Raw genomic sequence first — 65,855 nt, 5'->3', positions numbered from 1 at the left:
CGAAATTGATTCAGAACTGAAATTGGATATTGCTGAAATCATTGACATGATTTTATTTGTTGAAACCATGAGAATGACTGTGAAAACGATATTTAGAAACAGTTTTGGTTAATTAACCCACATGAAAGTCAAGTAAATGATTTGCAAAGTGTCCAGTGGCTCAAAAGAGTCAGATTTGAAAAACGAGGCATTGGAAAGATAACCAAAAACTGAAATTTGATATTGAAAAAGAACATATGTTATTAATTCTTGGGTTCAAGCATCTGGTAAAAATTTGACGCTTTTCTAAAACCATTGATGCTCAAAAAACTGCCTGGAAATCTGGTGATCTTCAGATGGCAGCTGTTTTACCCACATTTCACCAATTGCCAGAATCTGTTAAAATTGAAACACCTTATGATTCCTCTGGCACAATCAAATCTGAATCCACTAAACCAACCAACCCTGTTGAGGTTACAACTGGAGCCAAGAAGGCTAAAGCTACAGTTAAAAAGGAATCTGGTGACAATCCCTTACCTCATAAGTCAAGTGAGTCCTCAACTCTAAAGACTAAAACCCCGCTGAGCCAAAGTCCAAAGGCCAGCAGCCTGAAGAAAAAACATTTTGGTAAGAATGGAAAATCAAATCCAAAATTGTCAAGGCAGGTACAAAGTTGTACTGCCAGAATTAAGATTTGGAAGGAGGTGCATCCTCTTCTGTTGAAAAACAAATTGTCAAAACTCCTCCTCAAAAACAAAAGATAAAACAATCTGCTCAGAAAGGAGCATACATCGAAAAGAAAAGGAGGTCAATGTTCCACTGAAACCAATTGTTTTATTCCAGAAACTGGAGAGAACCCTCCAGTTTCCTCATCCAGTTCAACACCTAGTCAAGCACATGGGACTTCTCGGAAGAAGTCCAGTGGACCCATCAAGAAAAGATGGGTTCACAAAATAACTGATCACTAACTTGGGTGTGCAGGGCGATCGAAACAAAAATATTTGGTATCTGGACAGCGCAGCTGGCCGGACTATGACCGGATGTAAGCCCCTGCTGGAAGAGTTCACTGCATGTGATGGACCTGCAGTGACATTTGGTAATGATGGAAGTGGGAAAACTGAAGGATATGGTGTTGTTGACAATGGGCAGATTCAATTCACTAAGGTTGCATTTGTAAATGGTTTGAAATATAACCTTGATAAGTGTCAGTCAACTTTGTGATGATGGATATAGGGTACTGTTCGACATTGCTCAAGGCACTGTTTTTAACAAGGATTGGAAGGTAGTAATGATTGCACCAAGAAAAGGGAATGTGTACATCATGAACATGGAGCCTACTCCAAAAGAGCATTGTTTCTATGTCAAGGTTGATGAGGACACCAACTGGCTGTGGCATAAACGGTTATCCCATCTTAACTTCAAAAACATTAACAAGTTGTCAAGAAAGCAACTAGTTGATGGGATACCTTTGTTTTCCTTTAAAAGGGAGAAGCCATGTCCAGGGTGTGAAATGGGCAAAAAGAAAAGAGCCAGTTTCAAGACCAAACAGAATTTCAGCATCACTGAACCTCTTCACATGCTTCATATGGACCTTTTTGGTCCAGTGAATGTTCAAACTAAAGCTGGTAAAAGGTACACTTTGGTTGTGGTCGATGAATACACCAGATTTTGTTGGGTGATATTTATCAGATCAAAGAGTGATGCATCTGGTGAAATTATCTCTCTCATCAAGCGAATTGAGCTCAAGTTTACCAAGAAAGTTTGTCAGTTGCGAAGTGATAACGGTACAGAATTCATGAATAAAGAATTGGAGACATTTTGCACTGACACTGGCGTTCTCAAAACTTCTCGTCAGCTCGTTCTCCAGAACAAAATGGTGTGGTTGAAAGGAAGAATCGCACATTGATTGAAGCTGCCAGAAGTATGTTATCTGAATCTGGTCTTCCCACCTGTTTTTGGGCTGAAGCTGTAGCAACTGCGTGTCACACCCAAAACCGGTCAGTTTATGTCAAGAGACATAGGAAGACTGCCTATGAAGTCCTCAGGAATCGTAAGCCAAATGTTGGATATTTCCATGTATTTGGCTGTCCAGTTTACATTTTAAACGATTCCAGTCAGTTGGGAAAATTCGATGCAAAAGCTGACGAAGGTGTCTTTGTGGGGTATTCAAATATTAGAAAAGCCTATAGAGTTTATAATTATAGACTCCAAAAGGTACATGAGACAATTCATGTCACGTTCGATGAATCAAATGAAGCAATCAACAAAAGACCAACCCTTGATTTATCTTCAGTTGTCCCAGTTGATTTTGGTGTATCTGATCAGGTTCATCAATCAGTTAGTACACCAGAAAATGTTTCCAAACACCAAGTCTTGGAACCAGTTAAGGTAAAGAAGAACTTCTGTGACACCTCATTCTATCCTTCTATCAGTTTTAACCTACCTGAAAAACTGGTAATTGGATCTGATGTGCGTGCCACAACAACATCAGAACCACTACAAGCTTCTCCAGTTCTTCAAGAGATACCTTTGTTTGAAGATAATCATGTTAACTCTTCAGTTGACAATAATGATGAAGTTGAAGTAGTTTGGACTGATTCTCCTCCTGTTGCTGCAACAGTTGGAGATCGTCAGGTGTCTTGCACTGATGTTGTATTACACCAACCTAGTCAATACACTAAATGGACTGCTGCTCATCCCATTGAGCAGATTATTGGCAATCCAGATAGTGGGGTTCAGACTAGAAGAGCCACAAGTGATCAATGCTTGAACGTCACCTTCTTATCACTAATTGAACCGAAGAAGATTGACGAGGCTATGGCAGATCCAAGCTGGGTTGAAGCTATGCAAGAAGAACTCAACCAGTTCGAAAGGAACAATGTTTGGGAGCTTGTTCCTTGTCCTCCAGGGTTAAAGAGAGAACCCATTGGAACGAGGTGGGTTACCGGAACAAGATGGATGAAGATGGCAACGTTGTCAGAAACAAAGCTAGATTAGTTGCCAAGGGTTATTGTCAGGCAGAAGGTGTTGATTTCGATGAAACTTTTGCTCCAGTTGCAAGACTTGAAGCCATCAGAATTTTCTTGGCTTATGCTGCTCACTTACAATTCAAGGTTTTCCAGATGGATGTAAAAAGTGCGTTTCTGAATGGCACATTGGAAGAAGAAGTGTATGTTACGCAGACTCCAGGCTTCATAAATGAAAAGCATCCACATTGGGTATATAGACTGAACAAAGCTTTATATGGTCTTCGACAAGCCCCAAGAGCCTGGTATGATACTCTAACTAAACATCTTCTCAAAAATGGTTTTCAAAGAGGTGCAATAGATAATACCTTGTTCATCTTGAAAGAAAAAGGTGATATCTTGCTGGTACAAATTTATGTTGATGATATTATATTTGGGTCAACTGATGATGGAATGTGTAAAAGGTTTTCAAAAATTATGTCTCAAGAATATGAGATGAGTTTAATGGGTGAATTAACATTTTCTTAGGTTTACAAATTAAACAAACCATGGATGGTATTTTTATTAACCAAGAAAAATATGTCAGAGATTTGTTGAGAAAATACAAATTTGATTCAATCCCATCAAAAACCACACCTATTTCAGCTCCATTAAATTTGGACTCTGACCCAAATGGAAAACCAGTGGACCAAAAAGAATATCGTGGAAAGGTTGGTTCACTGATGTATCTAACTGCCAGTCGACCAGATATAATGTTTGCAACATGTTTATGTGCCAGATTTCAGGCAAATCCAAAAGAATCACACTTGCATGCTGTTAAACGCATTTTCAGGTACCTGAAAGGGTGCCCTAGCCTTGGTCTTTGGTATCCCAAAGGCTCAGGGTTAGATCTAATGGGTTATTCAGATTCAGATCATGCAGGTTGTAAGATTGATAGAAAATCCACAACTGGTGGATGTCATTTCCTAGGGGGAAAACTGGTGAGTTGGACAAGTAAGAAGCAGACTTCAGTCTCAATGTCTACTGCTGAGGCAGAATACATTTCTGCGGCCAGTTGCTGTGCCCAGATTCTCTGGATCAAAAACCAGTTACTTGATTATGGCATGAAATTTACAAGAACCCCAATCTTTTGTGACAACACCAGTGCTATTGCTATATCTCACAACCCAGTGATGCACTCAAAGACAAAGCATATTGATATCAGGTATCACTTCATTCGTGATCATGTTATGAAAGGAGATATTGAAATACATTTCATCCCCACTGATAAACAGTTAGCTGATGTTTTTACAAAACCTCTTGATGAAAAGACTTTTAAACATCTCATCAGTGAACTGGGTATGTTAAATCCTCATTAAACTGAAGAGGCCCTTCAGTTGAGGATGGTCCAGGTGATCCTTGATTGGTTGGAGATTGAACGCCTTGATGTACTCAAAGACTAGTCATTGATCAAATGGATCACATTTTTAGGGGAAAAAGACTCAAATATTTTTCAAATAAATTATTGAAAAATGCAACTGAAGGTTATCAGTTGAAACTGGCATCTAAATTTTCTTTTGGTTGCTAGTTTGGTCTTGTCTCAAAATGGTGGTCAGCCAGATTTCATAACGTTGTGTTTTACTTGGTGGATACTTGTGACACGTGATGTTACTCGAGTACTAACCTCGCACTCACGAACGTCACCTGACATGTCTTACGTGTCAAGACTTTTGCCGAAATGTACTGCACTTTTTATGGGTATTGGTGAAGTTAGTGGGTAAATGTGAATACCAGCCGTCGTAGCATTAAATGCTTGATGGGAAGTATTAAATATTTTTGAATTCTCAAAATTTTGGAAAATAACTTTTTACAAATTATTTCAAACTTTTGGAGACTAAAATATCTTTTCGTATATATTTTGGCAATATTTTTACTGCCTATATATACCCCCACCAATATATCCGTCTCATTTACTTCTCTCAAAATTCCTTCATTTACTCTTTCAATCATTCACAATTCGAGATCCTTTTCTCTCTTTCTTCTTTAAGTCCAAAACCCTAAATCTAAATTCACAAATGGCTCCTAAATCTTCTTCTTCTTCATCTCGTTCTCGTGATGTGAATCTACTCACTGCTGAGTACATTCCATCACAAAATGTTAATCGTGCCACTGGTGCTCCCATAAGCTCTAAGCTTATTAAACTAAATCCAAATAATCCAATGGCATCTCTTCAAGGGCTCCAGGCCGCTGACTCTCTTATCGGGAGAATCCAATCCTTTCTTCGGATTTCTCCCCTCAGCGATGCCTTCTCTTTGAATCCACACAAGCTATTCCATGATTACTTGTGTGAGTTCTGGTACACTGCCTCTCTTTCTGAGGACTGCTCATCCATCTCCTTTTCTCTAAAGGATGGGTCAGTCCCGTGTACCATCACCACTGGAACGTTGAGGGAAGCCCTTAACCTCAACTACTGGAGACATAATGAAACTCCAGTGGTGATTTCCTCCAATATCAATTTCCGCCAGGTCTTCCTTGATATGGGAAATAAGGAGATGGTGGAGGGGGATGTGTTGAAGACCAAGGGGTCCATTACAATGAAGGGGCTTTCACCATCCTGGAAGTTCTTTATGGTCCACTTGGTGGAAAGTTTGGGAGGGAGTTCTGGTGGATTGGACCAGATAAACTCCTTCCAGGCAGAAATGGCGTACTGCCTTTGGAATGGGCTGAGGGTGGATTTTGCAGGCATTTTGTTCAGAAGCCTGGTATTCAAGTTAAAGGGTAACAGGGGTCCTTGTGTTCCCTTTTCAAGGTTTCTGTCCCTTTGTTTTATTCAGATTCTGGGCAGAGACGAGTACAACAACACGCAATCCTCGTTCTCTGTGCCAGAACTGTTGAGGAATCTGGACAACCTGGTGTCCACTTCTGATGAAGTCCAGATGTCCCCGAGAATGATTTTTGCATTCTCTAAAACTGATGCACCACAATCTGGTGAATCAGAAAGGCAACTGGGCGGGCCTCAAAATAATGAGGGACCCACCGGTTCGTCTACTGAAGTTGTAACTGTGGCAGAAGCAGGAGTCCAGGCAGTTCCTAAAGCAAGAAGATCCTCTAAAAGCAGGAGATCAAGATCTGGACTTGCTGCACCTGACCAGTCACAATCTGTGATAGTGGTCTCTGAAGCCGCTGCCGATGATATTGCAACTGAGGATAGAGCAGTTGTGGTTGAGGCACCAGTCACCTCTGTCCAGGGAGAAGATGCTTCGGCAACGGATCCTCAAACTGATGATACCATTGAGGCAACTCAAACTGGTCATCAGGAGTCTGAACAACTTGTTCAGCCACCCCCAACATTTATGGATCTTGGCATAAATGAGGGTGTGTTTCAGCTTGAGTCTTCGGACTCATCTGAGACAGAATCTGACCAGGAGATGGCTGATGCGACTATACTTGATCAGCTCCCTTCTCTCCTTGGTCAACCCCAAGAACCACATGTTTCAGTTTCCCCAACTCATGTACAAAGCTTAGAAATACCTCCAATATTCACCTCTCGCCAATCACCTTCTTCTATGGGTGTGCCTAGAAATAGACACATCCTAACCCCACCGTCGCCGTCGTTCACACCTGAGCATTCTCAGCATGAACGCCACATTGAATCTCTTCCTTTCATTTCTACAACCCCTCCTCTTCTCTCTACTGATGCTACTGCAACTGGAGAACCAGATATTGTCATACCTCGTCCAGTTGCACCTGTAGCTTTCTCAGCTGGTCCAGTGACACCTTCTCCTCCGTCATTGGACAGCCAGTTCGTGTCTTTTCAAACCGATCTCTCGAACCTTCTTGCGAGGGTGGAAGAGATTCAAAAGACACTGGAGAAGAACACCAAGTCCCTCTCCAGGTACCACAAGGATCATCTGCAAAATATTAAAGTGGTTGACCTGGGGATTAACAAGTTCTCTGCTAATGAGGACTTGGTGTTTGGCAAGCTGAACGAGTTAGTGGAATCCTCCAATCAATTGGCAATATCTTTAAGGGAGGCATTCGCACTGACTCAATCTGGAGTCACATCCTCAATATCCAACCTGCTGAACAATACTGTCAGATCTTCAGAGGTTGATATTAAGAATCTGGAAAGGCAGGTGCAAGAGCTGTGTAGCAAACCTGGCCTAGATGTGACAGAGCTTGGGAGTCGGTTGGCCTCTTCAGTGGGTCTCAAGATCGAAGAAACTTTGGCTGCCAGTGAGAGTAACTTGATAGAAAAGGTGATATCTGAGATCACCAAGATTGCAGTGCCCCAGGTCGATCTCACTCCAATAACATCTGAGATTGATCGGTTGAGGTGCAGTCTGGATACGCTGGCTAGCAAAGTGTCTGAACATTCAACTGCCATATCTGATCTGACCACTGAAGTTGGCAAAGGAAGGGCGGTTGAGCCTGACAGTGCTCAGGAAGTCCCTGCAACTGGGCTCTCTTCAGATGATCTCTCCATTCTCAAACAAATTTTAAAGAGTCAAGAGCAGACAAGTGGAAATGTAATGACTCAATCTCAAGAGATAAATCATCTTTGGAGGACAGTTCGCATGCTTTGTGGAGTCTTCAAAGAGTGTAAGACAATGCAATCATGGCAGCCTCTAGATCGCCTGCCCTCTAGTCATGCTGATTTTGAAGCCATCAGGCAGGGACTAGATGCTGCCAAGGGGGAAAGGTCGGTACATGCCCCTCACACTCTTGTGAAGACTTCAAGTAAAGGGAAGGAGATTGTGATGGCTACCAGTACTGAGGCTGGTGAGCAAGGGTTTGAGGTGTTTGATGATGTGGTGGTAGGGAGTGTTGACAAGGGAAAGGCCATTGCTGATGAATCTTTGGAACCAGCCACCGATGCACCAATGTTGGAAACTGGCAATGTCGATTTGTTGCCTCCAGTTACTGAAAGCGAGAGCCAGAAATTAGCAAGAGTGGGATACCTGGTCAAGGAAAGGAAGAAACAAATGAAGGCAAACCAGTTTGAATCAAGAAAAAATCTTCCAACCCCTCTTGTTGATATCACTGATGCTCAACTCCTTGGCTTGACACTTGTTGAATACAAGAAGATCAAAGAAGATACAAGAATAGTCAATGCACTGAAGGAGATGCTTGAAGTAGAACTGGACAAACACTACCAGGATGATGAGGCTGAACTGGATGCAAAGTGTTTGAATGTATCGGTGGAAAAGGCCAGAGAGATCAGATCTGAAGGGATTCTCAAGAGAACTGAGCAGGTCAAGAAGGCGGTCACCAAAGTGTTGAATCCACCCAAGTCCAAAGGAAGAAAACAAAAGGCCTTACCAAGAGATGCAAATCTGAGGACTTGGGTAGAACCATGTGAACCCACAACAGATGATATTCGAGCTGCTACACAAAAGCTGAGCACGAGCAAAATCAAACTGACAAATGAATCTGAAGCTCGCACATATTTGTCAGATGTACAGCGTCGAAGGCACAATAGAGGCAGGATTACTGATGTTAAGGTTTCAATTAAGCCTGGTGCCAAGCATTTTGTTGTTGAGGTACAATACTTTGGTGGACCTAAAAGGACTACTGAGAACCCGGATGTCAATCAGTATGGTCATTCCGAGCATGTTGAGATGTTGAGGCTGTTGGAGGGGAGGCAGAGGAAGAATAAAGTTGAAAGAGGCTGGGAGTATGTATTGCAAAATCTCATCAAGTTCAAGGAAAACATTGAAGAAAGATTAGGCCTTGATCCTGAGGATACTCAGCCGATTTCATCAGTCTCAAAGAGAAGGAAAACTGGCGAAGGGCCATCTGTTTAAGTTTTCCTTCTAACTATTATCTGCTTGTAATTTTGTGTACTCTCTTGTAATTTATTTGAAATTGTATGTATATACAAGTTGCCAGATTGTAACCTACAAGTAAGATATCTGATAAGATCTACAAACACTTAAAACAAAATCCAAGACATTTGATGATCTATAAAAATGTCTTGGAAACTTAATAGGTCTTATCAAATTCAAGTATTTCAAACTTAAACTTGTATAGAAACAAGTTTGAAAATACTTGACAATATTTCAGGACAATTAGGGGGAATTTGTTAGGTCCAGTTTTAACTAAACTGGAGCTCTCCAGTGACATCTGGAGAGCATGAGGAATTGTCCGAAATATTAGAAGTCCAGTTGCATTGTACAGGTTTAGCAACTGATGACTTCCTCCAGTTGAGATCAGACGACTAGAATCTGAAGACCTTCCAGTTGAAGTCAAAGACAACAAATGGAAAATAGAGATTGGCAATGGCAGCGAAGCCCAGTTGACAATCTACCAGATCAATCAACTGGAGAATCCTCCAGTGTAAATGCTCTTACAAAGCTTTACACTGATTACGAGGAGGACCTTTTTTACTCTACATCCTTTTAACCGGACAATGATATTGTCTTTGGATAAAGATACAAAGATGTAGAGTGGTTGAATAAAGTAACCTTTTGTCTTACTTTATTTAACACACACAAAGGATTATTTAAACAATACTTTTGTGTGCTGTCAACCATATTTGTACATCGAAGTTGAGATCCCCATGCTCAATCTTCGACTATAAATAGAGGTCCTTGCACAAGCTGTTTCAATAACTTTGCAAATACAAATATTCTGCAATATTGGTGAACTTGTGCAATATTCTCTCAATCGCAAAAAGAAACATTTCACAACTCTAAGTGTTTCGATTGTTTAGGAGAATTTCCAAGTTTAGATCAATTGTAATTCATGGGTTGTTAGGATATTTACATTCTTGTATTATCTTGGTTCCGCAACAACCTTGTATTTTATTTAAACAGTAATAAATAAAATACACTTGAAAATTACATATTGTCTCACCAGTTTATATGCTCGTCATTTATATTATTGCATGTATTAACATTCTGTCACTTTAATACTTAATTCCAGTTAACCTGGTACACGATCAAACTAAACTGGTCACATCCAGATTAATTGATCGTGTTGCAAAGTTCACTCACCATCGACATAGAGGTGTCTTCAGCACCCATCTAGTGATAGTTGGGACTAATATCATGTCTTCAAACTTGTTTTTGACAAAAATTTACTTAAAATAATCAACCATAAAATTTTTTTAAGAAAGTAAAGTGACCAATCTTTCCTTTACAAGGTGTGACTTGTAGGATTTTGAATTGATAATAAAGATGCTAAACGATTAATAAACTTGTAAAAAATAAGTCGAGTTGTTAAAGAATGATATTGTGCAACAGAACAACTAAAATATCCCTTTAGAGGTGATATTTTTATTAAAGGTTTAATTCACATCTATACTATATTAATAAACAAATTATTTTTTCCCTTTTCAACTTTCTACTTTTAAAATACCTAAAATATTCTTAATTTTCAACACATTCTTAACTCTCACACTAAATCTTTTCAATATATCCTAAAATAATTTACATCTATATTTATTCAAACAATCTATATTCTTTATTAATTAATTTAAATATTTCCACTTGATATCTCTATAATATTCTTAATAAAGTTATTTACAAAAGGTGCATCTTTTAACCATAAAATAATTACACTACCATTTACGTCAATTACTTTTAGATTAATAACCACATCGTTACCACCACCACCACTAGCACGACCCGTTACCACCACCGTCGCCATTGCGCGGGTACCCATCTTGTACTACAAATAAGATAGTCTGACCTTTTTGTCTTTGCTATTGATTTTTCAACTTCTGGTACGTACTGTTTTTTACATTTTTCTCTTTTACGTCCGTCTAGTTTAATGGGATTAATATTAGGATAAAGGCATGAGAATGTACCCAACTATGACAAAAAGACTATGTAATCTACCTTACTACTCGGCTTGCTATTCAGTGTAACCAACTATGTTTTTTGGGTTATTCAACGCAAGCAATCTGCTACAATAAGTTTCCATCCGGTTTCCATCATCATCATCACCATCTTCACTAGTCCAACACTCGCCGAAAAAATTAAAATTGCGATAACTTTGTTATTTCTTCGAATTAAGACTTGAAACTACCACCAATCGACTCAAAAATTGATCCCGCACAAACCCTGACCAAAATTTTTTGAATCAAACACTTGCCGAAAAAAATGGTGATTCGCCGGAAAAAATGGTGTTTTGTTCGATTCCAGGTTACTTTTGATACCATTTTTTGAGACAAAACTAGCAACATGTACAGTTTGATGTTTGAGGAAAAAATTGTAGGATTTAGGATGAAGCTTTAACTGTGTCTGGTGGCAGCTTTTTAATTTAAAAAATAAAATAAAATTGGAAGATGTAACCGGTAACTTGTTTGTTAGCCGGTAGCATGCACTTCATAACTCAAAAACCAAAGTTGATTACACTGGATAGCAAATCGAGTAGATGGGTACATTACATAGCATTTTGGTCTTAGTTGGATACACTCCCATGCCTTTATCCTGATTAATATTGGCAGCATATTAATAGTAGTATTGCCGTCAGATAAGAATTCACACATAACAACATTGAATCTCACATTGAAATTGAAGGCATAAAGCGTTATTTGTTGTTGATATTCTTAATCGTCGTACAAGTAAATTTTTATAGTTGAGACGATGTATGGAAAAATTTATTTTAAGAGAATGAATGTTTGATGAGCAATTTTGATTCTCGTTTACCTTCTATATATTTTGAAGATGTTGATATTTTTTAGCTTTGTAGGTTCTCATATACATCAAGTCTTTTATTAACACAATTTATAACGCTCATAAACAGTTTGATATGAGTCTCATTACAAACTATTCTTAATCAAATATGTAGGTTTCAAAAGAAACATTACTATGTGGAATTCGATAATATTCTACCAAAAAAAGGCATTACCAATAAAGAAACAATGGAAAATAAAAGACAACAACCGATAAGGAGTTTGCTAATGAACAACTTGTGGATGGACAACCCCAATATACACTTGTAAGTACTTTTTGAATTTAGAATGAACACCTTCAGCCCTTGAAAATGATCGATTACTATACTAAAGTGCAAGTATTTGTCAGTCCAAGCACTAAAATTAATTATGCAGAACAGTGTAACATGATCAACATAAATATTTCAATCGTAATGTAAAATACCTGGTATTACGTGCCATCAGACTTTAAATTCTGTCAATGAAAAGGGGCAGGCCAGTAGGATAAAACAATTTTATGCAATAAAATATTAAATATATTAAAAGGTTAAAAAAATATCATGAAGGGAATAATGGTCAAAACAAATTATTTGTAGTATGGAAGGTGAAATCGTTACTATAAAAATCACTAGCCTTCAAGTAAACAACATCGTGATATCTCTACTCCTTAATAAAGCAAACCCCCCATTAAATATTTCTGTTTTTGAAATACCTTATTTGTCCTTAGACTTTTTTGTTTTTTTTCTTTACGTAACTACCCAAAATCCCTTATAAAACAGACTGCCTTCCCCATTACTGCCGCTGCATTGCGCGGTGATATGTCTCAATTTATACATGTTTCCCTCATACAATTTTGACGTTTTAGACCCGTTTGATAGCCGTTTATACATGTTTTGCGGTGCTTTATGGTATTTGCTAGTGATTTCAGGTCTAAAGCAAGTTTATCGCTCACAAATGGTAGAAAACAACTTAGGAAAGGCCCATATGCACTAACTGAAGAATATTGGTGATGAACGAAGCTGAAATGGCTGATCCTGGGAGACCTAGCGGCGCTAGCTTTCTGGCTAGCGGCACGAGCCACTGAACCAAGTCCAGTAGCGGTGCTAGCTTGCTGGCTAGCGGCACGAGCCACTGAACCAAGTCCAGTAGCGGCGCTAGCTAGGGTTCTAGCGGCGCGAGTTTGGATGTTCGTTGATCAGAATTGCTCAAAAACGCTCCTAGCGGCGCGACGAAAGTCCCTAGCGGCGCGAGATCGATCTGACATCACCATTTTCTCTCTCTTGGGGTATAAATACCAATCACAACTCAACCCTAAAAAAAGTCTTGGACACTTTAGCTCACACACATATACTCCAACCGTTTTTTAAGGTTTTCTAAGGGTTTTCATCACTCCAACTTCATTGGAAGATTTGAAGATTAAATTTGGCTCTTGTTTAGTGATTGTAGCTCGATTGTAACCTCTATTTGGATTTGTTCTCTATATTTGGTAAATTATGTATTCCTTTTTATTTCAATCTTTAACTCTTAACATTATGAGTAGCTAAATCTTTATACATCTATGAAGATGAAGTGAAACAATTAATTATGGTTGCATAATATTTTGAATTCAAGTTGGTTTTACTTAACATTTTGTCAAGATCTTAATGAAGTGATTTCTTCTACTTAAATTTGTGTTCTTGGTGATATTTGTGTCCTTCGATAGTGGTACTAGTCGAATGCAAGTATTATTTTAGTTGTTTGTCTTTGAATAACTTTTACTAGGTCATGGTATGATAGTAAAGAACACAAGTCTAATAGAAATTATTTTGTTAAGTGGATTTAACGGTTGGTGGTACCACGTTTTTCTTTCACAAAGATAAAATTGTTATTTAAATAATCAAGCGAACTAGTTAGTTCAAGGAATTGTAATAGGGTTGGTGGTACCACTTGTTGCAAGAAATTGAGTTGATTAGGTGATTGAGTAGATTTTACAAACGTAGTGCACCCGTTGGTGTTTTTGACTTGTCACGATTATTATCACCAACATTATTATTGAATTTTGAGCTTAAACCATATGCAACCTAGACTTTTGTGTAGCGGATTCGACATAGATGGCTTTTTAATTATTGTTTACACTAAAACCATTTTCGATTAATTCTACGGAATTACTAATTTGCTTTAATTTCCGCAAACTAACTTTTCAAAACGCGAAGTGACAACTCGGTCACAAACCAAACTTTCTCTTGATTTACATTTCAACAACCTTTAGTACAATTTTCGGTCCTTGTGTTCGATCCTGGTCTTACCAATTAACTATATTACATACGAACGGGTACACTGCCCGTAAGTGTGTGGTAGTCAGTAAGCGGTAGATCTTGTTCTAAATTATTAAACTCGATTTCACACATCATGCGGGTACCATGCTCGTATGAGGAAAGCCTTTAATTCTTTTATATCGTTAGATTAAAATCTCAAAAGGAAACAATTTCCCCTGTCTTGTTTGTTTTTATTAATGACTAGCACGGTGCCTGTGTAATGCGACGGCGGTGGTGGTGGCTACGACTGATGGTGGTGACGATGAATAATGTAGTTATTATAAAATTTGAGGGACTAGTGGTGTAAATTATTTCATTAAGGGTATTTTAGATATGTCACATCCTAAACTTTTCTATCGTTGACTTTGACCGTTAGTTGACTTTGACGTCATTAGTTGCTTAAATACCCAAGTAATTAACTATTGTTGTCTACAAGATAAATGTAATGCTTGAATTAGTTATTAATGATCATAAAGTGTTATTATAGTTGTCGGTTAGTAATTAAGGTGCTCGCTTGGTCGGTTGAGTCCCCGGATCATTAGTTTGAGCCTTAACGGTCGTTAAATATAGTTAAAGGGCACTTTGGTAATTGAGCTAAAGGGGGGAACGGTTTTAGTAGGGTTTAAACAGCCCTAATACCTAATTATCTCCATAAGTGTGTGTGTTTTTCATGGTGTGAGCCTCCATAACCTCCCTAGCTATATTTTCATTGATTTCGGGTTGAATTGGAGAGATTAAACGCTTGTATTTGGATTCTCCAATCATCTTTAAGGTAACGATTGAAATTACTACTGGTTTTTAGTCATCTTGATCTATTCTTAGGGTTTACATTCTGATCTCAAGGGTTATGGTTAATCCGGTTCCGAATCGTTGTTGTTTTATTATGTTTTCGGGTGTTTAAACACTCCCATTTATTTTGAAATTGATCCAGGGACCATAAATTGAGTCATATAATATATGTATATGAGTTCTGTAGGTCGTGGTGTATTCCTAAGGTCGTTTAAGTGTCGAATTGGTTTTGAAAACAACGGGTTTGTAGGTCTGAAATTTCATCTGTTTTGCAAAAATCATAAATCCTTCATTATAAATCTATAGAGGTCGATCCTTAAATTTTTGAAAAGTCTATGTGTCTCCTAAATTCGCCCAGAAGAAAGTTTTCTCTGATTTTGCTTCGTAGCTCTCCGAAAACACTGATTTCTAAAAGTGGTCAGATTCTAGACGAGTTCAACAATTCAATTTTCAAAATTTGATAGAAAATTAATGAAAAATCGTATTAAGGTGATTCTAAAGGATATGGTTAAATAAAAGAGTTATTTATAATGTATTACAACAGTTTGTTAATAGGTTGGGTAATGGTTTGTGAAAAACATGGTTTTTGACATATGTGTAATGTTGAATTTGTCTAGACTTTGTTGTGGGGTAGTTTGTGTGAGTCCATGGTGTTTGGCTGTCATGAAAATCTTTTCCATTGTATATATGAAAGTTTTAATATTTATTAATTATATATTGATCATAGGTTGTCGGGGACACATACCAAGGACAGTAACACATTGTTTATTGTTTAAGAAGCTACGGGAGGTAAGATAACTATCTTTTCACACCAGGGACACAATGAAAACTTAGCTTTCATAATAAATGTTTGTTAAAGCCCTTTCGTACGTATGTTGGGTAATGGAACTCACGGGAGGTAACTTGGGTGTTGTTAATGCATGCTAATGATCTTTTATTTCTCTTTATACTTGATATGCATGCTTAGATGTTGGATATGATTGAGATTGATGTTTGGTTAGATACATATTGGCTTGGACATCTAGTACACTAGACTTGGTAGGATTGCCATGTCACGTGCACGTTAAGGGCCCTAATCATTGTTGTTGTTTTTATTGTTGATGATGATACTCGAGTATAATTATTGTCGAAAGTCTTAAGCTTAACCCATGCTAACCTTGGCTAGTATGCTATCGTCGTTGTCGTTTGGGGTAATCATGATAACCCTCATTCGACTCAGTCTGTTGTTGGGGTTTGTCAGATGGCGTGGGCTGGCCGTTTTTGTCGATGTCGGCTTAATCGTGGATTGGTTATGCCATCCGTAAAAACGCCGATGGACCACCGAATGGTCTACCCATCATGTCGGGTGTGAGGATCCCTAAAGGTCGATAGACCGCCTTCACAAAATTTATATTGTCGATAACAAGTGACATAAGTTACTTGGCTTTGTTGTGGTATAACCTGATGTTGATTTGTTGAGATGCATATTGTCGATTGATGAGGTTGCTAGGAACATTTAGGGATATGATATTCCTAATGCTTATTGTTGTTGTTGTGTTTGTTGTTGTTGTTGTTATGTGTGACTTAACATGCATATGATAGATCTAAAAGATGTTTGAACTGGAAACCGTTTTATACAACATGTGGTTATCTTACTTAGCTTTTAAAGCTAACACTTGTTTTGTTGAAAATGTTGTATTTTCTCAGGTTGGACATTGAAGTTTGCTTAGAGTGAGGCTGGGTAGATGCTTGATATAGACGATGACATTATTAGTCTTAGTCTCATTTATTAGTTGACATTTATTAATCTATTATTATCAAATTTTTGATTATGGGTTTTCTTGAACTATTGATGTGATGCAACGAAGTAACACCAAATGTTTTGTCGACCATTGTGTTAGGAAAAGGTTAAGTTTTTACTGGGATGTTTCCGCAATTTAGTTATTTATATAAAAGTTTTTTGAAAATCCATATTTTTGAATGTCGGGTGTTTCAAGATAGTGAAGATAATTAAATTAGTGAATAAAGAAGATGATGATATAGAAAAAGAGTATGGATATTATAGTCATATAACATAAAGTAATTTCAAAATTTCCATAAATATAAGGGCTATTTTTTATATGTAGGTATAGATTATGAAAATAAGTAGAAAGTAAGGAAGTTAAATGATTGAATGACTATAACTGTCCGTGGACATAAAATAAAATAGAGAGCAGAGTGCAAGTGTATGACATTGTAGGTGTAATCGGGTGAAAAATGTATGTCTATACTCATCAGTAACCTCATATTTATAAGCTAGCTATACCAACTATCTGAGATCTTAGGATTCTCTTATGAACATTGGGAATACTCATGGTTGGTTGAACTGGCGTGTGAACTTTTTCCTTTCATGGTTAAATCAGTTGGACCTCCATATCATGTATTAAACTAAGTCGTGCTTTGATCCTGTTGTATTAATTATATGTGACATTGGTTTTATAGTTTGATGTGTTTAAATGTATACATATTTCCCACATGAGTTTTTGGTCGTTTTATACTTAATTAGTAGTCGTTTTCGTATATATTGGATGTTTTGTGGTATGTGTAAGTGGTTTTAGTTTGTAGCATGCGAGACAGATGAAAATGGCCAAAAAGGCCTAAAGAAGTGTGAAGTTAAATTGGTGGATGAACCGGGTGAAAGATATGGTGGAAAAGGGTGTTAACAGACTTTAATGGCCATTGAGATCATATAAGAGTTGCATGCGGTAGGATCTCTTCTAACGATTGTTAGTATCTGAAGGACTGATGTTGCAAGAAGAGAAGTTGACAGGCGTTATGATGTGAGAGCCCGGTTAATGGCCGTTTATTTTTATTGACGGTCGTTAACATCTAAAGTTCAGTATTGCGAAAATTGGCATTTTCAAAAGATGAAGTCGTTTAACAGGCGTTAATGGGATGCAACAGCCATTAGTTTTGTTTATATAAATACTTGCTACAAACAGCATGAAAAGAAACTTTTTATCGGGTTTTAGAAAAACACATATACAAATTCTAGGCTTTTGGAGGTCAATTTCGAATCATCCATTGTTCAAGTATTTCAACATTCATCAAATGATTCATTTTTCAAGATTCAATCAAATCATTAATACAATATTTTCTCTAAATATTATTTGTGCTTTGTTAACTATTATGAGTGTTAAATCTCATTACACCCGCTTTTGAGTTTGTGAATATATCATAGGATTGTTGTTGAGATTTTATTAGCTATACAATTACTTTGTATTGAAAATAGATGTTCATAATTTGAAAGGATCTCAAATTAGTTTATTCAAAACTTAGGGTTTAAAGTGTAAATAATTAAAATTTGTATTATTTAAAACTTTTAATTAAAACATTTTAATAAAACATGAACATCCTAATTAATAATGATTAGTTAACTAAGCAAATAAATTAATCTAATTTAATTTATTTATGCAATAATTAATTAATCTAACTAATTATATATGCGGAATAAGTTAATATAACAATTAACTAATTAATTCTCTAAAACGATCTATCATGTATCCAATATAATCAACTAATAAATAAATAAATAAACAAAAAAAGAAGACCGTCCTCGTAGAAACCCGGAGACGATAACTCCGTTACGTACTAGAGCCCAAAATAGAACTCCTCTCTAGTCTTGTACACACAAATAGTTATGCGACACTTAACTAAGTGTTAGCTATAACTCCGACACTTAACTAAGTGTTAGCTATAACTCCAACGTTATAACAAAGATACCCAAAGAATATAATAATAACTATAAAGGCTTAGTTGAATTCCTCCAACCATGGGGGTGGAATTTGACCCTAGCTTCAAAAGGGAGAAGAGAGTTGTGTGAAATACAAGAGAAAATGCCTCTGTTTATAAGCATAGAAAAGCCTTAGCATTTTCTCCATTTTTCAATCAGGGATGGGAAAAACTTTCCTAAAATTTCTCCCCTCCCCTTTTTGTTCGACTACCCTACCTAGGCCTTCCATGGGTTGACCTTACGCCCATGATGCGATGATGCCTGACCCGGTTTGACCCGGCTTCAATTGCTCGTCATTTCCAAATCTATTTTTGTAAAGTTTTAGTTATTTTCATTTTTAATGGTTCATTTATTATTTATATGAAGTTCATAAGCCCTCCTCATTCTTCGTGTGCGACCCTAAAGATTCATAGATCAATGACCGTATATATATTGAAATATTCACAAAATTTCGACAACTATTTGATGTTATTCGCAATTGTTAACACGATTTTTATGTTTAATCAATGATCCACATTTATTAGAGTTTTATAAATTGTTTTAACTTTCATATTGATCAACTTGTAATTGTTTATAGAAAATGGAAGCAGTCTCTCTACTTAGGTAGGGGTAAGGTCTGACTACATCTTAACCACCCTCATACACCGTCGAAGTATTGGGGCTCAAAATTCGCAGAAGACGACATTGAACAGTTTTTTTCTTTCTTTCCTTTTTGTAATTGTTTATAAAAAATTGAGAGAAATCTAATTGATTGATAGTTGATTTATAAAATGATTAATCAATCTTTAATTAATCTAAAATCGTTGGAGTTTGAGAGAAACTTACAATATAATTTCAAACAAGTGAAGTCATTTTGAGTGTGTAATTGTTTATGATAAAAAGATCTAATTAGAGGAATAAATGCAGTTCGAGATATTGCTTTTCAAGAAAATCATAAAATCAACTTAAGTTTTTAATGCTTAATTGTTTGGGTAAAAATTGAAGATTAAGTATAACGAAAGTTCATCTTGATTACCTTCTCAAGTCATTCAACACTGTGAGTGACATTCTGATTTATATGTAAGCTATTCCAAGTGGGTGTGCTTTTAAGTTATTGTTTTTCAACAAACTTTTTAAGATTAATTCTTCTAAATTACTCAAAGTATTCTCAATTTTACTAACTGGATTTAAAAGCAACGTGACAACACATCACAAAACCCTCATCTTTTCAATTTGAATCATTAGCTCGTTAATTTGAATTTACCAAAAAAACTACATTGCATGCCAACAGGTACACTGTCCAAAAATATATAGTAGTTAGTAACTAGATAGTCCGTGCTTATTTAAATTTATATAAAACATGATATCGGAGAATGGAGAAGATTTTGGAACCATTAGACCCACCTCTTTTCCCACCTTTATATCCTCTTTAATTACATTCTCTATTACTTATGTTTATCGTCATTAGTATATTATATTGTATAATCCATGATTTATTATATTTTTCATATTATAGTATCTTTTATATCTAATATATTGTTAATTTAGTTATAACTTCTTGACAAACTTTCCACTTAATATTATACGAGAGCAAGTACCCGTACGTTGCGTCGGTGAGATGATGGGGGTGATAGGTCATAGAGTGTGATAGCCAAATGTCTTACCCGTACGGGCTCCGCCCTCGAATTTAAAAATTCGTCGAAAGTATATCGAATAACATCTCAAATGAAAGAGCATGAAATTTTAAAAACACCCATATAATTTTTATAATTTATCGATGTACTTTTTGTGAGATAAAAGATTTTGAACGAATTGGAGGAATAAATGATTTATGGATGAGAGGGAAAAAAGATGATTGATTGAGATTTGATGAGAGAGAAATGGTGTTTGGTAATATATAATTGATAGAATGGACATTTTTGGAAAGTAAATGTTGAATTGAAAGTTGAAAGTTAAAACCCTATTTCCTTTATAATATAGTATTATCGATGTACGGTTTGTCAGATAAAAGATTTTGAACGAATTGAAAGAATAAATGATTTATGGATGAGAGAGAAAAAAGATGATTGGTTGAGATTTGATGATAGAGAAATGACGTTTGGTAATATATAATTGATAGAAGGGGCATTTTGGGAAAGTAAATGTTGAATTGAAAGTTGAAAGTTGAAAGTTGAAACCCTATTTGCTTTATAATATAGAATAGATAAATGGTTTAATCGTTATAAATAATTTTGCTATAAATTATTTTATAATTTATCAAAGCATCACTACATATTGAAACGAATGTTATAAGCTTGCATATAATCAGTCATCAAGCGAAGCCTAAGACTAGTAAACCAACAGCTAGGGGTTTGTATCGATTATATCAAGCGTATTTGTGAACTTACATGGACTAACATGTAAAATGTAACAATAATCTAAATACTGTGTCATCAAAATAAACAATTGATATTGTCAGGATATTTGATTGTCTAAGATCTTTATTAGAAAAGATCTTCTAGCTCAAAATCTGAGTGCTCAAAACTTGACCCTTAACAAAATTAACTTATAATATCTTATGTCTATAAAAAATATTTGTTAATTTAGTAGCTATAGCAGAGTGCAAATGCATTATATAATTTTGAAAACTAATAAATATACTGTAATAAGACAGTTATTATAGTTTTATAGCTATAGTTTTCTTTATATTATTTTATTATAAAATTAATATGAAAACGTCAACATGAATTTTTTTTTTTTTTATAAATTTTGTATGTCATTTTTTCACGCATTTTGTCATCTTTTATATTGATTTTAGAAAAAACATAATATACTACTAAAAAAAGCATAAAATTTGTCAATGAGCTGATTGTCTAATAGCTTTAAGAGGTTTTGCCTTTATAAAAATGTCAGAGTTCAAATCAAAGCTAGTCTTTAAATATTAATTGAGATCTAAGATTTAATAATCGTAGGTCTTTTCTAAAACCCTTTTAACGATCTAGATATATTACGAAAAAATGGTAGTTTTATGCATACAAATTTTTTTCCCGGTTATATATATATATATATATAGGGTAACACTCCAGTGAGAACAGTCTTAAAATAAGAACGGTGAGAACACTTAAAAAACATCATTTTGATGCATTAAAAGTCCATAAAACTAACATAGTGCTTAACTAATTATCATTATTTAAGTGTATAACAACACATTGGCCTATCAAAATCAAAAAAATTATGATTTTTGTTTTGTGCATCTATCTTGGATGCATATTCTTCAAAATAATCATTCACAAACATTATCAACAAACATTATCTTCTAGATATATTGTAGGGAATGTACTATTGGCAAAATGTGATTGCTTTAGACGACCTAATTTATTCCTAATTCGAAGAAAATCCAATAATCCATTCGTTCGTTAGCATGGCAATAAATTACAGGTTAAATTTGTGTGCCTTAAATACTAAACTTTTATTTTTTAGAAGAAGAGTCTTCTGTCATTTCCTTCATTCCCGAAAGTAACATCGAATTTTATTTTTCACGAATTATAAGTTTTAATATCGTCTATAATGATGGGGAAAATTAAAATGGACATGACAATATAACAGTACTCCGTGTTTACATCTACCTCTTTATACCCGTAAAGATCAACATAAATTGAGATGGACATAACAATATAACAGTACTCCGTGTTTACATCTTACCTCTTTATACCCGTAAAGATTAGATATTGTTGATGTTTTAGGTTGTTGTTAAGAATGAGAAAGATTTGTATCTATACAAATCACCCTTTTCTCATCTTTTAACTTTCAACTAAATTAATTATTTTTACATTACTCCTATTAAATCAATTAGTTTTACATTAATAAACACATAGTTAAGTCACCAAATCAAACAGCACCCGTCGCTGCTGCCGCATTGCACGGTAACCTTCTCGTTAGCTTAAACAAACAATCATTTGTATTATAAAAAAGGGAAAAATACATAAAAAGGTAACCTATTTATCTAAAATTCCTAAAAAAGAAACCTATTTTGTTTTCCTTTATTCAAAGGATACAGTTTTCATAAATTTCATAATAAGGGGAAGATCGTTAATTTTAGACGCCAGTAAGCCGTTAACATCGTTAGTCTGCTTACGTGGCATTACTAAAACAACTATTCATCTTCTTCTCCCCCTTTCCACTCCATCCGCCGATAACCACTCCCCTACAACACCACCGCCGCCTGCCACCTCTCCCTCACTGGAAAATAGATCCGACAACCACCACAAACAGCCCTCTAGGGTTTTCTTCAACCCTAGACTCCAAATACTCCATCACCACCACTGCTTCGCCGCTGCTGCTTCTGTTCGATTTTCAGCCGCTACCACTCGACTCCATAATCGTCCAGGAGGGTAAGGAACAAGTGAGAAACGTTCTTAGGGTTTGCGACATGAAAACTAAGCATGGACAGATCTGTAACGACCTGTTTAGAAGCTTGAACGTTCCTCCTTCTTCCTGGACCGTCGTGGGGTGGTGATGGTATGGCGGTACGTGGATGCGACGGGAAGAAAAGAGAGAAAAAAAAAGAGAAAACATTAGGTTTTTAAAGAGAAAAGAAATGGGTTTTGTTTTAAAAGATTATGGAGTCGAGTGGTAGCGGCTGGAAGTCGAACAGAAGCAGTAGCGGAGCAGTGCTGGTTATGGAGTATTTGGAGTCTAGAGTTGAAGAAAACCTTAGAGGGCTGTTTGTGGTGGCTACCGAATCTGTTTTCCGGTGAGGGAGAGGTGGCAGACGGCGGTGGTGCTACAGGGGGCGGGCGGCGGATGGAGTAGAAAGGGGGAGAAGAAGATGAATAGTTGTTTTAGTGATGCCACGTAAGCAAACTAACGATGTTAACGTCTGACTGACATCTAAAACTAACGATCTTCCCCTTATTAAAAAATTTATGAAAACTGTATTCCTTAAATAAACGAAAACAAAATAGGTTATTTATTAGGAATTTTAGGTAAATAGGGTTTTTTTTTTTTTTTTTTTGTATTTTTCTATAGAAAAAAATAAAATAAAACTTCACCACTTCTTTTGTTTTTTTCATTATATAATCCTAAATAATCATCATCATCTTTTTCGTTCTCTTCAACAATCAATCTCACACACACACAAAAAAAAAAGTCAAATCAATGCCATCTTCAATCATGTTCACCACATCAAAATACTCCGACGGCTTAACAGTAGTCGCAATATCCTTTATCACAGCCTTAATCTGTGAATCAATTTCATACCTTTTGATCTACCGTACCAATTCTTACAAATCCCTCAAATCCTCAATCGATCGCGCCTCCAAAAAACTCGAAACCATGAAACAAGAATCATCACCCAGTTCAAATCTCGCAATACCCACAAATAAAAAACCAAAAAGCAAGAAAATTGATCGAGTTGAAACATCCTTAAAAGAATCTAGTAGGGACTTGTCTTTGTTTAAGTTGAAATCAGGTGGGGTTGTGGCTTTGGTTTTGTTTGTTGTTTTTGGGTTTTTGAATAGTTTGTTTGAAGGAAAAGTTGTTGCAAAATTGCCTTTTGTTCCAATTAAACTTGTGCAGAAAATGAGTCATAGAGGTTTAGCTGGTGATGATATGACTGATTGTTCAATGGCATTTTTGTATTTTTTGTGTTCTATTAGTATTAGGACTAATTTGCAGAAGTTTTTGGGGTTTGCACCCCCTCGTGGCGCTGCGAATGGGGCGGGTTTGTTTCAGATTCCTGATGCTGCCAAGACGAGTTGATCGATGGATTTGATCACTGAGGTTACTTGTTTTTATTTATAGATTTTACTTTTATGATTGTTAACTTGTTTTAATGTTGTTTAGTATGATGGATTGTAGTAATGAGGAATAACTTTTGGATGAATGAATTGTATTGATTATAATTGTTATAATGATTGCGATTTGGATTTGATGTCGATTTTCTGATGTTTTAGTTATTTTACGATTATTGTGTAAAGATCTAGTGAAAGGCTCAGAACAGGATCCCTCTTTGTTTACTTGTTTCTAGCTAATGGTAGGTAATTGATCTGCATTATTGTTATTTGATCATCTTTTAAGATAAGGGGCTAACGTATAAAGAGTAGGAAGCGCTATTGTTTAGTTAACTTAAGAGAGGAAAGGAGAAGAGAGGTAAAGAAAGTTTTCCTTCCTAATCACCTCAAAAATGAGAGGAAAACTTTTGAAACAAAAAACTACACTCCCCCTTCTAATCCTTTCCACTCCTTCTCTTTCCACACTTGAAAAAAATCTTAAGAATGTATTTTATAATTTTCCCCTCTCTTCTCCTTTCCTTTCCACCTTTGAATAAACTAAACAATACAGTACCATGTATGAAAGAGTAGGAAGCGCTATTGGCCAACTTATGTAAGTTATGCTAATGTTTATGACACACGGTTGTTATCTATCAGTATTATAGGGTTCGTTGATTAGTGTTGAGTGTTCTTAACGCTGTTTATGTTACTAGTGCTACTTGTTTGATCTTTATCAAGTGAATCAAGTATAGTTAGTGATCAGAGTGATTTGAAATAGTGATCGCATGATAGGCACTCAAGAAGTTTGTTATAGTCTTTGTTGATGCTTGAAAGATATAAGATCTGCTTTCTTAGCTGTTACAGTTGGGTAGTCTGATTAAATGTTGATTAGTCAAGTTAACTAACATGAGTGATCTATCTGAGCTGAAAATATGAATGGGTAAACTGGTATTTTGATGATATATGTTAGGTAACATGATTAGACTTGAATGAACATGACATGGTTGATTTTGATTTGTAGTTGATATTTGTTTTTTATGGGGCATGACACGATTATCACGTGTGAATTAGGTCCTTGAGAACGTCATGTTCATTTTGGCAATTGTGATTGTGTTCCCCATCCTATCAAGCAATGGATCTGAGAGATCTGCTTATTGGTGATGAAAAAGTAGCTAGTTGGTAAAAGAGTAGAGGGATGATGTTTCCGTTGCATACATTTCAAATTTGCAATGGTTTCACTGTGTTCATTTTAATCTTTAATTTTTTTTTGTGAAAGCTTTGACACATTACGCTGAATATAGTATGCCTTAACATTTTGAACAAAACCATCTACCTTTCCCTGTATTTTTGTGAAGATCTTCATATTGGAAGTTTGCAACATAAGAAAATTGGCTTCAGGTCCATGGTTTGTTTACTGACCTGGGATTGCCAAGTTCTGTTTTTTCAGCAGATGATCTGGACAAGATATGTAGTCTTTGTGGAATTGTATTTTCATTATATTGGGATGTTAGTTATGCAAGTATAATGTTCTATTTTATCTAGTAAAGTGCAAGATTCATAGTTCTAAAAAAGTCAGCAAACAAGAAAATTAAAATATTAATGATCAACTTTAGTAAAACAAGTTTTTTTGTTCATGTTTTCCTTTGCCAACTCATATATGTACACGGCGGTATGCAACACTCAAAAACACACCATTAACATTTACACCTTTATCAAAAACTCGCTGGAACTTACACTCAACTCAATAATGGACTCAACTCAATAATGGACACGAAGGGAAGCAAGAAAACAATGGATCAAAGATTTATACCCCAAACCCAAATGCTACCACTCTAGTTGTATATACAAATTGCAAACAATAAGAAAAAAAAAAGGACCCCTTTTCACTGCCATGTACAAATTCAAATCTTTAAAATTATAACCTTATGATGTCATTTCAAACCTGAAAAAGGGGGGCTATCTACTTGATCCGAGATGATGGTTTCGGCTCCTTGTAGCTTTTTGAGCCCCTTTATAAGAATCCACATGTTTTCAATTTCCTTTTCAAGATAAGACTCACGCTGTTTTGATTCCTTTACTGTTTGTTGTAGCTCGGATTCTTTTTTATACTTTTCGGAGAGGATAGCTTCATAAGCCATCTCCCTCTCCTTGCTCGATGCAAGTTCTCTCATCAAATCTGACTGACTTGGACTTTGTTCTTTTTTCTTCGTAGTGGGACTTCTTGTTTCACGAACTGTTGGAGAGTTATTTTGTGCTGCTAATAAATCAGCTGATAGTCTTTCATTGTCGATCAATAGTTTCATGACTTCTTCAGACAGAGCTTTAAGCTCAATTGCAGCATCAGCGGCTAATTCTTTCGCATATGAGCTCTCTTCTTCCAGGATTTTGTTTTCAGATTCCAACTGGTATTTTGACTCTGTAAGCTTGATTACTTCCTGTTGCAGCTGTTGAATCTTGAGTGCCTGTTTACAAGGAAATTAGGAATTAACTTGGATATGTTTCTTATGCATCATTCTGCTGATAGAACACAAGTTCTTTGATATGGAGTTCAATTTGGACTTTACACCGTAATAATACCTAAATTTTCCAAAAACAGTTGCCTTTTTTCCCTCCGAAAGAGGTGCAGTTTCAGTCCATTTATATGAACATACAGGAAAACATACAGGAAATGGCTAAATGATAAAAAGTAGCAACAAATAAAACAGGTCGTATCGGTTGAATGGGTTCAATGAGTCAAAACTTAAAAGATGCTTAACATGTATCTGAATGATCACAACATCTTATATTCTCTTGTTTAATAGAGTTTATGGTTGAAGGTGTTTTAATTGCTTACAACATACTACATTGTATATCTTTCAAAAAGCTTATATTATTTTTTAATATTTTACATATTCATATAATACTACATTTAACGTGACCCAAAAAGTAACGGCAGGTCAGCCCAACCCAATTTGACCACGCATTATCTTACCCACTTATGAGCCATTAACCAAGCTGCCCATTTTGCCACCTCTATTTGTGCCCAATTCACCTCCTCTACTTTTATACTAACAGGATAATTTGAAATTTTCCCTGCCTCACCTATTTTTGTGTGAACTCTATAATAAAACAAACCACAATGTTTTATATCTTGTAATGATTTACATAAACATTAGCAGGATTAATGATGCAAACCAATTGCTACAACAAGACCAAACACTTGTAGCAAAAATGATGTGATAACTGGTCATGCGGGAACAAACCTGAGATTGCTGAAACAGCGTGTCACTAGTATCACTTATTGTTGTAAGTCCTGTCTCTGTGTTAAGTTCACCAATTCTTAATTCATGTGCATTGGAAAGAAGTTGTTTTAAGGCTGCGATTGTTTCTTGTAGTCCTTCGTATTCAATGTTCTGGAGGAATTATTAGTTCTTTTAGAGATAAAACAAGATCATTCATGTAATAACCAAAGTTCTAGGTGAGAAATTGTACTTTTCGGTTTAAATGCTCTTGAATCACTTGATTATCTGTGTCTTGAGCCTGTCGAAGAAGATGATTGAATATCTTTACATTTATTCACCAAGGCACAAGTGAAAAATACAAATGTTTTGAAGTATTAAAATACAGACATACACACACATAAACACATAACAAATAGACATACCTCAAGTTCATAGGCCTTTTCATTTAATTGTGCTTCTAACATGGTTACAGACTGCAGATTATGAAATTTATTTAAGTGAACAGAGTAACCAACAGGAAAACTGCATACATCTGTAACAAATAGGCACTCACTCGAGATTGTTCATCATCAGGATCATGATCATCATCCATTTTGTGATGGGATGACGTGACAGAATTGGTAGCTTGGTCTTCCAGGAGAGAGATTTGTTTATTTGTTTGTTTGATTTGATCATTTAATTCGATCATTTCCACCTGTATTTTCAAAAAGTGATTCTCATCAGTAAAAAATAGAGTCAACATGATATCAGGTCAGGCATGGTCACACATATTAGTATGGGGGGAAACAGTGTGTATCAGGTATGGCTAACCTGCAAATACATTTCTCCATTTTTAAATGTTTAATAGACTAGTTATTATAACAAAAACACAATTATTACACTAATAATCTATAATATAACATAAAATGATTCAGGAGTAACCAAATACAAGAAAAACAATAAAATATCAGAGAACTCTTGAAGTAGTGCAGACTGAATTATACACTCCAGAGTTCTTAAGTCAAGATCATTGTTAACATTAGCATCTGTATGAATTAAAAGTTTGACTGTGTTCACTTAATTCTTATTAACAGTAGTATAGATAATTCCAAATGAGGATTGAGGACCCCTGGTGGGTATTATACACTACCCAAAAAGAGTTATACTACAATCTCCTAACCTTAGACTCTGCCAACGTGTACGATGTTCAGAACATCTGGCTAATCCTTGCTTATCCGATGTATCTGTGGAGGTGGCAATATTGGACTCTCTACTTAAATGGGTCAATTTCAATTAAGCAGGCTGAAACTCGCCCAAAGTCCATTACCAATGCATAGAACCTCCTATATCCTTTTATTTGAATAAGATATATGACGCAAATATATCGTTTTCATGATCATAATCAACACTTCAATAATTTTTAAATGTTTCCAAGAAAAGGTACTAGTGGAACACCTTAATCCAAACCAGTGTACTTCAATGCGTAAGAAAGGTGAGAAGATTCAGTCTAAACCCTTTTGACCTACCTTATCGACCTACCTATTCTGCCACCTCTATGTATAGGATAATACTGATTCATTCATATAGATAAGATTACTAGGTGAAGGGAACTGCATACCGGATGAGCTTCTTGTAGCAAGAAAGCATCCTTGTTAGTTTCTCGATCTTGTCTGGCCTCTGATAAGAACCCAACAGATGTACATTCTGACAGTGAAGAGTATGAGTGTCTGGACTCAATTGGAAGAACACGGTAATCTGCAGGAGATGAAGGTGTGCTTGTAGACTTGGCTCTACTTGATTTATCACTAGCGGTCAAATCCCTTGAGGTACTATCTCTTTTCTGTTGAGAAACAATATAAATGGTTAGTAAGATTAAGAGAGATGAAAGTGACCGAGCGAGCATAAATTTACATCATATATCAACTGGTTTGACCACTTGTTCGGTAAATTCTGACAACCATAATTATAGATAAAGTGAGGCTTCAAACATGGATGCTTTAACCAAAAAGAATCGCAACATACAGTATTTCACCAAAGAACAGATTTATCATGGTTTAACAGATACTTTCAAGATTGCCTATTCATTGAAGATTTCTTCACAGTACACAATCAGCTTTTTACCCATCTCTCCCCCCCTCCCCAAAGTATCTGTTAAATCATGATAAATCTGTTCTTTGGTGAAATACTGTATGTTGCGATTTCTTCACAGTACACAATCAGCTTTTTACCCATCTCTCCACCCTCCCCCCACCCCCCCAAAACCCAAAAAAATGAAGAGAATTTTAAGAGTAAGGACACCCACTAAAACATCGGAAAATAATATTCTTTCTGTGTTTTCATGCGTTTCATATAAGATCCATAAAGTATACATATAGATGTTTTAACCCTTTAAGTCGTGCAAATCAATGCAATCTTAAAGTTTTCTGTTTAAGGTTATAGGAACTCTTATGAAAACTACACCTACTACAAGCCATGTTTAGAATATTTGACTTTAGACGCTCATGTCTAGGTAAGCCATGGACTCCTGACTCATCTAACATAACATTTTGAACATTCTTGTTTTGGAAATTCTGTCACAATAGAACTTCAACAGCTCATTTATGTACAAGCCATGTTTAGAGTATTTGACTTTAGAAGCCCATGTCTAGGTAAGCTATGGATTCCTGACTCATCTAACATAAAACCATTTTGAACATTCTTGTTTTGGAAATTCCGTCACAATAGAACTTCAACAGCTCATTTATGTGGTCCCAGAACTGATACACGAGTAAGAAAGTGCAACACGCCGACCACTATTATTCTAGGATGAGGTGTAATAGTAAAAAAATATGTTTCTCAAAAGGTTAGCATAATAATAGCAAGTATCTAAAAAACAGTTAAAAATATTAATCAGATAGGAAGCCTGACCCTTGGTTTTAACCAGTTAAGTAGTCCAGGCTTCTTGATTTTTTTATCTTCCTTCAGTGCATCCTTTGTTTCCATGCATTTGTCAAGAGTAACATGCAACTGCAAGTTTTCATCATCCAAACTTAAGTCCTGCCTTCTCTGTGGGAGATATGCAAGCTGCCCATTCATGAGATCAACCAAGTCATTTTAAGTAATATTTTTCTTTGCAAAATATAACGAATAGATATATCACTTTTTTGGCTTGTTGAGCACAAAGTTATATCGAAAACTTATTGAAGGTAATATTGTGTGCAAAGGTGATAAGATGATTATTATTTATATAAAAAAGGTAAACTAGGAAACCATGTTAGCTTTGTATCTCTTGTAACAGAGGTTAACTCACAATGAAAGCACACAGTATACTCTCAATTTCACAATGACAGATGATTGAGGCGAAGACATCAGCTAAATAAATCAATTACCTCGTCTTCCTCAAAGGCATATTTGCTTTCTGAGGCAGAATGATCCAGAAGTGTGAACGGATGTGAAGAATTGGTGGAGACTAGGATCAATTTTCTAAGATTTTGTATTTGGCTTAACAAAGCATCTTTAGCCTCTTCTTGTTCCAATCTTGAGTATGTCTTAACTAGACCATCTTTCAGCTTTATAAGATAAAATAAAACAAAAAAAGGGAAGTAAAAAAGCGGAAAAGCACAAAAAGAGCCATTTCTGCAAGGAATGCTTAGGTCACACAATGATATGACTTTGAGTACAGAGATGATCGTTGTTTGTATTATTTACAGATTTAGTACGTACAGAAAAATTAAACCTGATTTAACTACAAGCTGGTGTGTAATGCTTTAGTACATATGCTTTATTTTTATGTTAGTAGCCAAGTCATTTAATGGCGAGCAATTCTTTCACAGAAATGGCTGAGGACATGTCCCTGAGCTGGTCTTTTAATATCAGATATGTATTCTTTATGTTTATACATACTATGAAGTAAGATAGCGCTGATCATTCAGGCACAAAGAATTTAAATGGAAAATGTTATGCTTCTAACCTCTTCTTCGAGGAGAATATCATCATTTCCTTCAGCATGGTTCAATTGAGAAACTATCATAGTGCCACTCTGCAACTGCTCTAGCTCCTCCTTTAAACATCTAATTTCGTTTTGATATGTCTTGATTAGGGACTTTTCGTCAATAATCTGCAAATATAGACAGGGTTATTTCCAGAAACTGACAATGAAAGATACTCTGAAGTCAGAGTTTTCAAACCACTGACCTTGTTTTGTGCTGCTTGAATTTCAATGTGTTTTGCACGGTGGGCGAACTTTAGTGTGTTATGTGTCTCCTCTGAATTACTTGAAGAGGGAGTAACAGTGCAGATGAGCTGAGCGCAAAGAAACATAGATGGGAATCCATGAACAGGTAGCCAAATCAATCTAAAGGGAAGTTTTGTACTTTTGTACTTCATACTCTATTAGGTGTTCACAAGACCATGTTAGTATGAAACTTGGATAGAAGACTTACAGATACCCTTCCATGACCACTTAAAGAAGACTGAAGAAGCCTGGTCAACTTTGAGTCCCTGTATGGTATATGAGCAGCCTTCCCATCAGTTAGTTTTGACATAACCTGAAACAGTTCTGATTTAGAAAGTTCTGAAGTAAATCGTCCTGCGAAACTAAACAAAATAAAACAAAGAAAGGAAAAATTGTAAATGCGAAAACGGAGCCCCATTCAGAATGTAAATTAGGGGTCATAGCAAGTTCATACTATGTCAATGTACAGACCAACTCTTAAGTTCACTAAGCAAAATATTCTACATCATGTGAATTGTCCATTAATTTCCATTTAACCAAGCTTTCAGTTTATTTTCTATGGTTTCTACACAAGTCATTTGTACTTCCTATGTCAACGCAAAGCCACAATGTCATAAAGAACATAGAATTTATTTTTGTATAAAATTAAGGAAAACTATTCCAGTAACCTTCTGGATACTATATTAGGGGTCATGGATGAGTGTTTCTTTCTCTATCTAATAGAAATTGAAACCACTGACTCCACATACTTGCATATAAAACTGTTCGACTATCTATTAAACTATAAAACTAATCTTCTATATAACAAAAGCAGGAGGAAGAGGGACTCATAATGAATGATAAAGAGACACACAAACAAGTATCTAGATTAAAAGTTGGCAGCACAATATGTAATAAGATGAAGTAAGAATAATAATATGCATTTTAATTAAGATGGGCAATCTATAACTGGTTTTCATATTTCATGAGTCAGAGATGCATTGCAATTAACATAAGTTAAAGTTAAAAAGGTCTGAAAATTTATTATGACTGTTATCTTTTATTTTACCCTCGAAACGGAGAACAAATTGAAGGTTTGCAGTCACAAGAATCTACAATAAGCAACTGGAAGTAGACATTAACTGGAGATTACACTGATACAGTAATGGCAATGATTGAGGCCTCACAGTTCCAAGAGTTAGCAGGCTTTTATTTATGTAGGCGCCTTCTTTTCGACGAATACCAGTAGTTTCAGCTTTAGAGCTCTCGGAGCCAGCCAGATCTATGAGGTTCTGCAATACAAGATGAAATGCTAATGATTATAGCTTAACCAAATCATCATGCAAAATATATATGAATATAGGTATCAGCACTTTGAGAGAAATTAATAAACCAGTCAATACAATCAACCAGTAAAGCATTTAAACAAAGAAAGTCAGAATGATGATAGAAATATGTTAAGATAAGGTTCAGGAGCATACCAGCTGTGACAAGTTAACAGCCTCACCTTCATAATTTTCACCACAGGGACTACTCTCAATTGTCTGCCAAAAGATAAATATGATAATAACAGATATGTTCTCCAAAAATTACAAACAAATAGATAATAAAAATCATAATCATAATATGATAATAGTTTTAATACTTCATGAACTAACTGCTAACATTAAAGGAAATAGGGCATCCTTTTATGATGTGAAGTATAAGTCATTTAGTTGTATTTTGTATTCAGTGTGGAACCGAAGTTCTCAACATTAACTGTTACTTATATTCATTGATTAGCATTCTTTGAAAACTTGAGACATTCTGAGAGAAACTTCCCAAATAAGATGAATACAGCATACCACTGCAAAGAACATCTAAGCCAATCCTTTTTAAAAACCAAATCATGCAATGATTACCCTTCAGGATTGTTATATAAGTAACAGCAACTCTATAATCCACTATATCAAATGATATACTAAAGAAAAAAATGCTTCCTACAAAACCTAAAAGACATCTTCTCCATGGTTACTGGTTAGACTACATAACCTGAAAAGTTGTCACTTGTATCTAAGCATAAGATAATTCTAGCAATATACACACTCAGATACATCATAAATACTGTGTACAACTGCTTATTGTATATAAGAAGCTATTATATCAGCAATAAAACAACAAACAGAACACCTAGAAGAACTTTCATTACACTGAAAATTACCAGCGTAAATATTGTATGACTTCTGCTGCTGTGCAGATTAAAGTTTGTGGAACCAACATGCCTTTGCTCTGTATTATTGAAGAACAATGCACCAATTACTTCCCATGGAATGAAACTTCAAGTAACAAAAATTAATGCAATATAGCTACAAACCATTCTATAACACATATAGTATGCGACCATCGTCATTATCTCATATAAATATTGCAACCAAACAGTTATTGAAAACTACAGTTCTAGAAAATGCTCAATGTGCGCGAGAACGAGCAATTGTAAAGCGTTTGAAATTGTATGGTATTTGAGTCCAGATTCTCTATCAATTTCTATATCGTGTTTGTTTAAGATAGAAAAAGCTAGTCATAGCACAGCATGCACATTGGAAGGGGCCTCAGACTATATTTATGTTATGACAGATAGACTATCTAGACCGCCTTATTCAAAAAAGAAGTAAATGTATGAAAACACCCTTTTGTTTCAAGATAAAACATAGATGTCCTTCTGACCTGACATGGACGGGAAACATGAAACTCGAGACCATTAGCATACCTTCTCCAGCTGCAATGATGGACAAGGCATGACCAGCAGATAATACAACTTCTTCCTTTATACCTTCAACAAAGATACCCTGCAAGACACAATCATTGCATAACATATTTTGGTTTGTGATTTTTAACTTTGCACAAAAAGAAGAATCATATCACCAGGTTAGAGACGGTCACATAAATCAAAATCATTCATTGGATATAATAATCACTACATTATGAAAAAGACTGGCAACTACATTATCCTACCATAGTATAATAGACACAGAATAAGCACATCATACATGATGATTAACTCATCATGATCTCAATGTTCATGTTCCACATGGAAAAACAACATACATCAACATCAAGCACATGATGCGCCCCACCTGCATGCTTAGAACATTGGAAGAGGTGCTAGTAACAATTATGCAGAGAAGTTCAACCTGACTTTCAACATCCAAAACATATTTCTCTAATATAAATTCTTGTTTATGACAGTCAAATCCATGGTTTTGCCAGTATTTCCAGAAATAAAATGACAGTCACTTCTTATGAAAATAGAATTTGTATAAAGGGAATAACCCATAAAAAGGTAACCTTTTTACTCAAATTTCCTATTAAAGGAACCCTATTTAGTTTTCGTCTATTTAAAGGATCCCATTTCTAAAAATTTTCCAATAAAGGGAACGTCGTTAGTTTTTAACGCCATCCCTCCGTTAAGTTCCACGTCACCACTGCCACGTCATCAAAATTGCTTACGTAGCCTTTGACTTGACTGAAAATACATATATATGTGTTTTTATATTCAAAAACACATTCAAATCGTGAAATTGTCAGTCAAAACTCCTTTTATACACAAAAACACATGTATTCAAAAAACACAAAACACATACAAAATTTCCTTTTATACACAAAAACACATACATATGTATTTTCAGTCAAAGGCCACATAAGAAATTTTGATGACGTGGCTGTGGACGTGGCAGTCGACGGAGGGCTGACGTTAAAAACTAACAACGTTCCCTTTATTGCGAAATTTTTAGAAATAGGATCCTTTAAATAGACAAACTAAATAGGTTCCTTTAATAAAAAATTTGTGTAAAAAGGTTACTTTTTTATGGATTTTCCCCTTGTATAAATTGTTGAATTATTGTTATTGCATAATGAGATTACAAGGGTTTATATAAATCATATATTTACACATACAACCCTTTGTTTAGGGTAGGATAATATAAACCTATTATGGTCTAGAATATGATAAAACGACTTTCTTATCAGTTGAAGGAGAGTGGCTAAACTGATGATAAGTATAACCATCCAAATAGTTTTCTATGGTTAGTGGCATAGTAATATTCCCATTAAAAGTTATGCAGCCAAAATTTTCACTTTGAATAATAGAATTTCTGACCTTTACATAAACCCGTAAAGAGACGAGGGGTATTATTTGGAATACTTCTATTCTTTAGCAATGCCAAACCACTTGTTTAAGCACTACTTGTTTATGGTTGCACGTTACTGATCTATAGTGAAATGGTTTTTATGTAATAAAATCATATACCAGATGCGCTAATAAATACAAAAACTGATGTGGTATGGAGATGAACAAGACATGTATCAGTATATGTATTTTATGAAAATTTACCTGACTATCCTCTCTTATTCTCAGATGTTGTCCTGCTGGATTCAATAAGTCATTAACAACCTGAAATATTTAGGTAATAATGTAACTTAAATGAGCAACATTGCAAACAAAAGGAACCCAAATTGCTTGAAAAAAAGGGCAACAAACATTGAGAAGAAATAAAGTTATAACTCAGTGACTAAGAAAAGAAGGGCGAGCATATACATGATACATCGTATTTATAAATAAAATAAAAGAAAAGAAAACAAATTTGCATGGGTGATTTGGGATTACATAAAACAAATGAAATCTAAAAGCAACAGCGGCTCAATTAGCAAACGAAATATATTAGGCCATTGAGTTGTTAAGGTTGAAAGACTAGGCTCCAATTCAAGCAGCAAATCGCAACAAGATAAATCCATTAAAAAGTGTCCAGATGCTCACCTCATTGTATATCTCCAGATATGAGAGACGAAGAAGAAATTCACGTTGTGGAGTCTGAAAATTACACAAGGATGCATAATGAATATTTCTCTTAAAACAAGTATACTGGCGTCAAAAGTTTAGCCATGCATACCTCCTGAATGATACTAAAAGCATCCTTTACTGCTAATGGAATAATTCCAGGGGACCTCTGATCTCCCTGTCTTGTGTGTATATGCAAGAAAGGCAAAATAAATACATTGGTATCAGAAGTTACAAGGAAACATATAGAAGCAAACACATACACACAAATCATGTCAGCTTAAGAGTTAACGAAATCATATAAAAAAAAAACCTTACATGCATAGTGTGAGTCTTCCCACTACTTGTCACACCATATGCAAGAATAGTGCCTGTTCTTATGATTGATCACAAAATATTTGCGTAAGAGACCAAGAGTCGTGAAACTATGACTTCACATCAGTATACAGAATTCAAGAAATATAATCATGGAGGAAGCCAGAAACTTAGGAAAAAATTATAACAGCGACAAAGAACATATAGGTTCAAATATTCGAAGCAAGCGAACATGATGTCACATAAATAGGCTTAGTATTGTATGTTCATTAAATTGCACCAGCAATCCTGTCACATGTCTATGCTAACTTCTATTCAACCACATACTATAACATGTCCAACAAATAGATCTGCACATCAACCACGAATACAAAGACTATATAATTGATAATCTACGAATCAAGTACAATACCAACTGATCAAAGATTAACTGGTACCATCACCATGTGACCACACGGGCCCACACAAGTCACAGGTTCAAATCTTGCCAAAGGCAAGTAAAGAAACTATATCTTGTGATCCATGTGTGAGAATGGTGAGTCACCGAGCATGAGTTCTATACGGTGTGCGCTTTGGGTACCAAGACGGATCATGACTACATGGGACCAGAGGGTTCCCACCTAATTACCCCCTTTTTTTACAAATGAAGTACAATCAAGTACAGAAATTTACACGGGGAAAAATCTCCACATACTCGCACTTTAAAACCTGAATTCTGAGTAGAGGTGACTGGCAACATTGCGGGTTCTCATGGAGGTCCACTCTTCGATGCCTCGTGGGTATGGACATTGGTACCTGACAATGTTGCCAGTCCTAGTAACTCCCTTTGTGCCAGGAAATTTTAACTAGTAAAAGTATTTGCAAAGGGAGGTGATATTAGTACCACAATAATTGATGAATCTACCACAACTCTGCATCACATATTTGTACAATATGCAGCGAAGGTTCTACATTGTGGTAGATTTATCTATTTATGTGGTACATTTATCGATTTCCATTTGCAAATGGTAACTTCATAGTGAAATTTGAATATAGCTTCCAGACCAAAATCAATATCATAAATACTTGCAATAATGATATTGAAAGAGTATAGGAAGCCTTCACATTTAAGTTTTCCATAAAGAAACATAACACAACTAATATAATATATCCATTATGAAAACTACAGCAGTAATCCTGGGAGGAGAAGGGAGTACAAAATGATCTATACAAGCTTGAACAATTTAAGTTTGTTATTGATCTTGTCTTCAAATATGATGGCCATCTTCTATAGCAGAATGGACATGAAAGAAAAGAGCTGCACAACCAGTATGAACAGAACAAGATAACAATCATGTAGACCTACCTAAAACTATGTATATGAGTTTCAAATAAACTCAATTCGACAAAAAATCAAAAACAATAACAAGCATTTGAGCACAACCTGTTTGTGTGGGCCAAAAACTAAACAAAACAGAATCAAGTTACCTAAATCTGATAGTGGTCTGTATGTGCAGGATAGAGGGGGTATAAAATAATCATGATGCCAATGCATTCATATTCATTTAGTTGCAACATGGACTCATTTAAAACAAAAGTTACTCCAAAGGAACAAAAGTAACATACCATTGATGCCTTCCATAGCACCACTAACCACATGTTGTGCTGCAATATCATACACGAGACGTGTTGTGGTTGTAGGCCCAAACACTTGATCTGTATACATGTAAAGTAAAAGAAAGATGAGACTCATAATGCAAAGAAAGAAATAGAATAAATTATGCCATATGGAATATGAATTCTGTATGTTATCTGTTATCAAAGAATAGTCAAGCCCATCAAACAGTTAGACTAATCTAGAGGAATAACATGTGTGTCCATAGAAGTATGAGTAGAGTTTCTTTGGAAAGTGTTCTCCCTTATAGTACATGTAGAGACAGGAAGGCTTCCATACTCATTCATTACTTTTCACTCGAGTTGTAATAAGAATTCTTTTATTCTTAAAGTGCGTGAAGTTTTTTCTTCATTGGAAAAGCCTCGATTGCTTCTTGCAAATGCTTCCATCAACTCTTTCGTCCCTTCAAAGGAACACTTATTATCCTCAATAGCAATTGCAAAGTGTTGCAGTGGTTAAAAACATAACCGTGTGAGTAGTGGTATTAAAGGTTCAACAACCTAGGTACTCTCACCTTGTAATCTACGAAGAAATCATACCATTACAAAGAGTGAGGAATCGGTGATAGAGTTGTATCCAAGGTATTACAAGAACAGTAATCAAAACGGGCCAAATGATAAGGCAAATGATACAAGTCAAGGAGTTATCTACTCTTGTTAGTCTATCTAAAGCTATGGAGTCCCTTATTTCTTGTCTTGAATACTTTATCCAGAGAATGAATGTATTAAATGAAATGACAGAGATCAACAAGTAGCTTAGCAGGGTGTGGCGGCAGTGGCGCCTACAAGGCTAAGACTATAACCAACATCCTAAGAGGTTAATGATCTGCAGAGGTTTGTTGACATAAGTTCCATGAAGACCTATAGTAGCGGCGATGGTCGTATTATTCCTAACCCAAAGGTTCAAATATAAATAATTTTAATGATTACAAAAACGCAATGATTACTATTAACCTTTTTATTGGCGCCAAACAAGACTTTGAGTCAAGGGAAGCACTTACCTTTGTAGGGAGTCTGCATAGTTTCGGTGGAGAAAGAAAAACACCGAGCATGAACATGGATGTGGTGATGTGCAATCAACACATGTGAATTATTCCAAACATTTTATGAACACTTCATGCCCCAAAAAGTGGAATTTGAAGCAACAGACCAGCAACACAGTCTTCGCGAATCGAATCGAATATGAATATATGATCTTTATGTACATTAGAGATTTTACAACTATCATACTTCAACTTGATGGCTTATTGTGCATATCTTTGATAATGTCATTGTGTTTATTATACTTGTACAGTTGTACCTCAAACTGAAAGAGCTCATCTAGGGAAAATTAGTTCAAGGGAAGTAAAGATATAAGTGAACCTCTGACCTAGAACACGATGTGTTAAAAGGATTAAAATCTCCATTAGCAAAGGATGGATTTGTACATGATTGCCCAAACCGAAAGGTCATGAATGCCTTAATCACAGATATGCAAACAAGAGAGAATACACACCTTGCCGCTTTGTTAGTGGAATGCAATGGAATTGGAATTGGAATTAGAAACTTTTACCTTCAAAATTGTTCTAAGTTAGGTAACGAAGTAATTTGAAATGCAATGAATTTCTACAACGAATGGAATTTGAGACTATTTAACTTTTCTTCTCATTAAAATGGAGGATTTCTAAGAAATGTTGAAATAGTATAAAATTCTATTGATTAAAGGAATTCCTTACATCTCAAATTCCTTCGTGACCCAACTTAGAACAATTTTAAACAATTTCAATTCCATTGCGATCCAAGAACCAAACGACAACTTAAGTCCATCTTGGCTCAATTTGATACCCAGGCATATTGGAGGTCTCTTCCTATAAGAGCAAATGAAGGGAAACAATGGTATTTACCGATCTCAATCTTGATGGCAAAATTGTTTGACGCTAAATCGCGAAAATGATGTGTTTAAGCAATGTGGTGGACTAGGAAACATTAAGGATACATGGAGAAAAGCATAGGTTGCATAAAAATCTAAAAACGATCGTGATATACCAACTAACGGCTGATTTAAGTTTATAGTTTAATCGGCCGATTTAAGTTAAAACCTTGTTTTATGTCTAACATTAATGAGAATTATCTTTCTTTATCTTGTTAATCCGTTCTCTTATAATCCTCATTAATGATTAAACCCACAAAATTGAGTTAAAGAAAAAAAAATCATCACCTTCGTCCTTGCAATTCAAGAAAGGTGTTAGAAGAAGGATAACTGACCAGACATTAAGTTCGTGTTAAGTTTGGTTTCATTTTGCCGGACTCTTCTTCATTTTAAATTCTAGAACATGACTCCATGCTCACAAACATCATGGCAGTAAATTCCAACTAAACTTTAACAAGTGAGCATAACAAATGTATACATACCATATGCATAAGCAATTGAAGTATGCTCATTTCGCACAATAGTTTCTCCATCAGCATACCATGCAATCTCTTCCTCTTGTCGTATTTCCCTCGCACTATTCAACAAATTTATCATTTTAATTTAAATAAAAGTCAACTATAAAGCAATACGTATACATATACATATACTATATACAATACATACAACATATCTAAGTATGCACGCCCACAAACACAAACACATACACATAATATTTTTTGAAATTATGATCATACAACAAAATCAAGGAGTTTCTTGGTTGGGGGTTTTCAAGAGTCGGGAATGATAATGATCAAAGATGGGGTCAAGTCATGTATGATTCCATGTGTAATTACCCAAAAGTAGGTAGTGGGAAATTACTTAGAAGATTTGGGAGAGTAAATAACATTTCCCATGCCATTATGTTGCATTCCATTTCTCATTGCCCACTTTGAACCCATCATGCCCTAGACAAATATATGAGAAACAACCAATTCACTACTATAGTTGAGTTGATCACACTTTTACACATTAAACAGTTTCATGAAAATTATGAATCATCAAACCTACATCTATCTATATAAGTAAAACATAATTGAAGAAATTCTAGAATGAGTACTATAAGAAAAGGCATTTTTAATTACATGCAGAGCATTTTGAAACAAGACATGACACTTCTAACTAATTAACTAATACTAAGTGATTAACAATTATCAATTAGTAACTACTCAATGGTTTTTGGCATTTTGGCATCATTTATTTATTTAACTAATTAAATTTTTGGTATTGCTTATCTAAATTCATTCCTTTCTATTCATAGCCTAAATCAAATATGTTACTTATCCAAATTCAAGTTCATTCATCCATTTTACAATCATACAACACATTAATATAAGGGGTCTTGCTAATGACAATCCGTATTAACGTGCATATAATAATTTACTTATATCATATAAATCGGGGAGGGGGGCTTTTCTTTCTTTTCCTAATCCCATGATCCTTTCCGATGTCATAGGGGGGCTTTTGATATGAGAAATATATTATTTTTTTTATGCACACTAACTACAACCCTAGGGCACGAACAAAGGAACAACTAACTAAGGTTGTAAAAATCCCCGCTCAGAATCAGCTCGGGTGAGGATATTTCAAAGAGACTCGGACTAATCAAGAGTACTCGGAGAGTACCCGGGTATAGGAATTTTTGTATGAGGATAAGAAACTTTGAAATTATATGTATTGAAATAGACTAGAGAGTAGAAACATAAACAAGATTGTTCCTAAGACCCTAAAAGTATGTTTAGAAACATTAACACCATAGTTTAAGTACCTTAAACCGATATTTGATTATGTTAACAACAAGTATCGACTAGTGACCAAGTTTTGCCCAAATTTATAACCAAAGTTTGACCAAATTGTCACCGTGTAGCAAATTATTCGGATATTGCTCAACTAACTGTGATGTTGTTGCTAATACAGGACCTTCGTATCGTAGTTTTACAAACACTCCTAAAAATAACAAATTCATCCATTTTAGAATTTAAAAAGTAAATGAGTCATTAATTCATTTTATTTTATTATATGTACCCAGCTTGCATTCTATAAAGAAAAACACATAAAAGTACAAATATCAATGATTGAAACAACCAACAAATAAAATACATAGAAAATTTATATCAATAACATTTCCACACACACACATATAGATGGGAAAAGGAAATATAAGGTTGTCCGGCACCTAAGCTTAGGTGTGGAACCCTCAGCTACTAATATTTTACTATTAATTGTTTAATGAATAAATAAATGGCCCCATTATTTTTATGGATTGAAAAAACAATATGTGAGTGTTTCACCATTAAGCTTAGATACCCTTATATTACCATCCCCTATATATATATACATATAATATAATATATATTAAAAAAATGTAAAGGTATGAGAGAAGAAGTTGAAGACCAGACCTGAGAGGCCGAAAACGGACGGTAACAGTGACATTTTCTTTCTCCGGCGGCTTATCAACTGCCGCTGAAGCTTTTGAAACAATTTTCTTAATATTATTCTGTTTAGAATTCGAATGCTTCACGTTCGATTTCTTAGGCTTCGGCACTCCTTGCTTCGCCGCCATTTTTGAATTATTTTTAATATTCATTAATTAAATTAAATACAATAAAAGATTACAGCATGAAAGTGTAATCTACTGGAGTGTAAAGAACAAAAATAAAAATGGAACTAATAAGAAGATGATCAAAATGTGAGATGAAGACAATACATATATATTGTAATGAAAGTGATTTTATTATAGAAACAAAACAGATGGATTTGTGTATTTATTATTAATGGTGGGGGGTTACAAGTGACTTTTTTTTTTTGTTGGCTTTTCATACAAAAGTAGGAGGGGACAATAATTTTGTGATGATATTTTAAGTTTATTTTGAGTTTTGACTTATTTGATTAATTAGTTGTTGATGTTTATCCAAAAATGTGTTTTTTTTCTTTCCTTTTTAGAGTTGAAGTTTTGTTTTATTTAAACTTAAAGTTATGGTATGTGAAATATAAATTCAAAAGTGTGAGATATAATAAATTCATGATTTAAATATAAAAATTGTGTCACTACTTTTAAGGTGAACAAATTATTTTTGGAACATTTTGTAATTTGTGCGTGTCGAAGTATAAAATTATGAGAAATACTAAGTCTGAAATCAATAAATGTTTTGGTATACGTTAAAGCCAAGATATTGGGTTCAAATCTTGATTTGAGCAAAATACCCATAAAAATGAACACGGGATTTTTTATCATGGGTTTCCTATACAAATTTACCATTAAAGAAAAAGATTAGTTATAGAAAACCAAAAAATAGAACCAATACAAATTTATGAGTCTTTCGATGTTCAAATAATTCAAGAAAAACAAGTCTTTTGACTTAAATACATGAGTCTAATCATGTTATTATTTTGATTTTTTCCAAATGATCTATTGACCATTTTGTCGATATTATTTATTAAGGTCGTTTCTAATGGCGTGTCATGGTCGTATTATTGTTGTGTCATGGTGTGACACCATTGGTTAGATCGTGTCTTCATCGTGTCACAAAATAATATTTCCTCCTGAAGAACAAACAAATACTATGTCAGGATGATGATTTCTGATCTTTTTATTATGTTTTTATGTTTTCCCAATGTTTTCTTTTTCTTTTTTTAATAATGTTATTTTTTGTGTCATGATATTGTTTGTGGCTTTATGTAATTCCAGATACCATCGGGAAGTTTGTAGAGTTGACAAAACACTGTTATACGTGTAATCTACATTTCATGCATATATATATATATATATATATGGAAAGTGAATGTGGTGTTGTCTCCAACCCAATTTGGGTGAAAAACTTTCACACGGTATACGTGGCAAACTCATATGAGTTATACGAACTTAGTAAAAACATTCAAATCATTTAACATGGTATATGTGGCAATCCATATGAGCTGTCACATGCAAGTTTTTGATTGGTTAGTCACAAAAAGTTAAATGATTTGAACATTTTTACCAAGTTCATGCATACAAAGTTAAATGATTTGAACTATAACTTTTCAGGTCTAGTTAGTTATATTACAAGGCACTTAACCTTAGTTATATAAAATTGTATAAACACGATTTTGATCCCATTTTTATATTAATGAAAATTCTTATCTTCACATCCATTAACAAATTTTGATAAGAATTGGCCAATATGCGGCATGTCCTAAACTCTACATGTTAGACACCAAGATTTTTAACTTGGAAAACCTCCTGAAGGTGATAAATAAAAAACAAATACAATAGAGTTCTTTACAGCACAAACTAGATACAACTCACCAACAATTATGAAGGATAATTGGGTAAATAACCCTGAATTGAATCATGAATATAGTAATTACATCTTAAAATCTCACCGAAAATGCAACAAATTCTGACCACTACAGATTTATGTAAAACCTCCAATGACTAAATTTACGATCCAGATGGAAGAACAATGTTTTGTGAAGCTATAGTTCATAGCTCAATCCAACTGCTAATGAATGGGAACAGGTTTCAAAGTTACTAAGAGTGGTTCACTTGTCAAGAAGAAATGATACATGGAGATGGGGTTGGTGCTAAAGGCAACAACTTTTCAATAAAGGCAGTTAAGGATTTCCTATCAAGTGACAAGGATTATAGCAATAGATTTGTCATCAAAATGGTTGAAGTGGATTCCTAAAAAATGCAATATATTTATGTGGAGAGCTTCCTTGGACCGTATTCCTACACTCCTTGCGCTTCAAGCTCGCAATTGCAATTTTGGGGATATGCTATGTGGGTTGTGTAAGGAAGAGTCTGAATCAACCGGGTGGTGCAATACTAGTCCGCTCTTCATTTTTTCTTTCAAGGATATTGTTGAGATACACAACCATGTGGGGCTGGATAAGAGGGCAAGAAAGATTCTTCATGGCATCATCATTGTAGCTTGTTGGAGCTTATGGAAGGTAAGGAATGACTACAAGTTTTCGAATATTCCGGTGAATGTTGGAAGGATTATTACTAGTATTAAATCCACAAGTTTCTTATGGTATAAGAGTAGAAGGAAGAGTGGTATTATTTGGGAAAATTGGTGTAAGTTCAATATATTATAACCCCTATTTGTATTATCTCCCGTAAGTTATTGGCTTACGGGATGTTTTTGTCAATGAAACTTACTTTTCAAAAAAAAAAAGGTAAGTCTTTATTGACTTAGTATAAATCAAAAAAGTGAATGTTTAGTTGACCAGGTCGGATTGAGACCGGTCAATATTAACACCATAAGGGGCAAGGGTGTAGTGCCAATCTTTTGACAAATTGGCAAGTTTTGGCAAGTTTCGATGAATAAGAAATCGACATGTGGCGTTGCCAAAAACTAGCCAAAAGAGGTGGTACAGCAAACAAAACTAGCCAAAACTTGTCAATTTCATAACATAGCAAAGGTAACCGGAATTAAATCAAACTTGCTGGAAACTAAAAAAATGACCCTTTTTTTTGTATAAAATAAAACTTGGGCTCAGAATTTGGGGGTCGAGAATTTCGGAAGTCGGAGACGCCATGGCTGCTAACCCGAAGGTTTACCCCGCCAAGATACGCCTCGGATCATCCGAGTCCCATTTTTATGAACATTTGTATCATCATCGCCCATTTAACCGGCAACCTGAAAAACTGTTCAATGATATCATCATCGGCTAAGAACTACTTTTTCCAGCTACCTATTGCTTTAATGGAACAAAATCCGGCAACGCTACCGCTAAGTTAACACTACCAAGCTAATCACAAACAAGCAATTAACGGCAATGTAAAAAAATAAATATACAGTATAAACAGCAGCAGTATAACCGGAAACCCAAGAACAATTTCGCCGGAAAACAAACCGCCGTAAGTAGCAGCAGCAACAGCAGTTAACCATAAACCCAAGAAAAGGCTCGCCGGATAACCACAACCGCCGTAGCAACAGCAGCAACAACAATAGTCTCACCGGAAAACCCAAGAAAGGGCTCACCGGAAAACCGATGCAACATGCAGGAGCACCAACAGTTCACCAGGAACCCAAGAAAGGGCTCGCCGGAAAACCGAACCAACCAAAGCAATAGGAACCATATCGATTAAACCGGAAACCCCAAAAAAAGGATCGCCGGGAAACCGAACCAACAAGTAGTAAACATAGCCAACTACACCCTTGCACAAGCCAAGCAAAGTTTTGGCTGTAAAAAGTGAACGTTTTTGGCCGGTAACGACCGGAAGGGGTTTCAGATCTCACCGGAAAGGGTGATATATCACGTTAGGAGCATCGGCAAGTTTTATCGGCACGTATTCCGGCAATAGAAGCCAAGAAAAACGTAGATCAAGCCTCAAAATCGAAAACCCCCAAATTGATTTTTTAGCTTTCCGGCGAGTGGCACAAGAACAAAAAAAAACGGTCACAAAGTACATGCTCCCAACATTCACAAGGATCGGCCAAAACATTCCGATATATATAGTCAAAACCAGCCGAATAAACTTTTCAAAACCAACCGATACATGTGCTATAGAGTAGCCGATGCTTGCCGATGGTTTTTACCGATAAAAGAAGCCGGCTACACTCTTGCCCCTAATAAGTATAGGAAAATCATCCGGATTTTATCTAGCTTAGGTACTGCCACTTTAAAAAAAGTTATAAATTAAACCTTTGAATATGATAAACATACATAGCTCCCCTGAATTTATTTAATCTCCCCTCTACTTTACCTAAGATAGGTACTGCATGTTTTACCTAGCATTCCCCCAATAAGTAATAGTGAGAAAAAGAAACAATTTAATTTAATACTTTAACTTTTTTATTTATTAATGTTATATTAAAAGTTTTAAATAAATTTTGTATATATAATCAATTAAAGAATTCTAACACATAAGAATTAAACAATAAGTATATTTCAAGTTATCATAAAATAAGTTTTAGAAAACGGAAAATATTTTATCATAAGTTCATTCAGTAGGTTATAATGTTTTATGTCTGTATATTAAATTTTGATAAAATAAATTAAAAAGTGAAAAAAACAGAGATATAGTTGTCGACTCGTAAATCTCGACTCGACTCGAAATCTGATGTTTCGACTCGTGACTCGAAACGTGACTTGAATCGTAAGAGTCAGGATATTTGAAAATGTATATTTTTATAATTATGTGCAAGTATTTATTGTAGACATGTTATAATGTATTAATATATTAAGCTAAAAATAGAAATACTATTAAAATCAAATTAAATTTAAAAGCATATAAAAGAGTTATGTTTAAAAAAAATTTAAAAATTATTTTGTGACTCGTGACTCCGACATGACTCAGACCAACTCGCACCACAAAACACGAGTCATATTACGAGTTTGGAGTAAAGCGAGGCATTCCATCGAGTCGCCTCGTTTTCCTTTTGTTTTGATTCGACTCGTACGAGTTTGACAACTATACATATGACATATAATATGATTAGAAAATCTAAATCTCAATTTGTAGTTTTGTACTATTTACTTCACTTCATCCCATGACTAATACTGTGTTATTTTTGAAACATGAGTTAAACTAGAGGTACTAAAATGTAAGTTTATTACAATAATAAAAGGAAAGCAACCACTATGCCTGCTACCTTTTCATCTTTTTCTCTTGAAAACAAACCTGCACACACATTTACACCCCACACCAAAATAAATAAATTAAACCCCAAAGAGCTCTGGAAATTCTCAAAATCTTCAAATCAATAAGCTCAGAAAAGGTATTTGTCATTCTAGTACTATAGATCCGCCCCTACGGGCTGCGTATATGAAATTGCGAATCGCCTGAGTCGTTAGAAACTTAGAATGGAATTGAAATGAGATTAGGGTTGCTTTTGAATGAGATGCGCGCGCTCCTCAGTTGTTACTTGTTAGACTTCTACGCCCATTATCTATACTCGTTCAGGGGAGGGTCAAATTACCCAATCAAAATACTCTATCTTATTTTAACTCTTCAACTTTTTTACCGATCACTTATAATCTTTTTTTCAAATTTTCTTAATTTATCTTTAACATTATAAACTTTGCATAATTAACTTTTTTCTAATTTATATTTTTTATTAATAACGAAACACATTACATAATATTAAAAAACACAATACATAATAAAAATGAAAACAATACAAAAGAAGTTTACATTATGCCAAAGAGAAAAGATTGGAAAAAAAAAACAAAAAGCTTGGCCCGTTCATAACAATTTCATTTTTTTTAAATTTAAATAATAAATAGCTAAAAAAAACTGTTTGACCCAATTTACACTTTCCCCAATCTCGTGGTAGTAGCGGCCGAATCACTCGCCATGTTGCCATCTCCCTCACTCACTCCTTCCCCCTTATAAAAATTATTGATCCCCTACAAATCAAAAGTGTTATTCAAATGTTAAATACGAAAAATACTAAATTGTCCTTAATAGACACCCACTATGGAAAGAGTTTTTATAAACTACCAAGTTTGCCATTAATGCGTTAATTTACATCCCAAAACCTTATTTTAGTAACTAACACTTTAAGTCATTATCTTTTTAAATATTCCATTATTACATTTATATCAAGTTACACCACTTGACACCGTCATTACCACCAATAATACTGTCACCGACACCACTAAACCGTCGTCCCTGCCACCACCGCCGTATTGTACGGGTACCATGCTCGTAATAAAATTAGTTTTATTAATATTCAATATTCATATTCACTAGCACAAACCGAACTTAAGTATAGTATATATGTAACTTTCCAAATATTCGGAATATCCAAAACTTTTAAAAATTTCATCCCGTGATAGGTTCCAAAAGAGATAAACAAAATGGTTTAAGATGTCTCAAAGTTGTAGAGGGGGTGAACACAAACAAAGATATTTATCATCAAAGTCGTAAGAAAAAGACTTGACCAGTCAAAATAAGACGATAAAAATTAGACGGATGGAGTAACATATAAACCACTGTTTTAGCTTATTAAATTAATTAATTAATTAACTGAAAAGTATATAGGATATGAAGAAGAGTAACATATAAACCACTGTTTTAGCTTATTAAATTAATTAATTAATTAACTGAAAAAGTATATAGGATATGAAGAAGAATCCATCACCAAAATACTATACTTGATTGCTACTTTATTATGATCCAGAGACGTTGACGTTGACGTTAACTTGATTGGTTTACAAATAATCAAATGCATGCATGTTGAAGTTATAGCACGCTTAGCTTTTATTTTTTCTTTCATTCATACTATAGTACTACATATACATACCTAATAATTGTTCAATTGCATATTGCTCGATCTAAATCAGAGGTATGTATGTGCATATACACCAAGTCGATCACTATGATTCTATCATTAAGTACTTCTACTCACGGTGTGAAACAGTTTATGATCGGAGTCCTTTAATCATATAGTAGCTAAAAAATGTTCATTGTATCATTATTTGTGTAGATGAATAGGCAAACAAGTGTGGATTTAACCTCAGTTTATGGACGGATTCCTTCAACCCAGCAACAAAGGCTGAAAATGGATAAGATGACCATTGATTCATGTTCTAACTCCGGGCGACCACCACCCAATATACCAAATTTAGGTCTACTTACGGGTAATTACTATACCGATCTACATGTTTGTTTGTTTTTTTCTCTGTATTTAAGATTTAAATTTAATTTGTTACTTTTCATTTATTATTATATTAATTAACTAAATTATTTTCCCGCGTAATACGCGAGATAAATATATTAAGTATTCATAATATGCGAGATTATTTTCAACCTCTCAAAACCGAAAACCGAGTGTAACCCAAACATGGACCGGACTGAGGACAACGGTTCGGTCCTCGGTTCCACGTTTTTGCAAAAAAACGGTCCTCAGTTCGGTTCTGTTTATGTCCGGTTCGGTCCGGTTCTCGGACCGTGAACACTCCTAAATATACTTAGTAATTATTGATAAGTTGAAATATGATCCTTCGCTTCATTAGAAATAGGACTCGGACGATATTACTATTCAATAAATTTTATGTATCGAATTTGTTAACATATACATGTTGAGTCCTAGTTTAATTGATAAGATTTGTTGATAACAAACGGTGTAAAAGAATGTTCAAGTCTTTAGTTGTAAGTTGAGTCAGCCTATACTCTCTTAAGTTAGGTAAACTCTCTTAAATTAGGTCATCTTAGATCTTTAAGCTGACCTAATATTCACATGTATTGATGTAATAAGTTTAAGAGTAATTATTCAATATGCATTAATGTAGATTATAGCATCTAATCTAAATTGAAGATGAAGAACAAATATAGAAGACAAGTTGGGTATAGAAGTTAGTTTAAATTTACAGTCAGCTAGGATGAACAACTTTGGGGCTTACGATCGTACAAATGTCCTAAGTTGTTTTATCTACCCTCTGGTTATTAGAATTAAACCTTGGGATTGGATAAACATAAAAAAAGTAAAACGTACACTACCCACAACCAATCCTCAAACGTTAGTTGTTGTCCTTTATGTGAGTTGTTCTCTCTCTAATTGATGATGAAAATTTTTGTTGCTGGATATAGGGGATCAATAGTACAAATATCACTATCAAATAATTTTTTTTATTTAAAGGTCACAAAATCATTGTATAACATTTTTCTTTCTCTAACATTTTTTTTTTTGAAATTTTCTTTCTCAACATTTAACTATGTGAAAGTAGTTAGATAAAACATTTTTATTCAACATAATTATACAATTCTCAGTAAATAATAAGGCTACCGACAACATGTATGTTAATAAAGTTTGTGAAAAATTAGTGTTTAATTAGATAAAAATTCTCTACTCGTTTATTTACAATAAAATATTAATGTTAACTTAAAAGGAAACTAACATTTACAAATACATCAATCAAAGAAGGACATTAAACTAACATTTACAATAAAATATTTGTTATATATATATATATATTTCATTATATACACAAATACTAATCAAATACATAAATTTTAATTATTCAAAAATAAAAAGACTAATGTTGTATCTACTTAAATTAAAATGTATTCTTCCTGATTATATCGTTAAAGTAATTATTTTTTATAATTATAGAATGTAAAGAATTATTTTTCATAATTTATGAGCATTTTTTAATTTATCAAATTATTATTAAATTTCAAAAATTAAAAAGTATATATATGACATCAACATTCTTATCTAACGACTTAAATGAAACTTAAAATCTATATTATAACTAAAAGAGTAGGTTGGAGCACCCCTAATCCACCCCCCCTTTAGCCTAATTTTCCATCCTAATTAATCATCTATTTCTGTTATTTTTTTAAAAATTTTCTAGGCCAACCTATATACTATTAAATGATAAAAATACATCTTTTTATCTTTAAAACTCTCTAAAAAATTATTATATATATGCAACATAATAAATAAACCCTCACGAATTCTCAACAATGAAAAACAAGGTTCGACTACTTCACTAATTCTCAACAAATAAAAAGGTTTTCCTAAATATATTTTGTTCATGTTTAATCATTATTATTTGACACTGAATTTTTATGTTGTTGTTATTAATATTATTATTATTATTATTATTCATCTTTTCGCCTTATTTTCTTTCTTTCGACACACATATAAATATATAACCTAAGAAAAAGGGGTAGTAATTTGTATTTGGTTATAACTTCAGAAGATCGAAAGATCCAACTAATTTTCTTCATCTCTTTTATCATCTGACATCTTTCCTTCCTTCTTTCTTCAAACTGCAAATTTTTTATTTAACTAATTATTACAAATTAATAAACAAAAGTAACAAATTTGCCAATACAAAAGAAGTTAAAAAAAACGGGTTAACTGGAATCGATATTAATATAGAGTTAATCTTAATATGTTTCATTTTTTAATTTGTATTTTATGTATTTGAATTTTATTTAGTTTTTATTTTAGATACTTCAACTTTTTTCAAAAAAGTGTGATTTATATATTTTGAAACTTCACTAGTTCATTTATATACCCAAACTTATTTTTAATTATGAATTAAGGAAAACTAAATAAAATAAAAAAATATCTATGACAAGGTTAATAAATAAAACAACGGCATGACGGTCATCTATATTAACGAGAGTAAGTACCCGCGAATTGCGGCGGTAAGATGGTAGGGTGATTGATCATAGGTTGTGATATGTCATAGAGTGTGATAGCCAAATGTCTTAGCCGTACGGGCTCCACCCTCGGATTTAAAAAAATTCGTTGAAAGTATATCGAATGACATCTATAATGAAAGAGCATGAAATTTTAAGAACACCATATAAATTTTATAATTTATCAATTTACAGTTTTTGAGATAAAAGATATATGGAGGAGAGAGAAAACAAATAATTGGTTGAGATTTGAGAAAAGAGAAACAAATGAGTAGTTGAGATTTATTTTAAGGGTATTATAAATAAATGATAGAGGTATTTTGGGGTTTTCACTTGTGTAAAGTTGAAATTTTGGAGGGAGAAGATGTTTTATAATGTAGTAGAGATAAAGTAAATTATACGAGTTTACAATTTATTACTAGATTTTAGACCCGTGTCCAACACTGGACACGGGATTTACGATATTATCAATTTTAAATCTTCATACATTTAAGTCATAAATTATAATTTTGTAGAAATACGATTTTAAGTGTTATATTTTGCAAGTTGTAGTACAATAATCATATGTTCGTCACTGTCATTATTAGCCTAGACATATTGATTGATATGTTTGTCGTAGTCATTTCACAAGACACATGTTATATATAATAATTTCTCTATTATAAAATATTTTGAAACCATGTGTACTCATAATGTGATATTATTTTAAAAAATAATTAAGAATTAAAATATAAACATACTTATGATTCTGTACTTGACATTCAAGTATGTGCATTTGATCATGATGCGGACTCATAACACGCATATGTTTATTTTCAATCATATGTCCTATAATAATTTGATAACAATTAGAATTGTTTTTATATTTTTTGATAACAATTAGGACTCTTGATTTGAGTGACAATTGTAACTTTAAACATTAATACGCAAAACTAATATATAAAAAAAGAGAAAATTATGTACCTTCTTGATTGAGAGATAAAATAAATCTTGAATGGAGTTCATATTGATTTGGATTTAGTATTTAAGTAACGCTCTGTTCTAAATCGTGTTTTGTTCTGTGATCTTTAAATGTTTTGTAATTTCTATTGTGTTTAAAATGATGATGTTACATATCACCATCTGTTATTATGTTTGTGATATGTATCTAGAGTTTAATTTATGTTTATATTAAATATTAAACTAAATATTAATATTTATAATTTATAAAAATCTAATCTAATATTTGTTAATTAGTAATTAGGTTTTGAAATAAACTTTTATAGACAATATTTCATATGTTGAACTTTTTTTAATGATTGCAAATTTTAAAGAATTCTCTCAAGTTGATGGTTAAAAATATATATAGATCAAGTATTCAAGGCTAAAAAGTGTAAATTATTGATGAAAACAAAAAAGTGTAAATTAATGAGACTTTTTCTACAAATTAATATAAATATCAATATAAAAATATATTTGGATAATGATTATCAGGACTTTTAATTTGTAGTTTATCTAAATGATGACATCATCAAAAGTCAATTTGATTAAATTGAGTGATGTGATTGGTTAATAATTCATTAGTTCAACTGTCTTATAATATATATTATTAAGATTAAGATAAGAAGATAAGATTAAGATATAGTTACAAATCGTATCTAATTGTTGGAATCATCCATGTTAATAAACCAATAAATAAATAATATCACAATTTGTAAAAGGAAGGAATGAGTCGAATATTTGTAAAGGAAGGAATAATGAGAGTCGGATATTTCTCCTTTTTATTATTTATGATATATTTCAATAATTAATAAGGGTATATTTTGACAAATATTGTAAAGTATAAACATTATTATTGTCATTTAATAAAGATGAAACAGTTAAATTTGATCTAATGGTCATAAATAAAAAATGGAAATTATTGTTTTTAATAAATTTAGGACCTTGTTATATATATATATATATCGGTAGATTTGTAAGAGTTTTCTTAACGGTTAGTTTAAATAAATAAAAAATCTTTAGTACGGAGTATTTGTTAATTCCATCCAAAGACCGGGTAATTGATATCCTTTTTTATATTAATTAATTAATTTGTAAGAGTTTTTATAAACGTCTTTGTTTGATTTTTATTTTTTAGCCTTTTCTTTTGTCATGAATTACCTAACGTTATCTTTAATTTGTATTTTTATTCATTTATTAATATATTAATTTGTAATGACTTTTTATGGTTCATTTAAAAATGAGAACAATTAATATTTGTTATCCAGATTAATTACATTAGTTAGTTGGTTATTAATTATGTTTGGTAAAATATATTTAAGACAAATATTATATAACTTGTTGTCAACGAAAAATAAATTTGATAAACGACGATGAAGCTAGGAGTGATTTTCTAGTTACATTTATTTGAGCAAAACATCATAACAATACAAAGTGAAAGAGAAGCAACAAACAAAAGTATTCTATCTTTCATTATACAAACAAATACATTTTATAATTGTCATATATTATTTTTCAATTCTTAAAATCAAAAAGTTATATCTTCGTCTTTAACACAAATAAAATTTTTAATTAATTACATAATAGAAAAAGCAATACAATTCAAGAGAAACTACATAAATCAGATTTAAAAACGAATAGCAATTTTGCATCATCTTTAGTAGCCTTTAAATTAATACAAATTAAAAATGATTCAAATGTAATACATGTCCTTTAATTACAACTAGATCAATACCCGGTCGTTGACCGGGTTATGAAATAAATGTATACACGTATGATGTATCGCACATTTACACATTGCGAGGAATATACTTTTTGGTAGATTGTCAATCTCGACCAAACCCGAAAAAAATCAGAACAGGGTTATAAAATCTTGACCCGTGAACTCGCTTACCCACTAATTAGTCGACCCACTAACCAAATATGATTCAGTATATCAAATCAAAATTTCAATATATGATTCGGTATATCAAATCAAAATTTTCAGGTTAAGTTCAGGTTGACCCTTTGGGTTAACAGTTCGACCCACTAACCTGAAAATAATTAAAATTTTAATAATAACTTTAGTAGGTTGACCCACCAACCCATTAACCCACCAGCTCGCAAATCCATGACCCATTTGACCTAAAATCTATCCGCCAACCCATAACCCATATGACCTGTTTGACCTGAAATCAACCCGTCAATCCACTAACTCATTTCACCCACCAAGCCGATTTTTTTAAGGCTAGTGGGTTGGGTTCGGGTTGATAGAGGAAATTGCTAACCTGAAATTTTTAGTAGGTTGGGTTAGGGTCATAGATTTTTGACCCATCAATCCGCAAATCCGAACTCATTGGGAACCCTTTTTTTTGGGTAATATCGTATATAAAAAGAGATTTGATATCTATTTTAATTTTTTATAATTGTTTTCAATGTCGATCCACCAAACCATTTCCCCACCACACCTGACAACTCATAAACAATTTGACATGAACCCGCAAACCTACCAACCCACCAATGACATGAAATCAACCCACCAACCAACTTAACCCGTCAACCCGATTTTTTCAAGGTTGGTGGTTGGATTCAAGTTGACAAGTTTGTGTTGTAAGTTGCACCCCCACTTTTTTTTTAGATAATATAACACTTTTCTTAGATAATACAACACTTTATTAAATAGCGCCACACTTTTTTAATAGTGTTTTTAAAGTATCCATTAGATAATTTTTTCTAGCTTTGATAACAATATTTATATATGTAAATATCAAAAAGGATTTTTATTATAATTAGCATGAAGTTTTTACAGTTGATATTTATATGAAAAAAAAAGTATACCAAATTTAGGAAGCATTTATTTGATTATTACTCATAGCTTTTAACTAAATATATATTTTTTAAAATTTAGCGTGCATTTTTCTTAATAATTATCTTTTAAAATAAATTTGTTTCACCAAGAAGGGATTTTATCAAATTTGTCTAATTCGTTTCAATGGTTATAATATTTACCCATCTTTATTCTAAATAAAAGAGGATTGTTGTGACATCATCATTCTATAAATATTGCTTATTTGTCACATCCAAATTATTTCTTAAAATTAAGTTTTATTTTTTTAAAATTTTTTTTTATGATGTCAAAATCACTTTTCTTCTTACAATTTATTACATTTTTATTTTTGTTATTTTATAATGTTATTTCTTAAAAAATATATATTTTTTAATTTTTTTTTAATGAAAAAACACTAATAAATTATACATTGTCTTTTAAGTTTCATCATCTAAATAATTTTGTCATAACATATTTTTAATTATCCACATATTATGCAAGTTAATAAATTAATTATAACTTATAAGATGTACTATTTTGACTTTTGAGGATACGAGTACTGTTAAACTATCGCAACTTCGGTGGCGAAAATGTGTTTTTATAGAACTTTGATTGATATGCCCGGGTTAAACCCGGGTTAATTAGCTAGTTTTCATAATATAAAAGAATAATCCAATCAAAATGGTGAAACTATTTTAATTGTCATGTTAATGAACAGAAATTTCATTTCCTAATGTCTGTATCACATATATTTTTGCTTTCCTATCTGTAATATAAAAACTATTTGTTAATTTGTTAAAAAAACATATACTATAAGCCCCAATAAAAACTTTTATTTATTCAAAATTATGTACTTACACAATGAACATTTCATATATAGAGCGATGCTTTCACATATTATGGCATGAAATTATATATAGCATATTCAAATATAATCTGAACTTCAACTTTATAAATCAACAACATGTAATTGAAATATTAGCCTCATTCTTGTTTTTTAATTCTCATCAATAGTTAATACATTTTTTATTCTCATTCTTATTAAATACATGTTTTAAACTTTTAATATAACATCTTCCTTCCTAAATTGTGTCTTTTATTTTCAATGGTTGAGATTAAATGCTGATTTAATTTGAAAGATGAAGATAAAAGCAAATCCATAATATTTTCTCTTAGCTCCATGGGCCATATATATATATATATATATATATATATATATATATATGAAGGCTTATCAAACTGGACTCAAAAGTCCATGCCGTGTGAATCCAAAATTTAAAATGAAATGAGTTTTCATCTCTAAAAAACAAAAGATAATTTTCATAACGCGTCCAAAATTAGAAAATGAAAAATAATTTGAGATTTTCAAAATTTAGAAACTGGAAATTAAAAAATGGAAAACAATAATAATAAAAAAGAGTGTTTTCTACTTTTCCATTGAAAAGTAAAAAACAATGTTTTCTATTTTCATGGAAAACACTTTCAAAAAATTATATTTAAAGCATTTTCTATTTTCTAAGTCTTGTTTGGAAAATAAAAATGAAAAACAAAAGATGTTTTCCCAACTAAAAACACTGGGGTTGTTGGTGAGCCAGACCCACCTCTTAAAGGGGGCCCATAATTTTTCTAAAGGTTTTCTTATACAGTATATGTATAGTAATAGACTAATAGGTCTCCAAATGAGCATACTTTGTTAGATGGCTTGTTGTAAATCAAGAATCCAGTGAAAGCCCATTTACATTTGGACATTTGGGCCTGATATGGTACCATCCTCCCTGTATCTAGTAGATACTCTATAAATTAATGGAAAATGATAAATCCTCTTAATCAATCTTCTTAAAAATACCCCTAATATATCCACTTGTTAACACACAGAATCTACCAATTCTCTTTCCTAATCTCACCCTTTGATTTTCTACATGTCACAACTCACAATCTTATTAACTAGGAGAATTTTTAGGCTAATAATTTAGGAGTATTAACATTATCCTAAATTAATACTTGATAAATTAGTAACCTCGATAAAATAATAATTTGTTCGGTTTCAACTTGAGACAAGTGCAAAATTGGTAGCCAATCAATAAAATAATAAGATAATAACTTGTTTGAAATCTCTATGTAAATGTATTGGTGTCAGCAAAATTATAAATTATTAACTCCTAAAATATCTTAAATTTACAAAATTGTCTACTCTAAAATGTATTTATAGTCATTTTTTTTTTCCAGTTCAAAAATCTATTTTAAGTTTATTTTTAAATCTATCTTCACTATGCTTAAGAGTCAAGACATAGTCTTTTCATATTGTAACCAAAAATTGTAAGGAGTTGTTCTCTGACTTTCAAATCGAACGTTTTTTCAGCCCACCGCAACAAAATCGTTGAGTGCATCGTTAATAATCTCTCTTGTACCCGCATAAAAACATTGAACTTGATAAGTTCATTTTATGTGTGAATGTTGAACATGGATATTTTTTAGAAACCTCTTTAAATTAATATTTTATTAATTTATCGATATAATAATATCTCGTTAAATTGATAAAATATTCTGATCCCAATATTATTGATATATAAAGGTTTTACTGTATATACTAAATGGAGAGTATCATTTTACGTGTCATTTTTTTATTTCTTCCTTTTACAACTTATAAAACACGACAAAAGCCCCCATAGTCAAATACTCTTGCAATAATGTTCATTATCAGTTAATGACCGTTAAATCTGTTCGGATGTTTAACGGGGAGTTACAAAACTATTGGTAATCAGGTCTTTTTTTCTAATAGGGAGTTTCATCCTTTTTGCTAACAAGTCTTGACGATCGTTAAATGTTATTTGAGTTTTTTTTTGACAGATTAACTTATGTTACACTTTTGTAACAAATAGCAAACATTTGGGTTTTTTTTGGATCGTGGGATTAACAAACAATGTATTTGACATAAACATAAATCTAGTTATTGAATTATTCATCGATATATTTGTTTTTGAATGATAAATTTGGATCACTCATATATATATATATATATAGAGTTCAGTTATTATAAGAACCAAAATTTTGTCGAAAACTACGGGAACCATTTATGTCCATTAGATGAAAGTGATCAATGGTTGTAAATAGATGATGGCATTAATGTAATTATCTTTAATAGAAATTAATTCACAAATAAATAATAATTGTGATAAGGGCATGACTGGAATAGAAAAAAAATGAAACTGTCACACCATTAATCACACGAAAATCATGGATGTGTTCCATTCCTTCTATAGTTGTTTACTTTCTTTTTTTTATTGTTAACGTAATTATTGCTACAAATTAGGAAAATTCAAAAAGGAGGGATGCGTTATGCGTACAAATGGTTGAGAAAAAAATAGAGTCTTTTAGTTTGTAATTAAATCAACTTTCTTTTTAATTATGTTTTGTGAAACTTTTAAAACACGTAAGTTTCTTCTTTTTATAAATTAATAAACAACAAGTAAAGAACTAAAATATCGATATATTTTTATAATATAAGATTATCACGTGTGATCATATTTAATTTATAAACATGTGAGTCACAAATATATAAAAAACTTGAAACCATAAATATTTGGGTGATACATACGTGGAATAACTTTATTTACATGTGTTCAAACATTTTTAACTATGACACTTTTTAAATGATACACATGATTTAACTTGTACACATGTGTAATAATTTTAAATATTATAAACTTTTTAACCGGTACACATGTGTATGATCTAATTCATAAGCGTATAATAATTAACTATAATTTTTAATTGGTACACATGTTTTAACTAGTACACACGTATAATAATTTTAACAACTATAAATTGTTTAACTAGTACACATGTTTTAATAATATAAGATTATATGGTTACATTTAACTCGTAAACAAATCGTAAAATTATGACTTTGTTTTAGCCTAAACCTATGTGTTCCACAATGTATACATTTATATAAATGAGTTATAACTTTGTTTCTCTTTGATTTAGCATAAATAAATATGGTAGACATGTTAAAAAATTTTCTAATGATTTTCTAAACCTGCATATGTATTAATATGATTTAAAAAGACATAGCATTTGCTAAATCATGTAAATGTGTTGTTTACGTACACATGTCGTTGATGATGGGCATATAGGAGAATTTTTTTTTGTAACTGCCTATTATTAATGAAGGAGGACCTATTTAAAAAGACAATAATACCCCAAAACATATTAATTAAATATTAGTTCTCGCAATTCTCGACAATTACTTAGTTCTTATTTTATCTTTTTAATATATATATATATATATTATATATAGGGGTTGGGTATTGTAAAACAAGTATTAAAGTAAAACAAATAAGACAAGATCTTAACTATTAGATCATTGTTAGATTGATGCACGAAGATTCACGAAGCAATTGATGCATAATGATTTTCGTGATGCACGATGATCTTCAGTAAAGAAAAACCTATTGTTTTATTTGTTTTACTTTAATACTTGTTTTATTTTACCTAAAACCTATATATATATATATTTTAACAAATCTCGTACGTTAGTTTTGCTAATTATTAAACTACATTCGACAATAAAGAGGTTTTACTCCCGCTGCACGTTGGTACATGTTTAATATACATGGTGATATTAACTTATTGCATCCAAATTTAATTGAAGGATCTGGAGATGATCATGTCAAAATTTGCATCCCTCTATATGAAGCGGCCATTAAGGGAGATTGGAAATCCGCTAGAGCCATTTTTGATAACAACCGAGAGCTCGTAAAGTACAGTTTAACTGAAAATGGTGAAACAGCACTCCACATTGCGGTATCCACGAGAAGAACCAAACAAGTGGAATTGTTTGTCGAGAATCTAGTGGATCTAATGAATAGGGAAGAACTAGAACTTCAAAATAGAAATTACAACACTGCTCTCTATTTAGCATCTGCAGCGGGTAACCTTAAAGCTGTTGAAATCATGGCGAAAAAGAACAAGGCGTTGTTGACCATCTCTGGTGGTGGTGGACAAATAATGCCATTCTATGCAGCTGTCTTGTTTAGACGTTATGATGTGGTCAAGTATATTTACGATAATTACCATAAGTTGCAAGATGATGGTTGGATAGAAATGAATCACAATCTACTTCTTGAGAAATGTGTTGAGCTTGATTTCTTCGGTAAGCATATTACTCGAGTTATATTTGGATTTTTTTTTCTTTCTACAAAGATAGATTTCATTCACAAACTGGCAAGCAAAATCCATAATGAGAAATATATAATGTTAAGTTACATTAAAAACATACCAATCACTCCGAACTAATATTTTCATTTTTATATCCACAATCATACCATCTATAAACAAGGCCGGCTCAATAGTATATACAGGCTAGGCATGGGTCTAAGGCCTCCAGGCCCTAATTTTTTCATATGTTGGGTTTACTATAAGCTTTTGGGCTATACTAATGTCAATGATTCTTAGCTGACATTATTTTAACTTTAATCGGTTTAGACGGTTTTAACTTAAAATCTAAACCAAATCAAGATTAAGTGTTTTTGCTTTTTCAAACCAACCCGACTAGATTATTGTGCTAAACCAAACCAACCAAAACCATTTAAGACAGTTTGGTTTGATAGGTTTGTCTCTTAAAAATAAATATATAAAACTATGTAAAAAGACGTAATTACCCTCACGTGAAATGCATGTGAGGGGTTTAACGGAAGTCCGTTGACATCCGTCAAATTAAAAGACGAACCTTGACTCTTCTCCTCTCATAAAGGACGACGTATAATATTGAAGTTCAAGGACAAAAGATGATGTTGTGTATAAACCACAAGGACGATCCGTACAGTTAATAAGTCTATTTATTATTTATTCTATTAACAATTTATCAAAATTACATTATATCAATAACCTACTATCCGCCACTACTACCACTACCACCGCCACCGACAGCACATAAAAATTCTCGCTTATGTTTTCTTGTTGAATTTGGTTGGTTTTGTCATAATTAACATGTTTCCTCAAGACGTGATTGTCAAAAAAAATTAGATGTCGCAGTACAGATACTGAAAGACCACCCGGAACTTGCTAGCAATGGGAACGTACTTCGAATTTTGGCTGGAAAGCTAGATGCATTTTCGGAACCAAAACCAAATATTACATGGAGAACGTTTATTTATGGTAAACATCTATTATTGTTATTTAATTATTATGTCTAAAAGCTAGTTTCGGTTTTATATCATTAGTTTGGTCCATCTTGAAGTTAATAGAAATAAATTTGGTCCATCTTTTTATCTCGTTAATATATATGGTACGTAATTTCCAATAGTTTTTAGTTTCTGGGTGATGGATCGATGTTTTCAATTTTCATAGGCAGGCCCGAAAAAAGAACGCGATGCATTGCAATTACTGAAAATCATCTGGGGTAATATCGAGAGAAAGCCTAGGAGTGATATCGATGAAATACTCATAGGGCCACAAGTCACAAATCCAGGCTGTGGAACCGTAGATCAATCTCTCGAACTACAAAAGGTGTTCTCGGAACATGTTGTGAACTTGCAAGTAGAAACTCAGAACATATTAGAGCAAGATGCCAAGGTAGGTTCTGGTAAGAAGGATCAAGCTCAAAAACTAGAGCAAATAATATCTGAAAATGTTGCCAAAATGCAAGTTAAAACCCAAGAGATACTTAGAGGCGGCCCTTCTGCAATGGAAACTGCAGGCTCTTCACACCCACTTTTTATTGCTGCAGAAAAGGGGAATACTATTTTTATAATTGAGCTCATACGCCGATATCCTGATTTAATCTGGAGTGTAAATAATAACAACCAAAGTATATTTCACATTGCTGTTAAACATCGTCACATGGATATCTACAACCTATTGTATGAGATAGGCGCTATGAAGGATATGATAACTAGTCTCACTGATGACCGAGGGAACAATATGTTGCATTTAGCTGGGATTTGTGTGAATCAAAAGCGACTTGGGGAAGTGAGAGGAGTTGCTTTTCAGATGCAACTAGAAGTGCTATGGTTCAAGGTACAAATATTCTTCTATGCGTGTTTGAGTCGTATGTATACCGCTAATTGAATTTTCTTATTTATATTCTAGCTAGTTTGTTTGTGTTTAATTTAGGAAATAGAGGATACCATCCATCCTTCTTATAGAGAGCAGAAGAACAGAGATGGTTTAACACCGGGTCAGTTATTTTTAAAGGAGCACAAAGATCAGGCTGCTGAAGGTGAAAAATGGAAGAGAGATACAGCCGGTCTATGTATTGTGGTTGCGGTGCTTGTTGCCACTGTGGTCTTTACTGCAGCTTTTACCATTCCAGGTGGATATGGCCAAAATGGTATCCCTTTCTTTCATTCGAAATCAACTTTTCAATTATTTTGGGTGGCAGATGCCCTTTCTCTATTCTTCTCCACGATATCAATCCTTAAGGTGTTCCCATATGTCTTTGTCATGCCTCATTACGCTGCACATAATTTCTTCGGATCATTACCCAAAAAGTTGATAGTTGGCATAACATATCTTTACCTATCAATAACATTCATGATAATCGCATTTTGTGTAAGCTTTTTCGTACTTTGCCAGAAGGGTTTAGTATGGATTCCAATTCTTATCACCGGATTTGCTATGATTCCATTCACCATATATGTTAAAATACAGCTTCTTTTGCTTGAGGTTGTAATTTACTCCAAATTCAGTTCCCGGTTCCTCTTTAACCGCAACAAACATGTTCTATACTATCAAAACCCACAGGTCTAATTAAGCATATCGTAATTTCTTTTTATCATAATTGTTCTGTTTCAGACGTGCTTTGTAAAATAAATTACATATGGATTTTATATATTCTTCCAAAGACAAATATTATATCTTCTAGCATTGTGTTTTATCTTCGATTCTTAAAGCAGAAATCCATTGACTCTCTCAACAAGGGAAGAATTATTGGCCATTTGCCCATTTCCCTTCAGAATAAACATTAGAGAAATGATAGGTTGACAGGCATGTCCAAATTTATAGTTGCAAATGAGCAGATTAGGGAATTAACTCTATAACGATATGTTATAGAGTTATAAAAGTGTTGAGGCATAAAACAAGTCAACCATACAAAAGCGAAGGCACCAGGAGTCATAGGAAATTGGAGATCAACGGGAGTAGCATTGGGAGCACCATACCTAGGGGCAGTGGAAGTACTCGCTTCACCGGCAGGTGCATCAGAATTACTTGCACCACCACCGAGTGCAGCATTAGTACTTGCATACCTGCATCACCGCCGGGTGGTGACACATCAATACCAGGAGGCAAAATTTGTGATACATAATCAAAATTTGGGATACTTCTACCACCACCGGGTGCAGCAGAAGTAGTTTGCATACTTGCACCACCAGTGTAACACCCCAAATATTTTTAAGGTAAAAGAAATTAACCTCTTTTCATAGTTTGACATTAAATTAATTTCCTAATATTTTATTTTTGGATATGGGGTTAATTTAGTTGGAACTTTAACGGATAGCGGGTAAAATACCTACAAAACTTGATGTGGGTCGTGGCAGCTCCAGGGAGTGCCAGCCCTCCCTCTTTTCTTTTGAGTCATTCTCCACTCACATTTCTCTTTTCTTCTCAAACCTCTTGCTCATCACCACCACCTTAATCTAGAAAATTCATTCATGCATTTCTCATCATCTAGAAAGTATCAAGAACAATAGCAATCATCATCTTTAACCTTCAATCAAGAAAATTTTAAAAGCTAGAATTTTGAGTGGTGAAGGGTGGTGGCCAAAAATTGGAGAAGAAAAGGGGAAGGATTTGTGAATTTAAAACCCTAAGTAATTGTCTTCTATTGTTGAGGTAATGAATTTCCCCAAGTTAGCTTTATCAATTCTCTTGAAATTGGGGTTCATGAATGAATCAATTTTTGGGGGCTTTTGCTAGAAATTGGATTATGGTTAATTTTCCCCAATTCCTTAGTTAACCTAGTTGTCATTGAGTTATATGATGCATTTGATTATGAAATTTATAAGGTTATGTGATAATTTGAGTTTTGAGAAAATATGAGTTTTTGCTAGTTAATGAAATATGGATAAAATGGTAGGTTGAACTACCTAATGCTAATCTTAAGATTGGAAGTAACTCAATGACAAATGGGTTGGGTTTTGGGTTTAGAAAAGGCTAGTGATTGAGAATGGCTAGGTTGAACTAGTCAAGTTGTGAATGTAAGCTTATGCATTTTACGATATGATTTTTAGGTTGAAGTTTGCTTGTGCTTGTTGTTTAGCGTTATTCTCTTTGTTACGGAGGAGGTGAGTATATTTGCATACCCTTATGTTTACGTTGAGTCAATTACCATGAGATGTGAATGTTCCAAGCATGGTAATTGATTTGGCATGAAGCCCATGTGGGGCATTGTTTATGAGGCCTAAGAACCTCCGGGGCCTAAGAATCTCGATAGTTGATGTGATCTGAGGCCTAAGAACCTCCGGGGCCTAAGAATCCCGATAGATATGATTATTATGATTGTTTAGCTTATATGGATCCATATATGTATTGTTTGTGTGCAAGGTTAATATGTAAATGTGACATGACGATGCCATAGGTTATATGTGAAAGTCCTTGTACCATGCCCTCCTTCGTATTCGTAAATGTATGCAAGTATATTCACTAAGCCTTTGCTTATATTTTAGTTGTTTACACTCCTATAGGTAGTTCCGGAAGAAGGAACTAGT

At 33.6% G+C, this 65,855-nt stretch overlaps 3 protein-coding genes across 3 annotated transcripts; 2 read left to right on the top strand and 1 right to left on the bottom strand.

The window, feature by feature from the left end:
* Window positions 1-23,476: 23,476 nt before the first annotated feature.
* On the top strand, window positions 23,477-24,316 carry LOC122602790 (calcium load-activated calcium channel-like). Its single transcript, XM_043775387.1, has one exon. The coding sequence runs from the start codon at window positions 23,536-23,538 to the stop codon at window positions 24,136-24,138; it is 603 nt and encodes a 200-aa protein (XP_043631322.1). The 5' UTR covers window positions 23,477-23,535; the 3' UTR covers window positions 24,139-24,316.
* A 1,421-nt stretch (window positions 24,317-25,737) lies between these two features.
* On the bottom strand, window positions 25,738-42,959 carry LOC122602789 (kinesin-like protein KIN-7K, chloroplastic). Its single transcript, XM_043775386.1, has 22 exons — window positions 42,670-42,959; window positions 40,714-40,808; window positions 38,275-38,364; window positions 36,673-36,725; window positions 36,467-36,532; window positions 36,334-36,387; window positions 35,911-35,970; window positions 34,288-34,366; window positions 33,742-33,809; window positions 33,023-33,085; window positions 32,729-32,833; window positions 31,771-31,875; window positions 31,523-31,630; window positions 31,299-31,445; window positions 30,718-30,897; window positions 30,257-30,412; window positions 28,968-29,189; window positions 27,924-28,064; window positions 27,793-27,843; window positions 27,621-27,668; window positions 27,392-27,541; window positions 25,738-26,611 (listed from the first exon to the last, which is right to left on the bottom strand). The coding sequence occupies exons 1-22, from the start codon at window positions 42,855-42,857 to the stop codon at window positions 26,081-26,083; spliced, it is 2,760 nt and encodes a 919-aa protein (XP_043631321.1). The 5' UTR covers window positions 42,858-42,959; the 3' UTR covers window positions 25,738-26,080.
* Window positions 42,960-60,747: 17,788 nt separating this feature from the next.
* Window positions 60,748-63,897, top strand: LOC122604461. The gene is made up of 3 exons (XM_043777354.1): window positions 60,748-61,300; window positions 62,501-63,165; window positions 63,262-63,897. The coding sequence occupies exons 1-3, from the start codon at window positions 60,748-60,750 to the stop codon at window positions 63,895-63,897; spliced, it is 1,854 nt and encodes a 617-aa protein (XP_043633289.1).
* The last annotated feature ends 1,958 nt before the right edge of the window (window positions 63,898-65,855 follow it).

The sequence above is a fragment of the Erigeron canadensis genome, chromosome 6 (assembly GCF_010389155.1).
Source record: "Erigeron canadensis isolate Cc75 chromosome 6, C_canadensis_v1, whole genome shotgun sequence".
NCBI classification, from domain to species: Eukaryota; Viridiplantae; Streptophyta; class Magnoliopsida; order Asterales; family Asteraceae; genus Erigeron; species Erigeron canadensis.
The sequence above is the reverse complement of the archived record's forward strand: the minus strand, read 5'-3'. Positions and strand labels throughout refer to the sequence as shown.

Coding starts and splice junctions, on each gene's coding strand:
- LOC122602790 (XM_043775387.1), top strand. CDS start 23,536: ATGCCATCTTCAATCATGTTCACCACATCAAAATACTCCGACGGCTTA.
- LOC122602789 (XM_043775386.1), bottom strand. CDS start 42,857: ATGAATATTAAAAATAATTCAAAAATGGCGGCGAAGCAAGGAGTGCCG. Junction 30,413..30,717: donor ATGCCTTTGAGGAAGACGAG/GTAATTGATTTA, acceptor ATGAATGGGCAG/CTTGCATATCTCCCACAGAG. Junction 28,065..28,967: donor TGCTACAAGAAGCTCATCCG/GTATGCAGTTCC, acceptor TTGAAAATACAG/GTGGAAATGATCGAATTAAA.
- LOC122604461 (XM_043777354.1), top strand. CDS start 60,748: ATGTTTAATATACATGGTGATATTAACTTATTGCATCCAAATTTAATT. Junction 61,301..62,500: donor TGTTGAGCTTGATTTCTTCG/GTAAGCATATTA, acceptor TTTCATAGGCAG/GCCCGAAAAAAGAACGCGAT. Junction 63,166..63,261: donor TAGAAGTGCTATGGTTCAAG/GTACAAATATTC, acceptor TGTTTAATTTAG/GAAATAGAGGATACCATCCA.